This window comes from Fundulus heteroclitus, unplaced genomic scaffold (assembly GCF_011125445.2).
Source record: "Fundulus heteroclitus isolate FHET01 unplaced genomic scaffold, MU-UCD_Fhet_4.1 scaffold_134, whole genome shotgun sequence".
Taxonomy (NCBI): Eukaryota; Metazoa; Chordata; class Actinopteri; order Cyprinodontiformes; family Fundulidae; genus Fundulus; species Fundulus heteroclitus.
Window position 1 is genome coordinate 237,824 of NW_023396546.1, and position 71,444 is coordinate 309,267.

The 71,444-nt window shown below is 40.4% G+C and overlaps 2 protein-coding genes and 6 long non-coding RNA genes across 10 annotated transcripts in view; 6 read left to right on the top strand and 2 right to left on the bottom strand.

The window, feature by feature from the left end:
* The first annotated feature begins 18,504 nt into the window (after positions 1-18,504).
* On the top strand, positions 18,505-20,435 carry LOC118558605. The gene is made up of 2 exons (XR_004928366.1): positions 18,505-18,539; positions 19,568-20,435. It is a non-coding gene; the product is annotated as an uncharacterized LOC118558605 (long non-coding RNA).
* Positions 20,436-22,216: 1,781 nt separating this feature from the next.
* On the top strand, positions 22,217-24,802 carry LOC118558606. Of its 2 annotated transcripts, XR_004928368.1 has the most exons (3): positions 22,217-22,253; positions 23,492-23,827; positions 23,922-24,802. It is a non-coding gene; the product is annotated as an uncharacterized LOC118558606 (long non-coding RNA). The 2 variants fall into 2 exon arrangements; XR_004928367.1 differs by lacking the exon at positions 22,217-22,253 and having other exon boundaries at positions 23,252-23,827.
* A 12,948-nt stretch (positions 24,803-37,750) lies between these two features.
* LOC118558608 lies at positions 37,751-38,541 on the top strand. The gene is made up of 3 exons (XR_004928370.1): positions 37,751-37,844; positions 38,222-38,269; positions 38,360-38,541. It is a non-coding gene; the product is annotated as an uncharacterized LOC118558608 (long non-coding RNA).
* Positions 38,542-38,734: 193 nt separating this feature from the next.
* Positions 38,735-42,580, top strand: LOC118558607. The gene is made up of 4 exons (XR_004928369.1): positions 38,735-38,974; positions 39,124-39,233; positions 41,167-41,232; positions 42,458-42,580. It is a non-coding gene; the product is annotated as an uncharacterized LOC118558607 (long non-coding RNA).
* A 50-nt stretch (positions 42,581-42,630) lies between these two features.
* On the top strand, positions 42,631-46,127 carry LOC118558609. Its single transcript, XM_036129069.1, has 7 exons — positions 42,631-42,650; positions 42,779-42,871; positions 43,400-43,604; positions 43,705-43,870; positions 44,688-44,828; positions 45,139-45,250; positions 45,361-46,127. Exons 2-7 carry the CDS (start codon positions 42,829-42,831, stop codon positions 45,576-45,578), a joined length of 885 nt encoding a protein of 294 aa, XP_035984962.1. The 5' UTR covers positions 42,631-42,650; positions 42,779-42,828; the 3' UTR covers positions 45,579-46,127.
* Positions 46,128-46,857: 730 nt separating this feature from the next.
* LOC110368072 lies at positions 46,858-57,085 on the bottom strand. Its single transcript, XM_036129070.1, has 6 exons — positions 56,654-57,085; positions 54,250-54,383; positions 52,439-52,586; positions 51,863-52,111; positions 47,175-47,439; positions 46,858-47,081 (listed from the first exon to the last, which is right to left on the bottom strand). Exons 1-6 carry the CDS (start codon positions 57,016-57,018, stop codon positions 46,878-46,880), a joined length of 1,365 nt encoding a protein of 454 aa, XP_035984963.1. The 5' UTR covers positions 57,019-57,085; the 3' UTR covers positions 46,858-46,877.
* Positions 57,086-63,475: 6,390 nt separating this feature from the next.
* LOC118558611 overlaps positions 63,476-71,444 on the bottom strand; it is a 9,796-nt gene continuing 1,827 nt past the window's right edge. Inside the window, exons 2-3 of the long non-coding RNA XR_004928373.1 lie at positions 71,258-71,431; positions 63,476-63,518 (exon numbers count right to left, since the gene is read on the bottom strand). This is a non-coding gene — a long non-coding RNA (uncharacterized LOC118558611). The remainder of the gene's footprint in view (positions 63,519-71,257; positions 71,432-71,444) is intronic.
* LOC118558610 lies at positions 68,138-69,542 on the top strand. Of its 2 annotated transcripts, XR_004928372.1 has the most exons (3): positions 68,138-68,586; positions 68,665-68,737; positions 69,185-69,542. It is a non-coding gene; the product is annotated as an uncharacterized LOC118558610 (long non-coding RNA). The 2 variants fall into 2 exon arrangements; XR_004928371.1 differs by having other exon boundaries at positions 68,665-69,542.

A 71,444-nucleotide genomic window follows, 5' to 3' on the forward strand; every position in this document is an offset into this window, starting at 1 on the left:
AAAGAGAAGGCAGGTCATGGAAAGTGTTATTGACATTATTAAAGTTTTTGGTAAATGTGGGCTTAACTACGGATGACACCACAGTGGTTATATAAAGTATAGAACTTAGAAAACATGTCAGTCAAGGGTGTAGGAATGTGTTCGCCATTGTGGGAGACAAATATAGGAAACCTTTAAGATCCGTAAATGGTTCAACAAGTTTTTTTGGTCAAAAATGCATTTATGCAGATTGATTGGGCGTTGAACTGGTTCTTACAGTAATAACTTTCTGACACAACGTCCGTCCTGTCACCTCTGAATCTGTCCGCTGTCTATTCCCACACTGAATGCCCAAAAAAGAAAAGCTACAATAGCTACGTTTACACAAACAATAGTAATCGGAATAAACGGCTGATTGGAATAGAAATGTGTCCCGTAAACAGGTGAAATATTGTGATCAAATTAAGATCAATTGGAATAAAATTGTAATCCAAATGAGACAATTGATTTATACTGATTGACAATCAGATTGAGAATCATGTAAATGCTTGTCAGGACCAAGTTATTTTGAATGTGGCAACTGACCTGTTGTCCATGTGTGTTCATTGTGAGCTTCACATTTTTCTGCTTTGACTGGCTGAAATGTGTTGGGGAGAAAACTGTCTTTGATTCCAATATAAACTTTCTAATGAAACATTAAAAGAGCTCAAAATTATTTATTCAGTGATGACTGAATTGTAATTAGAACCTGGTGCAAGTCCAGGCTTTGCGGCTTGAAAGACAAATCAACTCGCACTCTACAGCTTTGTTTGCTAGTTTTTGTTGTTCAGCAAAGACGGACGTACTTAAGCTGCAACATTCAGCCAGGAGACCCGGTTCCTCCAGAATCATTTATTTTAGCTACAGTTTCTCTCTCTGCTCATTAAAATGATCAGAACTCAGTAATAACAGGAGATTAAACTCTATCCCAAAGCTGATGATGCTTCTGTGTTAATAAACAGCAGCTCCATGGTCCACATGACTGGTACCGTTGGGTCCAAAGCATCAGGAAGATCTCTCAGCACCAAGAAAAGGGAACTACTTCCTGTTGACACCAGCTCAGACTCCTCTGCTTCATCAGCTGAAGCTGAAGTTCAGAACTTTGGATCAACAGGTTTTCACAGTTCTGCTAGAAGGAGGACCAGAACATGTTGAGCTGTAGAGCAGATATGAGACCATGCCTCAGCCTCTGCTTCAGAACCGATCCACTAGATCTGGTCGTGTAGTTCAGTGTGAAGCAGCAGGCCTCTCCAGGTCCATTTCTCCATGCTGATCCCTTCCTGTGTCACTAACAGCATTAGAAAGCAAACTCACTTCTTTTAGTTTTTATGCAGAAATCAAAGCATCAGAAGATCCCAGCTGGTGACAGAGTTTAAGAAGGTGGACATCAGAGCCTTGGACCTGAAACTGGACCAGAACCATTAATATTAACTGGATCAGAACCAGTTTGAGCTCCAGATTCTCTGACCTTAGTTTGAAACATGAACTTAAGGAAAACAATGTTCCCAACAAGTTCTTAAACTCCTCAGACTCTTCATTTAGGAAATAAAATACTAACTAATAATTGTCCCTCATGGGTCAAACACTGTGGAACAACAGACTGATCACTTTTAGCAGCAAATCCACCTTTAAGTCTGATTACTGGACATATTATTGTTTTATTGATAGCTTTATTAGATCCAATGTTAAAGTTCATTAAAAGTCAGATGATCCAAAAGATCATCTGACTTTTAATGAACTTAAATCTAAAATATTGATGATGAAAACTTTAAAGCTGTTAACATTTCCTTGTCTGATTGAACCCACCTTCAGGTCTTCAGCTGTTCTTCAATCTGCTCTCTGAACAGCAGATATTTCACAGCTGCCATAAACACCAGACTGGAGAAATATCAGAACCAGAACCTCAGAAGTTCTGCTTCAGTCACTCTGAATTTATCAAACCAACCATCGTTCTTAAAGGGACAGAAACACATTTTAAGACGATCCACAAAGAGCTGCAGAACCTCTAAAGAGACGGTTCAGGTTTCAAGTGGACCTTTGTAACTTTAGCAGAACAGCAGCAGAACCTTTAGATCACATGTTTTTCTCAGAGTCCAGAGTTTCTGGTTGGAGGTTAAAAGGTGGTTTTATCTCAACATGAAGGACGTTCCTGTCTTTAAGCTCCCAGATATTTAGATTTTAGACGGATCATCTGGAGCCGTGAAGCTCTGATTGGGTCGACAAAGTTCTGCTCATCTAAACATCACATCTGAACATCAGCTGTTCATCATGTTTGGTTCCAGTTCATCAATAATCTAATAATCCTGTAGATTAGTCTTAAAACAGCAGAGATGAAACTTTGTGCTGAAATCAGAAGTGAACATGTTCTCCAGACATCAGAGAGCAGAAACGAAGAGGAAAGTTCCTCAAGACAAAGTTCTGGTAGGAAACAAAGCAAACTTACAGTTTGTTCAGACGCTCCAAAGTGCTGAAGAACAAGATGTGAATCACTGAGACACAGGTGAGCTGCTACCTGGAAGGAGGCGGAGCTTCAAGTTAAAATGATTTACTGTTTTCAAATGTTCTTTTTTTGTTTCTACACTATCCCTACTTGCTTTTATTCTGTTTTATTTACCTATATTTTAATCATGTAAAGCACTTTGCATTGTCTCTGTACTGAATTGTGCTATATAAATAAATTTGCCTTGCCTTGCCTTCAGCTGTGATGGAGGTGGGACAGGTAGGAGGGCGGGGCAGCAGCAGGAGCAGCAGTGGAGTTCCTGGAAGCTTCAAGGTTCAAAGTTTCTTTCTTCTCTTCAAGGAGCAGTTTGGTTTGCAGCTGCCAGGAAGACATCAGGACAGAAAACAACACTCACTAAACACCAGCTTCATCTGCTGGTTCTCCTGCAGAACGCTGAGAGCTGCTGGAAGCGGCTGCTTCTCCATGGTGGCAGTGTGTAGCTGCGTCCTGAATGATCCAGTAGTTTAGCTGCACATCTTCAGCCTGCAGCTGGTTCTGGTGTTTAACAGGAAGTGAGCCGTGCCGGCAGCTCAGAGAAAACCTTCCAGCAGATTCATTCAGATCAGGTCCACATTAAAACAAGGCAGCTCCCAGTCAGAGTGCTGCAGCATCTGCTTGATGCTTTGTGTGCACGCTGCTTTCTGCACACAGCACCAATGTGGGCTTCAGAGGTTCTGTCCGTCTGGGTCCAGAGGTGTTTCTCCAGCTTCACTCCTTCAACAGACGCATTCTTCCTGAAAACAGAGGACAGTCGGCTTCTTCCTCACATCACTCACAGCTCTTTAGTTTTCACCACATTGATGTTTAAACAGGAGGAACTGCTCCATCTGACACCTTCCTCCACCAGGAGACCCGGTTCTGATGGATCACTGCTGGGAACGGACACAAGGACAGAACCTCCTGCAGGTCCAATAATGTAGCAGCCTCTGCCATGGCTTTGACCATCATTAGTGTAGAAAACAAAGAACAGAGGAGAAACCACTGTTAAAAAGTCTCAGAGTTAAAAAGTCCATCAGCCACCAGATCAGAACAGAGTCCAAGTTCTAGAGGTTCTGGAAGCTGTCTGCTAAAATGTGGAGCTGGATGGGATTAAAAGCAGAAGAGAAGTCCATAAAAAGGGAACCAACAAGGTCCTCTGCTTCCTCCAGATGTTTCAGAGCAGCTTTCAAAGTGTCCCTGTCTCACCATCCAGTCCTCCACCCGTCCTGGAAGCAAACTGCAGGAGGTCCAAACTGTCCTGACCCGGTTCCATCAGGTCCTCCTTCAGCAGCTTTTCTAATGCCTTCAGAACCAGGGAGGTGAGAGGTTCTGGACTGAAGACAGCGAGTGTCTCTGAGCTTTAGATCTTAGCTCAGGGAACAATTACTGAGGGGGAGTGGTGGCCCAGTAGTTAGAGCAGAACCCTTGGTTCTGATAAGGCTGCTAGAACCTGGAGCAAACCTGAGCAATGCCCTTAACCCCCGATTGTTCCCTGGGTTCTGGAGAAGCTGCCCGCTGCTCCCTAAGGGATGGTTAAATGCAGAAGAAAGGAAAGCATTATTTTTATTTTACAGGACAAGGAGCAAACTGCACTTTTCTGCAGGAAACTCACTGATGTGACACAGACGCCACCTAGTGGTCAAAGTAGTGGGAGAAAGGATGTTGTTGAGCCTCGGTTCTAAAGGTTCTAAAGGTTCTAATGTTTCTGGAGGTGGAGCGTCTGTTTAATAGATGTCCTGGAAAGGTTGTTGCCTCCAGAGTTGATGAGCTCGGTCACTGGATGGTAGTTGTGTTAAATGTTGAAGGAAATTTAGTCATTTTGGGGAAGTGGTGGCCTAGTAGTTAGAGCACTGTGTTCTAGAGGTTCTGGGTTCAACTCCCACCGACTGCCACTCTGGGTCCCTGAGCAAGACCCTTAACCCCAGATTTCTCCCTGGATGCTGTGATAGCTGCTCACTGCTCCCTAAGGGATTAAATGCAGAGAAGTAATTTCACTGGAATGTAGGTTACAATAAAGATTATTAAATATTTATGGATATGCCAACATTAATCAGAATAAGTTGCTAATGTTAAAGCTAACTGATGTTATTTCTGAATATAAGGAAATTTACTCTTCAGATTTAATTGTGGTAGGTGGTGATTATAACCTGACAGCAGATGACTGGCTAGACAGATGTCCTTCTAGATGCTCTAAGAAAAGGTTGAATCCTACTTTATGTGAAATTAACAACTCCAATAATCTTATAGATTTATGGAGAGACAAAAATCCTGGTGCTCTGGTAACATAAATGAGTTATTCAGGAAATCTGAAATGACTGAAGACGACAGATGTAAAATCAATGAGATGTTCTATATGGTAAAAAGGTACAAGGTGCTGACATCAGATCTGGAGCTAAATGGAAAGAGGAAGGTGAAAAAAAATTCATCTTATTTTAGTGACCTAGAAAAAAATAGGCCAGAAAGAAAGAACATAAATTCATTAATTATAGACAACAAAGAATTCACAGATCATAACGTTATTTCAGAGGAAAATCACATATTTTACTCAAATTTATATTCATCTGACTAGTAATAATCTAATATTACTAGTCAGATCAGTAGCTGCAAGGAGCTGCTGATCACATGACAATCTGCACTTTAACCATTTTTAGCCCTTTAAACTCATTTTAGCACCCTGCTGCTGCTAAAATGAGCCGTTGTTCTAATGCAGATTATTACTAGAGCTCCTAGAGAATTATTTCTCCTTATTTTAGTGCTGCTGAGCAGAGTGTCGACAGTCTCTGGTTAAAATCAGCATCAGCTGAGGATGTTCTGAAGATCCAGGTTGAAACCCTGATTTCATTTCAAACCATCAAAGTGAATTTAAAGTCAGAGTCAGAGAAAAGAGCAGAGAGGAGGCAGCTTGGTCCAAACTCCTTCTTTCCACCTGCAGCTGTTTTCCAGCTGTACTCCACAGGTGGAGGCTGGATGTTTGGGAGGAGAGAAGCGGCACATTAAAGCTCCAGATGTTCACAGCTGGATTCTTCCCACAGCAGCTGGAACAATTGCACAGATGAAATCACTGAGTCCTGAAAAATGGGATGTTTGGATGTGATCAGGTCTGCAGATGCCACTGACTGGGATTTGTGAAGAAAATGTCTCTCAGAGCTGTGAAGAGCTGTGCTTCTTTAGAGGGAAAGCTCTGAAATCTTCACTCCTCCCATCCAGTGGTGTTCAGGTGGGCTCAATGGAGCGCACCCAGCAGGACTTGATCTGAATCAACTCCATTTGATTTCTAAGCACAAAGAAAAAGCCTCTAACAGTTCTGTGTGTATTGATGGAAAATGGCTTTTAGTAAAAAGCTCCAAGTGTGGATCAGATTTCTGAGCTTCAGCAGCAACCAGAACTGTTGCTTAAAGCTGAAGTTAGAAGTCAGAGAAAAGCTGCAAAAGAAAATCAAAGCAGCGACTCAGACGTTCTTTCCTTCCATGAAGCTCATTGATTGTTGGCAACACATCACACACAGCACAGTAGAAACATGAAGCTTCTGCTTTTAAAAGCAACTCATGGCTTTCATCTTTTCAGCTTTTAGTGCAACACAAACATCTGGACTAAAACTGATGTGAGAGCAGCTTCTGGTTCCTGAACAACGGCTCTGGAACGTTGATTTCTGCACTTTTCCAGCATCTGGAACATTCCAGCTCCACAGTTCACATGTTAGCTTGCTGTCAATGTTGCTAGTAAACCTTTAGTACGTGTTCAGTGGACAATTTGGATTCAGCTTGACAGGAGAACACCTCCAGATGTTACTCAACACATTTCATTAAGATATGATGTGGAATTTCACATTTAAAGCTCATCAACATGTGACTTTACAATTCTATTGATCAAAACTGCTGAGGTTTACATTGCCACACTATGTACATACTAATTACACAGAAAATAAAACAAGGTCCAGAAAAATCTGAACTAGAAACAGGTAAGTATAAAATGTTGAAATGATGAAGAACATTTGCAAAGTTTGCTGCCACAGAACTTTGGTTCCAACAACACAATAGACGGTTCCAGCTGGATTCCCTCAGAGCTTTCAGGACATCTTCTTGTCAGCCTAGGCACGGCTCATGGAACCATCTGCCACACGTGTCCCTGGATCTGCACAACAACTTACAGAATATACACATTAGGGGACAAGGAGGTGGCTTTTGCTGGCTTCATACTATCTTTTCATCGTCACATTTGGTTATTGAACAACTACAGAACGGGTCAAGCTATGTTCCAGAAAATGAGTTTTTATCAAATCAATAAATGATTAAAATCTGGGAGTCTGCCCCAGGTAAGATGGCCGCCACATCAGCTCAGCTACTGGGAAGCTTAATGAAATGAACTCAAAGAATTTCACATGTATTGTTTTCTAGATTTCTGTGGAGGTAAATGTTCTTCATCCAAACACTGACTTCTACAGCCAATCACTTTACTACCTTTGGAACACAGAGAAATGACTTTTAAAAGTCACAGCTGCTTCTTTGATGAAGTTATCTCAGTAATATGTTCATAGGAAACTCTCCTGAAGTAATCCCTGGGGATTTTCCCTCACCACATCATCATTATCATCATTATCTTTTTTACAGTGTATTCTAAATATGATATATATATATAGATATATCTATAACAATGGCACATTAAACATGTGAACACAAATCGCTTCATTTCACATATTCCACTAAAACAGAACATCCAATAACATCCAATTAAAGGTAACATTATTATTTTTTAAAACCCTTGATCTGCTTTCCCTCAGTGACTGTTAGACCTGTATTTTTACTTTATGCTCTAAAACTAAGTCAGTTCACAGATTCACAACGTTCTGAATAAGCATTGTTACTGAGGTACAGGTATACAAATGACTAAATAATTACAAATGCTAATGCGAGTGAGCAATCAGGCCTTCATCTGACTTAGTAGCTGACTAAGCTGGCATTTAGTTACCTGCAGACAATCTGAAAGCCGTCTACTGTTTTCATGTTGCAGATCCTGCTGAGGATTAGCTGAATATAGCATGATCACACGTCCATTATGACACCATGAAATGCTCCACATGCTGAGGATTCAGTTACTAAACGGCAGAAAATCAGCAGCAAACAATACATTTACTCAGCCAGTTTGTAACTGGAGGCTCTGGCTGCTTTTACCATAGAACACAAGGAGCAGTTGTTCCATGAATCAAAGTCTACAATGGCAGAAAATAGGTAACATCACTTTTATGGTTCCATGTGTTCCATCCACTAAGATCAGCTCCATGTTCAGAGGTCACACTACCACATCTTCATAGAAAACAAGCTTCCATCCTTTTCTTTTGCTGCTATGTGTTAAACTACAGGATCATTGTTATCTGTGAACATCCAGATCATATTTATAATGAAGCAATGCAGTTTGCAGACAATCCCAATGAAGTGTGACAGAGTTTGTGAAAACCAAATGATCTGCTGAAGCTAGATGTGGCCAGCAAGGCAACAGGGATGCAGCTACGCTGTTTTTCTCTGCCCACATCATCCAACCTATTGCTGGGACATTTACAGTAAAGCTTAACACTTCAGGGCCAACCTAAAAACCTGCCTTTGTTACACATGCAGAGAATCTTTATTACTACATAGAGACCAACATTTTAAGCTCTGCTCATTTTGAAGAAGATTCTTGACATTCTTTGGAAGAGTTAAATGTGACAGTGATGTGTGTTTGAAATGTGAAATAAATGCAGTTTATGTAAATAGTAAATGGTTTCATATTTATGAAGGTGTGCTGTGAATCCTTGAATAAATAGCTTTTTACCTCTTGGTGCACCTTTTAAATTCTTTTTTGTCTGGGCCATCTTTTCAACTACCTTAGTGATTTCAACCAGATGTTGACAGTGAACACCTCATGCGTATACGGAGCTCTAGAATGATTCCAGTTGCTTTATGTCGTTGCCGTTGCTCTCTCTAGCTGCCCTTTTGTCTTCTAATGCTCCAGTTTAGTTCAACTCTGGCTAGATTTCACCGTGTTAACTCCAAACTTGTTGCAGTCCGCCCTCATCATTCTTCCTTCAGCCAAGATGCGGCTGACACTCATGTTTGTGTGGAAGCAGAATAATAATCAAATAATGATAAGAAGCTGCTGCATATGTCTCTATGCTTGCATCCAAAGCCTTGAGTGAAGGCGTATCATGAAGGGGAGAAGTTGCCAGGTTCCATATTTCATAAACTGTTTCTGTTGGGACTCAACTGGATGGCGTAATGCCCAAAGCTTCTGACCACAGATGTGCTTAATGCCACAATTTCTGCCATGCAGTGAGAGGCGTTTTAGTACCAAATGTTTCCCTCCTACATGCACTCTGGACTGGAAACACTGAGAGCTACTTTTTAGGATCTGATTGAATGTGACTTTGTAAAGAGCCTTGAGATGACGTGTTGTGAACTGGCGCTATAGAAATAAAATCTAATTGAGGTGAAAACATTTTAGTGTGGTTATTGTGGAGCATTACCTGATCACTGCTTGTTCCACAGGCTAAAAACCATTCTTTGGGGATTTAACAGGACATGAAGTTTCTTTTTCTTTGTCTCTATGTAACTATAAATGTCATCAAATAGTCGGCTTTTATCACTTCCATGCGTTTCATATTCCACATGACATAAAAGGCTTAATGTGGGCGTGGCCAGCAGATTTTGTAGCATCTCCCTAAACAGAGCTTAGACACTGAAACAAGGTTTACCACTTTGCAATATACTCTGGTTGCATATTCTATATATTAGCTCTACATGGCAATATTTAGCCCTAAAATCCCTGCCTGGTCCTACCTGATGCCGTCAGTATTTGTTCACTCAGAGCAACTCTTTCCTTTTCCAGGTTCTTTTTGATGTAGAAAAGCTGATGGCTGGAATATTTGGAAAAGCTTTCCTCACTTCCCTTGTGATCTAAAAAAGGCAGAATATCCTTTTTGTATTATTTGTAATATTCAATAGTTTGTTTCTGTTGTAGTTCCATATTTCTGCCAGCAGGGAGCGTATTCACAACTACAAGCTCTACGCGCTTCTTCTTTTGTCTTTTTTCTCTTTGCGCTGATGCCGTTACTGCAGTTTAGAGAGAGTTAGAACAGGAGGCGTCAATATAACTAGTTACTAAGTAAATACTGATTAAAACTGTGTTATATCTTGAGTTATTGATCCTAGGAGATTATCTGCACCTGCCAGGAGGGTTTCTGGTTGCGGGACATCACCGTGTTGTTGTGTTTTGTCGAGTGAAAACTGCGGTGAGTAATGATGATTAGCGCTTAGCATAGCATGCTAACTACTGCTGATTCTGGCTGATTGCTCACTGATTTCATGGAGAAAGTATCTTTGTTATATTGTTATGCTTGGAGACGATGTTTAAAACCAGCTGGAGACAGATGAAGGTATATGAGTGAATTGAGGATGTAAAAAATTGTGTTTTGTGTAAATTATCTGTGTTAATTGAGCTATTGCTGCATGTGATTTGTACTATTACTATATGCCAACTAATGCTATATAGTTAAGCGAGCTGGTTTTATGAGCTAAAACAAGCAACAGTGTGCTTTTGAGTTATTGAGAGACAGTAATTTAATGAATGATTAACAAACATGATTGAAATGTGATTTAAAATAATTCATATACACCATTTTGTGTGTGTGGGCTGTTTAAAAAATTAATTTTATAGCTCTATGTGATACTTTGTCAATTTGAATGGTTAACATTCATTGATTTAAGATTAAAAAGAGGATAAATACTGAACAGTTGATTTGGGTAAATGTATAAAAAGAGAAAGAGATTAATGTAAAAGCTGCTGCTCTATGCAGGTTGTTTTTTTGTATGAGTCGGTTTTGATCACTGATCTCTATTATACACTGGAGTGCTAATAGCCGCTGTTAGAACGAGTCGCTGTGAAGCCACCAGCCGCCATATTGGTACTCCCTATTTTCCTCCAGTAACTAGGGAATATGTGCGCTACAGCATCGAATAACGAGGATTTTCTCATATTCAGGGGGGCTTAAGACTTTTAAAATGTCAAATGCCATATACTTTTATGTTATGTTCTAAAACTATCAAGTACTGAGAAAGTCATGTACTGAAATATTTTGCATTTTATTCATTTAAATATATATATATATATATATATATATATATATATATATATATATATATATATATATAATAGGGGTGGGACGCGATTAAAATTTTTAATCGCGATTAATCGCATGGCTGTGAAATTAATTAATCGAACTAATCGCATTTTAATCGCATACTTGGAAACAGCAGGAAGTAACTTTTTCCACATGGACTTTGAATGACAACACATAAGCTTAATAAACAAAATATTGTTTGTTTATTTTTTTAAAGAAATATCAACAGGCCAGTGCAAATTTTAAAGTTCAACATATTTAGGAACGCTAAACTCAGAAATTCAGGTAGCTCTATAGGTATAGGTAGAGCTTAATACTGCTTTTTAAACGCAAAAATGCAATACTCTCAAGTACATTCAGAACAAAAAGCCTCTGAGGCTTTAACACAATTCGTGGATTTATCAACAGTTCAACTGTTTACAAAAAATAAGTCAGAAATTCAATGAAATTCAGTCCAACTCTTTATAACATTGGCCATTCAGACAGTTCAGTTCAACATAAAGTGACAGTGATTGACCTCCAATTTTTCCCATTTGAAACACAACTGGGCAACTGGCCTCAGGATACACATTTAACTGATTACTTCCTCTCTTTCAGCCAGTTGCTGAGACATACTAGCCTGTTCACATTTTCGGAGCTCAGGGCTGCCCTCTTCTTTTGAACTATATTACCTGCCAGGGAGAATAATCTTTCGCAGGGTACCAAAGTGGCAGGGCTGCCTAGATACTTGCGGGCCAGGACAGAGAGCTGTGGATGGGCTCTCTCATGAGTGGACCACCACTGCAGTGGGCACTCTCTCTCACTGATGGTAGGCTCTGCCTTGTAGCGGGCCAAGGCTCCTTTGGGCCCATCTTCATCCTCTGAGTCAGAGTCGGAATTATACAGCAGGAGGCTCCTCTTCCTTGCTGGCTCCTCTGTGCGTTCCGGAGTGGCTCTGCCTGGTTGTTGTTGCACCAGTGCCTCAATGCTGGTCCACACCTCTCCTCGCTCTCCTCTTGGTAGACACTTTAGGTCCTAAAGATCAGAAAAAGAATCAGAATCAGGTTTGTGGTCACATTAATCAGAGATTTACAGAGTACAAGCTGGATGAAATTCATTAGTATACATGGTTTCCATCATCCAGAATCTCCTCTACTGGTTGTGCCTATGGTCAAGTCTAAACTGTCCAAATTAGAACTGCCCCAACAGCATCTTGTTTTAAAAAGAAATTAAAAATAGCATTATTCTCATCTGCCTTTGGTAATAGTTGGTTAATTATCTTCAATCCATAAAACAACATGGATTATTTTTTTCTGTTTTCATTTTTTTTACTCTTTAGCACATTGAATGACAATTATGTATGATAATGTGCTATACAAGTCATGTTGATGTTGTTATTCCATAAGAGAGGGGAGGGGAGGGGGCCGAGGAAATAAAAGAGTCATAAGCAATAAAAGAGAAAAATAAAGAAGACCATTACACACCTTAAAGCGAGGGTCGAGTGCTGTAGCCACTTGTAGAAATCTGTAATTTAGGGCATCCTCACGCTGAGACAGGTCCTTTTCAAAAGCAGCCTTGAACTTCACCACATAGGCTGGGTCATCATCTGAGGCCTTCATGGTGCGGGTCAGGTGGCGGAGAGCAGGCAACACAACTGAGCATGACACATAATTCTCACCCCCAAGGAGCTCTGTCACGTCTCTGCAGAGGATAGTTAATCACTCAATCAATATCATTTATATAGCACATTTTACACTACTGTGATTCAATGTGCTAAAGAGCAGAGAAAGACAAGAAAGAATGGTATTGCAATTGTCAACTCTACAGGTAAATAAAGCATGGATTAATTTCTGCAAACTCTGTTTACATACAGCATTTTTAATTTATGCAACGTTCCTAGGTGCCAAAACGTTGATTACAGTGACACATTATTTTGCCATTTAATATTGGATTAAAAACTTTATACTATAGTCATAGTGATATTAATATTATTCAGTACAATACATTTTGTAAAGGCAATTTAAATTATACAGGACTCTCATAGTCAAGTCATAACGTTTTTAATCCCATTAATGAACGTTGATGAGTATTTACCTGCATGGGGAAAGTAGGGTTTCGAATCTCTGCAGTCTGTCCCATTCTGCTGCATTCAACATGGTGAGCTTGTGCTTCTGTTTGGCGAGCGTAGCCTTAACAGCATCTTGGTTTTTCAGCAGACGAGAGACCATAAACAGGGTGGAATTCCACCTAGTGGGAACGTCCTGTATCAGTGGCTCGTTGTCTTGGCCCAGTTGTGTTTGTTCGTTGTGCAGTTCCTCTGTGTTTGAGGGGCTGTGTTTAAAATGCCCAACTATCTTACGACATCTCGCCAGTGTGGCTGTGAACCCGCTGTCACTAAGACAAACTGTGATCGTCCTCTGTAACATGTGAGCAACACACGGGATGTGCTGAAATGTGAGCTGTCTCATTGCAGCGATCATGGTACGGGCACTATCTGTTCCGATTGTGGTGACTTTCTGTGTGATTTCCCAGGCCTCCGTCACAGACTCAAAATCTTCTGCCACGTTTTCAGCAAAGTGCCTCGTGGTTATCTTCTTGATGGTTAAGGCAAACGAGTGAAGGCGCCACTTGTTGTCAATAAAGTGTGCGGTCACGCCGAGGTAATTTGCGTTGCTGACTAAGGTCCAGTGATCTCCAGTAATAGCGACGCATTCGGCTTTCTTCAACAAATTCTCCTTCTCCCCCTTTTCACTGTCATAGAGCTGCTGGACCCTCTTTGTCACAGTTTTTCTACAAGCTCATACGTGGGGTCAGACAGGGCAATCTGAAGAATCTTTTCCAGCCCCTCATCTTCTACCACAGCAATGGGTCTGCAGTCGAGAGCCGCCCAGTAAGCCAGCGCGTTGGTCATTTTCTCGGCCTTGGTCTTGCTTACCCTGCCCTTGAAGCCAGTCAGCTGGTGTAGTGTGGGTTGTTTCGTCTTCCTCCCAGTTGGGCTAGCTTCCACGCTAGTATCTGCCAAGCTAGCTGCTACATGCTTTGCGTTCAGGTGATATTTGAGGCTTGATACGCTGCGGTGATAAGCGAATTCCTTGTTGCATAATTTACATATGACCGCGCTCTTATCGACTCTTCCCTCCTGTATTTTAAAACAAAATTTCCCCTGCAAAGGACCAACTAAAATGATTTCATCTGCTTCGTCTAATTCTTCCATGGTTGTTTCTCCTTCTAGATAAAAGCAACTTTCTTCTCTGTTCTTCTTCTTCAGTTTCCGTCCGACGGTATTCTGGCCATAGTTGTAATGCTGCCCCCACAGGTGAAATAATTACTTGGGTGAAATCCCAAACGACTTCCAGGAGACTGTGGTGTGCAATTAAAATGCGTAAATTTTTTAAACGCGTTAATATTTGTGTGATTAATTAATCGAAATTAACGCGTTAATGTCCCAGCCTTAATATATATATATAAAACTATAATTAACATTTAAACGTCCTCAGGTTGTGGTTTAAAACTATAATTAACATTTAAACGTCCTCAGGTTCTAGTTTAAAACTATAATTAACATTGATTAGCCAACGGCTTCATTTATCTGAAGATGGTTCATTCAGATTAGTTACTTCAACAGGCGAGGTCCAACCAGGACCGCTTTTAGAAATTAGAAATGTCAGGTTTAAGCGCCTAAAACATTCATTAAACACAAAGAAGAAAGACAACAGACGTTAGATCTTCTCTAGCAAGGAGAACAACACAGGGACACGCTCAGTTACAAACCCCCTATCCGTTCTGAAGTACACCTGCTGTTTGCTTGCTTTTTATTTTCTCAGACAAGCAAACTGCAACGTGACCTTTGACCTCATAAACTAGCAGTTCAGTTCTCAGGGAAAGGAGGAACCACAGATGGTGAGGTGCAATAAATCACACAAAAACATTTATCAGGAGACCTTTTCTCTTCACAAAGCCTTGCTCTGTAACATAGAAGAGAAAGTTTAGTCATCTGAAAAACACTTTAATACATGAATAAACTCAAACCTTAAAACATTTTTTAATAGTAATGAGTAAATATGTGGTAAATGCAATGAATACGGTAAATAAAATAAAACATGTAGAGAATAATAAAAATAATTCTAACAAGAAACCAGGTTAGTTTGCACAGACAGATGCCAAATTCCTGTAGTTTTGTATTTCAGAATAAAAAGGAGCTGCTGTTAAATTAAGAATTTTAAATTAAAATGTTCTTAAGAATTAAATTATTTCTTAAGAGAACAGAAACGGATCCGTCTGAGCGTCTCTCTGAGCTGCTGGGAGAAAGACGAGCAGCACCAGTTGCTTTTCCTTCCAGATGCCGACATGCAGCTGATAATTGTACCAATAACTGGACCACATTAGCTGCCTGTCAGTTATTTAGTGTTTTTTATTAAACCTTTATTTATCCTGGGGAGAGACCTGCTGAGATGGAAACCCCAGTCTGTCACAGCTTTAGTTCCAGCGCTGTTAAGTCTTTGAAAAGCCTTTTTATCTGATAAAGATTGATGTAACACAGCAAAGTGTCTTTCTTTATTTATCCTTCAACGCTTCCTTTTCCTGATGGAGATTCTCTTCAATCAGGTTTTTCTTTATTCTCTTTGGCCTTTAGCAGCAAACCAGCCAATAGATTTAACACTCTTGATGTGTTTGGGGCAAAATGAGCTGCTAAAAGTAAACTTTCTGCACCAAATGTAATCTAAGGTCTACTTACTCTGTTCATGGAAATGAGTTCATCAAGGACGGCACATCAGACGAGGCAGACTCCACCCAGTGGGCCGTCAGGCTGAGCATCGTTTGGTTTAAATGTATCGATGTTAGAGAGCGACATCAACGGTCTACATAGCTAACACGCTAGCTGCTGTTAGCTCGACTCACACTGCGTCAGCGCTGCGCCCCTCCTTCCAGCCTCAGAGCCTGGAGGGCCGGTTCTGAACAGATCCCTGGTTCTGTTGGGATCTGGGTCCAGGAGACACTGGGATAGAATAGAAACGCATGTTTGCATTTCTATTTTAGGGAGATGTTAGCTGCAGCCATCCTCAGATGTCCAGCGTGTGTCTGCCAGAAAAGTCCAGAAACTCTGGCTTAGAGTGAAAACAGGTCAGCTTTTACTAAACTGCTACATTCCTGTGGCTTTAAGCTTTTAGGCCTTTACTCGACTTACTGCGCGGTTCTGTTGGGCTTTTCTGGTTCTGAAGCTCCAGCCTGTCGGTACTAGTCTCCACTTCAAGGTTCATCTTCTCTTTGCTGATGTCTGGAAAAGTAAAACGTAAACATGGTGAGGTTTCTGACGTAGATTTAGCATGTTGAGAAATCCTGACAATACTAAATATAAACTCTACATTCCTGAGAGTTTATTGTACTCAGAGTTTAGGGTTTACCTTCCTAGAATATAGATCATTAGGAGCTCTGGTTGCTTTGCTGTTTCTGTTGTAGGCCGTGACCTTTGACCTGTAGGAAATGTTTTAGAGTTCAGAACCTGGAACGGAGGTGACCTTTGACACCTGAAGCTCTGTATTCAGAGCTTAAAATCAGTTTCATTCTCAGGATGTAACCAAACATTTCAGGCAGCCTGGTCAGAAACTCTTCCCTGAATCCACCAAGGAACTGAACTGGTTCCTAAACCGACTCCAGTCCTCATTTAGCTCTACATGTGAATAAATCTGGACCCAACACATGTCTGTTGGACTTTATGGTCTCAGTGGGTCCATCTTTAGGTCCTTCAGGTGAAATTATTTAATGTTTAACTCTTCATTTAACACTGAAGCTGGACGAGGTTTGGTTCTGGTCCATTTGAGGACGTTTCTGCTCATGTTCTCAGCTCTGGTCTTCAGTTTCTGGTTTTTACTGGAGTAGAAGAGAAATACTCGGATTCAAAGTTAACATTTAATCTGCAGAATATGACCAGATTAAAGCTGCTTTTAACCAAATTCTTGTTGTTTTTAAGTCTCACATCTTCAGGAGGAGCAAACGAGCAACAACACCTAAGGTACCGTTTGCTTTTCTCTACTTAGAACCACGTTCCCATCCAGAACCCCTCAGAACCATTTCACCATCAGTCTCCATCATCATCTGCCATGTTTGGTGTTTCCATCTCCTGATCACCATCAGTCGTTAGTTTAACGCCTCCAGCAGCAGAGAAACCATCCGGTTCTGTCCATTAAGGCCCAGGCTGTTGAACCGACTGGATTCAGCCGGTCTGCCGGTACCGGCGCCGGTCCAGGCTTCCTATGCCGTCCTGACAGGTTCTGACGTCTGGAGGAAACGTTTCTGATTTCTCTCCTAAATTGACTTTATAACTAAATGGATCATCACTATAAATGGATTTATTGTGCAGAATCAACAACAAGTGGGACTAAATCATGAAGTGGAACGAAATTTATTGGAGTTTTCAAACTTTAACTAATAAAAAACTGAAAAATTGGTTGTGCAAAACTAATCAGCCTCCTTGAGTTAATACTTTGCAGCGCCGCCTTTTGCTGCGATTACAGCTGCAGGTCGCTTGGCGTATTTTTGCCCATTCCTCCTTGCAAAACTGATAGAGCTCAGTGAGGTTAGATGAAGAGCATTTGTGAACAGTTTTCAGTTCTTTCCACAGATTCTTAAGTAATTTCCCTCTGGGATTATTAAAGTATGTCTGATTCTCGATTGAATTCAGGTCTGGACTTTGACTAGGCCATTCTAACACCTGAATATTTTTATTTGTGAACCATTCCATTGTAGATTTTGCTTTATGTATTGGATAATTTTCTTGTTGGAAGACAAATCTCCGTCCCAGTCTCAGGTCTTCTTCAGACTCCAACAGGTTTTCTTCCAGAATTTTCCTGTTTTTGGCTCCATCCATCCTCCCATCGCTTTTAAACATCCTCCATGTCCCTGCTGAAGAAGAGCAGGCCCACACCATGATGCTGCCACCACCATGTTTGACAGTGGGGATGGTGCATTCAGGGTGATGAGCTGTGTTGCTTTTACACCAAGTTTAGCCACTGTACAAAAGACTAAAAGTTTAATCTCAGCAGCTTTACAAACATCGGGACTTCAGTGTTGTGCAATTACACACCGTTTTAAAGTTATTTAATAAATAACTCTGTTATTGTCTGGTGAATATCGGCTCTAGAGCTGATATCAGGACAATAGATGAAAAGGATGAATTTGAGCTCTGATGATCTTTTTACAGCAAACTCTGCACACAGAGAATAAGGAGTGACAACTTCTCTTCAAGTTCATGAATTTATTAAAAGAGTCCACCTTCCACTGTGAATCATGATGCCTTGCTCATGGTCCGTTTCTGTGTCAGCAGGAGGAAGTGGGGAGTGAGAACCGAAGGAACACCAGAACCAAGCTCACTCCAAAGAAAGCAGAGGTACCGGCCAGAACCAAACAGCTGAACTGGTCACCTGGAGACAAAGAGCTGATCTGTTGTACTTCTGTGGTAAGAGCTCTTCCTCAGGTTGTCGGTTTGACTCCCAGAGCAGCAGGAAGGACGGCACGCTGCAGAAGATCGGAGACTTCCTGCAGAGCTCCCCGACTCTGCTGGGCTCCAAAGGTCAGAAACGTGCAACAAGAACCCAGAACCAGGACCGGTGGGCTGAAGCTCACCAGAGTCAGAAACTGGTTTTACTTTATTACCAGAGGCTAATTTAATGCCGTCCAGATTAAGAAGTTAATTCTCTGTGTGGTTATGAGGCAGAAGCAGCTGTCATCAGTGATTATTGCCTCTGGTTCTGTTTGCTTCACGCTGGGCGACCCGTGTTCCTGCAGCCAAGAAGATGATGAGCCTGGTCAGCGGCCGTCTGGACCCAGACTCAGCAGCCGCCTCTTCCTCCCTCAGCCTGAGGGCCAAGAGGGGCAGAAAGAAAAATCTCCTGCCCCATGGACATGCCCCCCCACCCGGTAAGAGCCCTGAACCGACAACCTCAGCAAGCTGCAGGAGAACCAGCAGAACCCAGACCTCAGTCAACCAGGCCGGTTTTATTAGACCTGTTAGTTCATCATCAGTTCTTCTTTCCTCCTCTGGTGGATCTGCTGAGGGTCCAGACCTGTTCCCTGACTGACCATCAGCTAAATTAAATAACTAAAATTAATTAAATGAATGACGTTTGATCTGATGGCTGATAGCTGCTGCCTGTAGTAAAGTTCTTTATAGCCCCGACATTCAGGATTTTACCCACCCAGAACCAACTGGTCAGGGTCAAAGTAACCTCTGAACACAGAAATATGTTCTCTTTATATTAAAGTTAAATAAAACAGAATTATAATTGTTTTTAGTGGCTGACCCCACGTCTGCTTTTCACAAGTCACTGGATTTATGTCAGACTGTTAAATTCAGATAAAAGCTAAATCCAGGTTACTAAAAGACAAACACTGTGTTGTAAATTTTATTTTTAGAATATTTTAGTCTGCAGTTAAATTTTCTCCCTAATAATCCTCAGTATTCATAAATTGGGCCAAACTTGTTCTATTATCTTATTGCTGTGGTCATGTGCCGTTTAAAATGAACCAGAGGACCAGAAATGGCCCCCGGGCCGCGTGTTGGACCCCCTGGTGTCCTGCCAGAAGTAATCAACCCAATCTCAGCTTGAAGGAACTGAATCCCTTCAGAGTGATCACAGCCGTGGACCTGAGACGCTGCACTGCTGGTTCTGGTTCCTCCCAGCTGCTGCTAGAACCCAGCGGTTCTGGTTCTGGTTCCTCCCAGCTGCTGCTAGAACCCAGCGGTTCTGGTTCTGGTTCCTCCCAGGTGCTGCTAGAACCCAGCGGTTCTGGTTCTGGTTCCTCCCAGCTGCTGCTAGAACTCAGCGGTTCTGCCTCTTTAGCTCTGACTGGGTCTGGTTCTAAGTGATGTTCTGATGGCTGAAGACCTTTTAAACCTCAGATGTTTAACCTCCTGCCAACGTTGACGCCTTTCCTTTTATCTGCAGATGATCAACCAGGAGACGGACGGCGAGGGCCAGAGCGACCATGATGTCATCAAACGGCGCCTGCGCAGCAGAGCGGCTAAGTCCTAGCGCTGCCCTCCAGAACTTTACTGTAGAAATGAAGCTGCTGGTGACGGATCGTTGTTCTGAGACGCATTTATTGGATCGGTTCTGTGGAGGCCGACCCGTTAACACTAACCAGCATTTAGAAGTTCATGTTTCACTTTATTAACCAGCAATGGTTCATCTCTAATGTGCAATCTGCTCTAACTTCACCTCCTAGAACACTTTGTGGAGCGTTTAACGGTTCTGCTGCAAAGTCTCACTTTAACCTGAATCATTATGTTCTGACGGGTCATCCGGTCTCATCAGAGTCCAGAGCCATCATGTCCAGGAAACCATCTGTTCCCAGAACCATGATCCTGGCCGGGTTCTCCTCCTGGTTCCTTTGAGAAGAACCCTGCAAACCAGATGATTAAAGTTCTCACATTCCTCCTCCGCACTGTGGAGAACCGTGAATTTAGACGTTTCTGTCAGAGATGGTAGAAAGCCTCGCCTTGCTTGACCTTCGCTGATCTAACCAAAACATGGATGGACCGATGCATGTGGGTTCTAAGCAGGTACCGCTTACAGAGTTCTCCAAGGTGTGTTTCTCATGGTTTGAGCTGCTGACATGTGATGAAGGCTCAGATAAAGACCTCACCTTTGCACCTGGATCCTTTACTCACCTGTAATACAGTGAACCCTCTCTACATCACGGTTCACCTTTCACGGTCTCACTGTTGTGTTCTGCATTCTGATTGGCTAAACAGTCTCTCCGCTTCTTCTCTACCTGTGTGTCAATAACGTTGCAGTTTAATATTTACACGTACGTAAAACAGCCAAATTTAAGTTTGCAAATTCTCTTGGAATTTCAAGTTTCTATAAAATCAACCGGAGGCTCGCTTAACGAGATCCGTCAGTCTGCCGTAGATCCACCAGTCTGCCGTAGATCCACCAGTCTGCCGTAGAGCCATCAGTCTGCCGTGGATCCATCAGTCTGCCGTGGATCCATCAGTCTGCCGTGGATCCATCAGTCTGCCGTAGATCCGTCAGTCTGCCGTAGATCCATCACTCTGCCATAGATCCACCAGTCTGCCGTAGATCCACCAGTCTGCCGTAGATCCACCGCTCTGCCGTAGATCCATCAGTCTGCCGTAGATCCACCAGTCTGCCGTAGATCCAGCTGTGAATCTAAACAGCTTGGATGAGACGGCTTTACTGACATGACTCTGGATGACATTAATGCCCTGATTGATGCAGACCTGGCAGAAATGACAAAGCCACCAAGCGACGATGAAAGAGAAGAGGAAGAAGAGGACACAAGTGTGGATGAAGATGAGGAGGATGGACTAACACTTGGTCGCTTAGCAACAATGCTGAGAATGGCCGCTGAACTTCAGCGAGCAGCTCAGGAATGGGAGCCTTTGATGAGCCGTTCATTACGGTTCTCAGACATAATCCATGGTGGCATGTCGGTTTATAAGAATCTTTTTGCCCAGAAGAAAAAAGAGCGACAACAACTACCGATAACTTTGTTCTTCTCCCTAAAAACTCACCTGCACCGCGGCTTTAGAAGAAAAAACGCTACAGAGCGGAGTCAGGATGCAGCGGCTCAGTCAGAAGAGCAGTGAAACACACGGGAGTATGGGGCTAAAATAGTAGCTTTAACATTTGCAAATGTGTGTGGAGAGTTGTGTGTCTGTATCTCGATTTGTGCGTGTGCAGTGGGATTTGTAAATGTGTGAGAAGATTTGAGTGTCTGTACAACAATCTGCAAATGTGTAAAACTACTTGTGTGTAATCCGTTTTGCAAATGTGTAAAAAATCCACAAATCTGTATTCAGATCTGCAAATGTGTACAGAGATTTGCAAATGTGTAAAAAATCCACAAATCTGTATTCAGATCTGCAAATGTGTACTGAGATTCGCAAATGTGTAAAAAATCCACAAATCTGTATTCAGATCTGCAAATGTGTACAGAGATTTGCAAATGTGTAAAAAATCCACAAATCTGTATTCAGATCTGCAAATGTGTACTGAGATTCGCAAATGTGTAGATCAATCTGTAAGCACACACAGAGACACTTGTGTCTGAAGTGTTTTTGCTTCAAGACCCAGAAATACAGACAAATCATTGGTTACAAGTCAAGCGGTTTTTCGGTTGGCTCTCTTTACACACGTGATTTTTGCTACTGTTCTGCCGCGTGAGATGCACAAATGCGTGGAAGGATTTGTATGCGTATCTTTTCGATTTGTGTCCCCTTGCGCAGACTCACAGGCTCAAAGGCTCACATACTGCCCTGAGCGCAGGCTCACAGGCACACAGGCTGCCTCTTCCGGCTGTGGGAGGTCACGTGACTTTCAAGGATTTTACCAAAGCGTTTTGCTTCCAGACGGCTGATAAGGCAACTTGTTCTAACTATATAACTTTCTCCCTTTAACGGCAAAGGTTTCTTGTTTTAATGAGAGACTTATCTTGCTAAAACCAGATAATTGTCTCATCATAACAACGCAACATACCCCGGCATCAGCTCGCGGGATATTTGAGTGTCATGGAGAAGAGGAGAGACGGAGGGGCGCCTTTTATTTCTTTTTAAAAAGTCGTCATTTGTCGGAGGAATGTATTTCTGCACTGAGGAGTGACAAGGTAAGTCGTGCATATACAGCAAGTCCTCTACTTGAAATTTTATCAATTCGGCAGTTATTTATATTTAACAACTATGCTATGGAAACACAAGTTGCAGCCCTGCAGTACAGTCTCTGGCTCTGTTTACACGGTGAAAACAGGTTTGCGTTGCCTTTGTACTCTCCATTTACACACTACAAGGTTTAACTGTTGCTTAGGGGGGGCTTTCAGCTATAGCTGTGGGTTTATTTACAACAGTTTGCAGCCGAAACAGTCCTCCGCCAGCTGCTGTTTTCTTCTTCTGGGCAATTTGACCCGGAGCTTCAAAAATCACAGCACTACTAGTGGTGCGTCATGGGAATTACACCGTTTAAGTACTCTCTAAACAGGGCCTGTGACTGCTAATGTACCTATGCCTTTATGTATTTGAATTAAATGTAATTAAAATAAATTTTAATTCGACACTCGTAAGGCTAATTAAAAGTATGTGTATTCTACACAATAAAAGTGAGGCTAGATAAAGCTACATTTATCCATATTTTATTGTGTCAAAACAAAGTGATGAATACAGAGCTTTCTAATGTGACTATTCACAAGCCAGTAAAGGACAGCTATTTATATCAGATCCATTAATAAACCCAGTCAACTACTGCTTTATGCTTTAATAAGGAGAAAAGCAAAAACTGATAATCGATTATTATTGCTGCAAATTCAAAAGTTAATATCAGAATTTATCAATAAAAGCACCTGGCAGGAAGGCACAACTGTTCTCAGTTTATTAGTTGTTGCATTTGTTTTTTCTGATGTCTTTTTAAACTTACTCAGAAAAGAAAACAAATCTTAATCAACAACATTGTTGCATTGCAGTCTAGGTTTGAGCAATTAAACATTGATCCAGTCTAACCTTTAATCACAATTTTAAACAGTAGCTATTCTCCTTCTGATGGGAATTCTGTAAAAGTACTTTTTAAAATTCCCATAAACAAAAACATCAAGGAGGACCAGGATTAAAATAGCTACATTAAAAATACAGCCAGAAAATCATGAATGTTCTCTTTTGCATCTTAGAATGCCTGTGCATTTGATCTGACACAAAATTTAAATACTTGAAAACTTTGAATTTGGAATATTTAGCTTCTCACATTTAGCATAACTAAGGTGCTCAATTTTTAGAAAGAGTAAATTAATTGTTATTTTTACCTTTTGTTTAAAATAAAAAACTTGAAAGAACGATAACAAAATCTCTGCTGTGTTTACAGGTTGGCATCTCTAAAGCTGAATACATGGATGGTAGCTGTCCAAAAGATACTGCTGGATATTTTGTTTCAGAGGTTGAGAAAAGAGGGGGTACCACAGCCAGAATTCATATCGACATGGAGACAGAGAATGGTACAATGAAAGACATTCAAAGATTTTTGCGTCTTGATGACAGCTATCCTGAAAACTACTTCATTGTGGGATCCAGCACCCACAGCCAGCACATCAACAGCCAGTACTGGATGAACCTTTTTCAAAAACTGAAGAATACAGATTACTTTACTGGTGACTTCTTGGATAAGCAGCCAATTCTGCTCACCTGTTTAAATATCACTGAGGTATGTTTGAATGTAAAAGATAAATACTATATGATATATGCTTTTAAATATGGAGTATGTACTTTAAGAACTTGTTTATTTTCTTGTCTTTCAGGAAGAACTCTTAAAGTGGTTCACTTATGGAACATAATTCGTAAGATTAGAGATACTATTGCTCCAAGTTGCCGGTCCTACATGATGTATACCCTTCCACGGCTTTTTGGTGAACAAGATAATCTCAAACAGGTTTCTGAGCAAGCGGCGGAAACTTGCACAGTCCAACGTCTTCAGAGGACCGTTCACACGTGATGAGACAGTTCGAAGTATCATACCTTCTGATGACAGAGAACTTTCTTCATGCACCGTCCACACATGATGAAACAATTGAGTTATGCTTATTTTTAAGAGCTTATATACGCACAAACCTGTGACACGTGTGATATTTTCTTGTAAAAAAAGAGTTTGTGGAGCAAATGACCTTGTGAGCCTGTCCAGAATGAACCTGTCACTTTCCCACACAGTCAGAATTAGGCAGCTGCAGACCCCACAACCCATAAAGGAAAAGCAGTCAAAGAAATACAGATGGAGGGGGAAAAAACAGACCTCTGTTTTCTTCGATTCCCATGTACTTAAAGGTTTCATCATGATGTACATAACTTTTTGAATTTTGCTGCTAGGTTTTATATTTTCTGTGATTCTTGTTGTGTTTGACAGCAAATATATGCTGCTACATATATTAGGACAATAACAAGAAATTTAACTTCACATTTGCCTTGTAATCTATCATGTAGGACAAAATGTTTAAATGACATGTTCTGTAAACCCCTCCACTGCTCCTCATATTCAAGACATACTTTTTATATTTATAACAGCAAGACTTATAGTTCTCTGTTACTGAACACTGAGACCCAAGTTATGTACTGTTTGACAATGACGATATGGTCGAATGATATATGAAAACCTTTAATGAATCTTTGGTAAAAACCCATTACAAAATGAAGTGTTATGGTTTGTGATCAAACCAACTCATTCTTTCCTTAGAAACATAACATTATACTGCAATGTTACATCAACTCACAGAAGAACATACATTAAAAGTATCTTTAACAAGTGCTCTGAAAGATCCTTTTGAAAGGAAGTTCTCTACCTCCAGAAGATGACCAAACTAGAACATGATCTATGAGTGTTAAAAAGATGAATACATGGATCTCAAAAATGAACATGAGAAAATCCTTTTACATACAACAGACAAAAGTCTTTGTTAGAAATCTGGGCACTATTGCACTCAAAGTATTTATCAATTTTACAATCAACTTTGAAGAATATAAAAGAAAAATAATGCCCTATGGAAAGAAAATGAAAATAAGTACAGTTTAAACACATGCTTCATCATTTTTTACCTTAAAGAAGCTTTATAGCAACAGCAATAATTTGACTTCAAAACTTGTATTTCACAATGTTGTTGGAGTAATCTTTTTAATCAGTATTTTTGCTCTATATCTTTGTCAGCAAAAACAAAAGCTAACTGACTCTATTGTGGCTCACTTCCATATGTTCCTGAAAACATGACCATTTTGAGTCAAATGGTAAACTTTCTTTTGAAATATATTACATAGTGGTATTACCTGTAACCAAAAACATTTTAGATCAAATTGGACTTTTTCCATGAAGATTTGCATGAAAAGAGTTTTTCAAGCAATGTCTGTCGAAGGACACCTCTTTCACCTTTCCCTTGGAACTCGAAGCAAAATCTCCAGGTGGCAATTCTGTCAGCATAGGTGGGAATGTAGATGACCAAGCTCTCATCATCCATGCTTGCTATAGCTGATATGTCAGTCTACAAGCACAATGAAATTATGGTTAATATAAAAAAGAAATAAACTAAAAAGACTCTTTTAAGCACACGATTATTAATCTTTACAGCATAATTTATGATTGTATGCATGACATGTTTTAAAAAAAATTAAGCTGCTTATCCGTATCTCTATATCTTTTTGTCAGCCAACTTCATTAACATCCATAAAGTACATTAGCAGTCACAGGCGCTGTTTACAGAGTACTTAAACGGTGTAATTCCCATGACGCACCACTAGTAGTGCTGTGATTTTTGAAGCTCCGGGTCAAATTGCCCAGAAGAAGAAAACAGCGGCTGGCACCGCGGAGGACTGTTTCGGCTGCAAACTGTTGTAAATAAACCCACAGCTATAGCTGAAAGCCCCCCCTAAGCAACAGTTAAACCTTGTAGTGTGTAAATGGAGAGTACAAAGGCAACGCAAACCTGTTTTCACCGTGTAAACAGAGCCAGAGACTGTACTGCAGGGCTGCAACTTGTGTTTCCATAGCATAGTTGTTAAATATAAATAACTGCCGAATTGATAAAATTTCAAGTAGAGGACTTGCTGTATATGCACGACTTACCTTGTCACTCCTCAGTGCAGAAATACATTCCTCCGACAAATGACGACTTTTTAAAAAGAAATAAAAGGCGCCCCTCCGTCTCTCCTCTTCTCCATGACACTCAAATATCCCGCGAGCTGATGCCGGGTTATGTTGCGTTGTTATGATGAGACAATTATCTGGTTTTAGCAAGATAAGTCTCTCATTAAAACAAGAAATTTTTGCTGTTAAAGGGAGAAAGTTATATAGTTAGAACAAGTTGCCTTATCAGCCGTCTGGAAGCAAAACGCTTTGGTAAAATCCTTGAAAGTCACGTGACCTCCCACAGCCGGAAGAGGCAGCCTGTGTGCCTGTGAGCCTGCGCTCAGGGCAGTATGTGAGCCTTTGAGCTTGTGAGTCTGCGCAAGGGGACACAAATCGAAAAGATACGCATACAAATCCTTCCACGCATTTGTGCATCTCACGCGGCAGAACAGTAGCAAAAATCACGTGTGTAAAGAGAGCCAACCGAAAAACCGCTTGACTTGTAACCAATGATTTGTCTGTATTTCTGGGTCTTGAAGCAAAAACACTTCAGACACAAGTGTCTCTGTGTGTGCTTACAGATTGATCTACACATTTGCGAATCTCAGTACACATTTGCAGATCTGAATACAGATTTGTGGATTTTTTACACATTTGCAAATCTCTGTACACATTTGCAGATCTGAATACAGATTTGTGGATTTTTTACACATTTGCAAAACGGATTACACACAAGTAGTTTTACACATTTGCAGATTGTTGTACAGACACTCAAATCTTCTCACACATTTACAAATCCCACTGCACACGCACAAATCGAGATACAGACACACAACTCTCCACACACATTTGCAAATGTTAAAGCTACTATTTTAGCCCCATACGGGAGTCACTATTTGTCCTGCTGGATTTTCTATTTTATTCATAATCATTTTTCATTTTCTCCCGTTCTAATCCAATGACTCGGGTCGCGGTGGGGCGGAGCTGATCTACGTGATTTGAAGCTTTCAGTTCGTATTGATGATTAAAATCATTATTTTGTAAAGAAAAACGTCTATACAGTAGCTACTTTTATTTGTTACACAAATGCTTGGGCCTGTAAAAAGGTTTTGTTCTTTGGTTTCATTGTATAATAATTGTAAAATAATAAAGGTTACTACTTCATATAATGGGTTCTTTTAGGAACGTAACCCCCGTGAGAAACGAGGGTTCCCTGTAACCGTATAAGTCTAATAGAAGCTTCCTGAAGGGTCCCGGCCCAGACGGGCTCTGAAAGACAACAAGTGTCTCAGTTTTCAGTCATTCTGCAGAATAAAAACTGTTTTAATGGTCTGAAGGAAAATGGAGCTGAAAGCAACAAAGTCCATTAATGGATAAAATGAGGAGCTTTTCTGTGCAGTGAGGTTTGATGTGCTGAAGGCAGCAGTGATGGAGCTCCCAGTGAGGACCGTCCTCCAGGAGGAAACCTCAGAGATGTGAGGAACCTGGAGATGAGCTGAGTCCACCATGAAGACATCAGCAGCTTACATCTTAAAGTTGCAGTGTGAGAGTCAAATTTCAACTTTTAAAACAAATCTGAATAAACGGTAAACCCAGGTTAAAACCTTGTTGGCAGTCCTTGCCTGTCCTGTATCTTGTCTGACTTCATGCAACCACTTCCCTCCCTTCAGCCAGGCTGAGGAAAAGACTCCACCGTCAAAGCTTCAGTGCAGTTCAGCTGTCCTCGTTTCAGCTGGTTGTGCCTCAATGGACAAATAGCTGTCATTTCTTATTTCATGCTAATCTTTGATGTGAAACCAACATCTTTTCTGTCAATAAGAAAAGTTATTTTGGAGTTTCATCAGTTTTCAGGAAAACGGTTTATAATTGAAGGACTTTGTGCTGAAAGCTTGAAAAAAGCATGAATTTAACATCCTGAAGACTCACTGCTGCAGGGAGCAAAGGTGAAGAGAAGATGAAGAGTTTGATTTAATATGAGGTCAATGTTGCAAAGGTGTCTTTTTAAAAATAAAATCTGAGATCTCTCTTAACTAGGCGGTTACCTATGCTTCCTAAATGTCTTCAGAGTCCAGACCAAATGTGAAATAAAGAACTGAGACCTTGATATCCCAGAAATAGTCCGTGGGCCAGAATCTGTAGGACGTCTCCTTAAGAAGTTTCGTATGAACTGTCAGGGGAAACTTTCTTCCACCGGGAAAAGTTGCTACACATAGCAGCGATCTCAAAACACCAATGTTCCCACGTTTTCACTTTCACATTCATAAATTTAAGCTGATAAAAAAAAAATCTAAACTGTTGCGCTCCGGTCCAAGAGGTCACGTGATTCGAGTTTTTGCTGCTCAGCCAATCAGATCGCTGTATTGTCAGCTGAGCGAGTTCATCAGTTCATTTGCTTGTGTGACTCTGTGAAATCATCCTTTGAAAATGAAATAAAACTAGCCTGAACAGGAGAGAGAGCCAGAGTTGCTGCCCGCAGAGTCTGGCTGGTGCATCTCTCCCTTTGCAAAGGTGAACCTGAATTATGCGTCCATGGCTGATTAATTGTTTTAAGTCCTGCACAACGAATCAACGAACCCGGAGGAAGAAAGACGGCTTCAACAGGGTTAAAACTCGATTGATCACTCAATATAACACGTTATGAGAAAGTAAACGGCTCTGTGGTCATTTCCAGATGTGTCACCAAAAATATTAGCTTTATGTTATTAGATTGTCGCATGTCTGTCTGCTGAAACCAAAAATCCTCCTGAGTCCATCACAGCTGTCTGCTGGTTTGTCTTTTTTCTTTTTCTTTTCTTTTTGACCCGCATGAATAGATCATATAAAGCGGATTTCACGTGTGATCAAATGAACACTGAATAAAGGTACAGCCAAAATTATCAGATTTAATAAGATTTTAAGTCAACCAAGAACCATATAGAGATATTAACCATATTAAGAAAACGAGATATGTCGCTTTTAAAGCTAGAACAATGTAGGAGTTAAAAAAAAAAAACTATTTCATTTCATTAGAATGTGATGTTCTATTAAAATGCTGAAGGTTAAAAGTTTTATTGATTTCAAACACTCTCCTGACGCAGGGGATACAGATTCTGGCGTGGATAAGTCGTTTGGCACAAAGACACCTGTCACCTGTGCTATCCTAGCGCAGCAGGTCTTGGTGATATCACAGTAAAATGGGCAAAAGTCTGGATTATTTCTGCTCTGCTGTTTATCAGGTCATTGTGAACCAAACAATAGTTTTTATCTGAAAGTTCTGAATGTAGAAGTCTGAGCTTTAAAATCTCCAGGCTGACGGCAGCAAAGGACATCTGGGAGGAGATCAGCATAACGGAGGACCAGAGGCTGAGGAGGACTGATGTTGTCAAGAACCACATGAAGAACCTGTTGGATATGATGATTAAAGAGGAGGAGTCAATGAAAAAGAGGAAGAGTTAATGAAGCAGAGGCTCCTAAGCAGCATCCAGACCTGACAGATCTATAAAAAGTGATGATCAACAACATAAAGGCAACAACACTGGTCTGTAAATGTGTAACATTTTCTGAAGCTTGACTGGTGTTCTGGTAAAATGGTAGAAAACTGGTTTTTAGAAGTGTTTTTTAAAACCACTGCAGTGGTTTTAAAAAACACTTTTTATTTTACAATTTTGTAAACAACTGCCGAATAAACTGAATGTTACAACCTTGACATGATTATGAGTTGTTTTACCGAAAACCCGCCTGTTTGGCTGCGATGCGCGCTCCCGACACCGCCTGTCTCATAGACATAATATAAGAGTAGACTCGTCATTGGGCGGGTTCTGCCTATGCTGTGATGCGTCAGAGCGTCCACCATCTTAAATGTGGCAAAGCTGCAGTTAGTCACTTAAACAGTATCGGAGGGAATTTAATCTCTGAATATACTTTGTATTTGTAGTATTTTGTTTGTAATATTACAAGTTTATTTTCGTATCCCTTTAGCTTCATTCTCCTGAATTTATTCTCCTAAAGAATAAAAATATTTAAAATAATCTAACCTGGCCCTATTACTCCAGGAGTGAAATAATTTTGCAAACTGACTATTCTGGAAATGTTCCCCCTTAATTCTCATAATATGATGTTTTTATCATAACATTATCACTTTTGTGTTTGTTTGTTTATTTTTACTTTATTGACCTAGGACTTTTTTTTCCTCATATTATTAATTTTACCTCTTTAATACTCACCCAAAAGTCTGTTCCTAAAGGTTTACATGTGACACGGTTTTTATGAAATAATGAAGACCACAATGTTTAGATTTAACAAATTGATCCTTATGTTCATAGCACATACATACACAATATATATATATATATATATATATATATATATATATATATATATATATATATATATATATATATATACACACAATATATATATATATATATATATATATATATATATATATATATATATATATATATATATATATATATATATATATATATATATAACCCCTCCCTGGGCTGCCACCTTACCGTGGTGGAGGGGTTTGAGTGTCCCAGTGATCCTAGGAGCTATGCTGTCAGGGGCTTTAAGCCCCTAGCAGGGTCACCCAAGGCAGACAGGTCCTAGGTGAGGGACCAGACAAAGCGCAGCCCAAAACCCCCCTTATGATGAGTACGATTGTTGGACCTCGTGTTCCCTCGCCCGGACGCGGGTCACCGGAGCCCCACTCTGGAGCCAGGCCTGGAGGTGGGGCACGTTGGCGAGCGTCTGGTGGCCGGGCTTTTGCCCATGGAGCCCGGCCGGGCTCAGCCCGAAGAGGCGACATGGGTCCCCCTTCCGATGGGCTCACCACCTGTCGGAGGGGCCAAAGGGGTCGGGTGCAATGTGTAACGGGTAGCAGTGGAGGGCGGGGACCTTGGCGTTCCGATCCTCGGCTGCAGAAGCTGGCTCTTGGGACGTGGAATGTCACCTCTCTGGTGGGGAAGGAGCCTGAGCTTGTGCGCGAGGTTGAGAGGTTCCGACTAGAGATAGTCGGACTCACCTCGACGCACCGCTCTGGCTCCGGAACCAGTCTCCTTGAGAGGGGCTGGACATTCTTCCACTCTGGAGTTGCCCATGGTGAGAGGCGCCGAGCTGGGGTTGGCATACTTGTTGCCCCCCATCTCGGTGCCTGCACGTTGGGGTTTTCCCCGGTGAACGAGAGGGTGGCCTCCCTCCGCATCCGTGTGGGGGGACGGGTTCTGACTGTTGTTTGCGCTTATGCGCCAAACAGCAGTTCAGATTACCCACCCTTTTTGGAGTCCTTGGAAGGGGTACTGGAGAGTGCCCCTCCTGGGGACTCCCTCGTTTTGCTGGGGGACTTCAACGCTCACGTGGGCAATGACAGTGGGACCTGGAGGGGCGTGGTTGGGAGGAATGGCCCACCTGATCTGAACTCGAGTGGTGTTTTGTTGTTGGACTTCTGTGCTCGTCATGGATTGTCCATCACAAACACCATGTTCAAGCATAAGGGTGTCCATATGTGCTCTTGGCACCAGGACACCCTAGGTCGCAGTTCAATGATCGACTTTGTTGTCGTTTCATCTGACCTGCGGCCGCATGTCTTGGACACTCGGGTGAAGAGAGGGGCGGAGCTCTCCACCGACCACTACCTGGTGGTGAGTTGGCTCCGATGGCGGGGGAGGAAGCCGGTCCGACCGGGCAGGCCCAAACGTACTGTGAGGGTTTGCTGGGAACGTCTGGCGGAGTCCCCTGTGAGGCGGAGCTTTAACTCCCACCTCCGGGAGAACTTTAAACACATCCCGAGGGAGGCGGGGGACATTGAGTCTGAATGGACCATGTTCCACGCCTCTATTGCTGAGGCGGCTAGTCGGAGCTGTGGCCGCAAGGTTGTCGGTGCATTATGGAGGACCAATCCTGCCATAATTACAAATACACACAGAAATAAATGAAGGACTTAATAATATAAAATGGCTTGAAAAAGTAGCTAATAATATGTGAAAAAATAATAAAAAGAAGATATTTCTTCAACAATTGATCAATTATTCATCAAAAAATATATATTTTAACTTACACTTTTATTTTTACTTTTTTTTTTGCTTGCATGCTGATTTATTTGTAACCCTTGTATTTCTGAAACAATCATTTATTTCTGCCTCTAACTTTTCTAACTGTTTTTTTACCAAAAGGATTTTCGCCTGCCCTTTTATTTCCTTCTCCCCTTTTTCCACTTTGTGTATTTGTACTTCTTGTTTTTAAAGCAACATTTTTAAAGCATGTTTTTATTCCACCATAAATATTTCTATTTTATTTTAAACTTATATTTGTGAAACAATGATTTATTTCTGCCTCTAACTTTTCTAGCTGTTTTTTTACCCAAAGAATTTTCGCCTGTCCTTTTTATTTCCTTCTCCCCTTTTTCCACTTCATGTATTTCTACTTCATGTTTTTAAAGCATGTTTTTACTCCACCATAAATATTTATTTTTATTTTATTTTAACCTTATATTTCTGATACATAGATTTATTTCTGCCGCTAACTTTTGTAACTGTTTTTTCTACCGACAGTATTTTTGCCTGCCCTTTTTATTTCCTTCTCCCCTTTTTCCACTTCATGTATTTATACTTCGTATATTTTTACTCCTCTTTTTCCACTTGGTGTATTTCTTATTCATGTTTTTGTACTTCCTCTTTTTCCACTTGGTCTATTTCTACTTGGTGTTTTTTTTACTTCCTCTTTTTCCACTTTGTGTATTTCTACTTTGTGTTTTTTTACTTCCTCTTTTTCCACTTCATGTATTTCTACTTGGTGTTTTTTTACTTCCTCTTTTTCCACTTCCCGTATTTCTACTTGGTGTTTTTGTACTTCCTCTTTTTCTACTTGGTCTGTCTGACTGCAGCCGATAATGTTAAAACGATGAGGGGGAGGGAGGGGGGAGGGAGGGGGCGGGGCGGGGCGGCATGGGGCGGCGTCACCGGCAAAGCTTCACAACTATTGGCCAAGGAAAAGCTTTACAACTATTGGCCAAGGCCCAGCTATCCGGAAACGGTTACTGAGCACGAGTGCATGCAGAGGAGACCCCGCATTGACCGCTCTCGCCTATAGGTGCTGACGAGATTTAGGGGTGCCATGTTGGGGCGGTCGACAACTCTGCTCAGTGTAATGTTTTTGAATATTCTGACAGAATTGAATATTCTGACAGAATTGATGTATGCTGCAAAACACAGCCACACACACACACACCGGGTCCAAAATTAACACTTGCCAGTTGCCAAATGCGAGTAAATTTCCCGTTTGGCGAGTGAATTTCAGAGGGCTAGCTGCCACATGGCGAGTAAATGTTTGTACCATATAAAATTAAAATAACATAAAAATAACGAAACCCATATGATCCGTTAACAGCTCTGTCCATCCAGAGCTCAGTATAGACCCGCCTTCTGCGGTGCTGGTTCAGCTTCTTTCACATTCAGAACCAGTCATGGCTGAACGCTGGATCAGAAAACAGATCTGCTAACCAGATACAGTCTAAAACGCCAATTAGTCTGTTTAGAAGTTTCGTTATTATTTATTCTGATTTTTTTAACTACCTGCGCTGCGGTTCTGTGCTTCACCGCTCTTACTGCGCCTCCCCCGCCCCCCCTCTCGGAGCAAGGTGCTTTTATCAGCGGCCAGCCTTCAAAACGGGAATCGTTACGTTTAATGTCCTTCCACTCGTGCCAAAATGTCCCAATTAAAGTCAGTAGGAGAGTCAGTAACTGTTTTTCATGCTCTTTTGTTTTTGTTTTTAAAAAGCCTTGCGCTTGAATTAAGGTGTGCAATATTACGTTAGATGTAACCTGTAACATCGGGGGCGCAGCGCACGAGGGTAAAATCCAGCAGCTAGATCAGCGTAAAGACGCAGCGTGAACCCTGAGTGCTTTAAGTGTTGCAGCTGGGGGGGAAATTTTGAACCGTACATGCTTGATGAAACTCTGCCTCATTCATGGATAGAATAATGATAATCTGTAGTGTTTTTTATCGCCTGGATGTGAATCTGATAATTCATATTGTGTCTTTTATAATCAACTACATTTTTTTTTTAGGTCAGGAAACAAAGATTTATCTTCCAGGGTCCAGTCAGCCACAACCCCAACCACGCCCCCCATAATGAACATAATTGCTCTCGTGCAGGCTTATTTCATGCAAACAAGATTAGATCACAGCTTTATAAGCGGAGGAGATGGGAAGTCTGCCGTATCCATGTCCATTTTTGCGACAGCAACCTGTTGCTGAAGGTGCAAGAATAATTTGCAGAGTTTTTCGAATTAATCGCGTATTGCGCAATAGAGAGGATCCTTTAGCGCAGCGCGACAGTGTAGAGAGATTTGTCTTGGTGGCTGTTATAAACAGACACATCATTTAACAGTGGCTTTTAAAGAGGAAAAAGTTGTGTTAGAGCCATAAATTTAAAATATTTAAGTTATTTGTATGATAGTTTGCTTTTTATTTTTATCATATTCAGTTAGATTTGTTCAGGCCATTTTATTGTGAAGTTTAGTTTTACTTTGAAAGGCTTGCTTCCCGTCGAGCCGTATATTGTATTAGAAAAAACTATGGATGGATTATCTAGACATGGAGCAATACAGTTTTACCATGTAAACTGTGGATGACTTGGAAAAGGAAGATTTTCATTTTTTATGGATAAAGATTTTTTTTGTTAAAATTTCCAGTTTGCACATATTCTTTACTTCCCGTCTCTAAGGAATGACACTGAAATTTGGATCTCTTGACATAACAAGCGGCTTTTTAAAATAAAGTATAATAATTAAAGGCTACCATTTTGTAGAATATTCTTGTATTTCACTTTTACTTGTCCCCATGTTCTAGTGGATCCCGTGGAGGCTCTGATATAAAAGAACAAAGTAAATATGAGATTATTAAAATGCAAAAATTCATACTGTAGAAAGTGATAGAAACATCTACCATGGACAGTATTTACGCATTAATTTGTCTGCTGCTTTTTGCCAGCCCTCTCTCCTGGCTTTAACAGATTTTGAGGTGTTTTAATTAATGACTCAAATTCGGCATAACCTTCCAAGCTCTTGTTCTGCTTGAGAGAAAATCTGTGGCCGTTCTTTAGCCATGCTGAACAGCCAATAGCAGCATTGCTGATCAATGTTTCTACTATCGATACATTTCCCCTTTTAAACAAACGCTTGAATGAGCAGTTATCTCAGATAACTCAATCCAGCCATACTAATCATAAACAACAGGTGTGTTTGAAGAACCCAATTAGCCGGATCATGATTAGCCGGATGAAATCATCTTGGATGTGTCATTTGATCTCGGATGTTTTAAGGGTCCGTTCTTCGTACGTCGATAACTCAGTTAGCTGGATTTGATTGTTGACGATTTGGCATGATCTTGGATCGTTTGGTTCTTCGAAACTCATCCTGGACTTGCTGTCATAGCAACATGTGCGCAAACTTAAACCTGCTCGCGAGCAGGCTTATTTCATGTAAACAGGATTAGATCGCAGCTTTATAAGCGGAGGAGATAGGGAAGTCTGTGCAGCCAGTGCATTTGGAGAACCTTGTGGCTGAGGACGGGACAGAATTGTGGAACGCAATTTTTTAATGTTTAATAAAAGACGAAACAAATAATGCTTAGTTCCTGTCGTTTTATTTAAAAAAAAAATATTTATAAAGAAAAGACAGCAAGTCCTATTTTGCCTGCGATAAGAGAGATATATGTAAAGTCAGTAATACTACTGTCAAATGGTGTATTAGAACTTACTCTGAAGGTCCTTTTGAAGCAACTCGATCTCTAGTGCAATTTTTCTCTTTTTCAAGTTGTGGAGTTCAATTTCTCCTCTTAATCTGTGTTTTGTTTTGTTTTTGTTTTTTTCAGGTCAAAATACTAATTTTTTTTGTTGAAGATGCCGTTTATATAGGGAACGGATGGCACCCTGTGTCATTTTGTGAAAGAAAAAGAAAGGGTGAAACGTGCCTCATGCAACAAGAGTAAAAGGAACATGTTTTTTTTTTCAGCCTTTTTCTCAGTGGCTGTTATAAACAGACAAACACATCATTTAACAGTGGCCTTTAAAAAAGAGGAAGAAGCTGCTTTTTAAAATACAGTATAATAATTAAAGGCTACCATTTTGTAGAATATTCTTGTATTTCACTTTTACTTGTCCCCATGTTCTAATACATAGGCCTACTGTAGAAACTGAACATCTAACATGGACAGTATTTACGCATTTAATTTGTCTGCTGCTTTTTGCCCGCCCTCTCTCCTGGCTTTAGCAGACTTTGAGGTGTTACCTGTGGTTTTAATAAATGACTCAAGTTCAGCATAATCTTCCATTAAAAGCTCTTGTTCTGCTTGGGAGAAAAACTGTGGGCGTTCTTTGGCCATGCTGAACAGCCAATAGCAGCGCTGCTGATCATTGTTTCTACTATCGATACATTTCCCCTTTTAAACCAACGCATGAACGCGGAGTTATCTCAGATAACTCAATCCAGCCATACTAATCGTAAAAAACAGGTGTGTTTGAAGAACCCAGTTAGCCGGATCATGATTAGCCGGATGAAATCATCTTGGATGTGTCATTTGATCTCGGATGTTTTAAGCTACGTACGAAGAACGGCCGTCAGATGATCAACCCAAGCTGGGAGCAGCGCAGATCAGACCAGCTCGGAGGAGCTCATCTTATTCTTTCTCTCTCTCCTCTCCAACCAGTTATGATTTTTGTTAAATAAAGCCCATTTTGAGTTATGCCATGCGGGGCTTCTCTTTGATTTGTTATGGTCCAAGAGCCTGGCCAGGCCAAAAAAAAAAGTATTTATTGATTTAAATATTTATATTTGCAGATGCTCTGTGAAGGCATCAGAGCTTTGTTAGACATTGTTGAATAATATATATTATTCAACAATGTATACATACATACATACATACATACATACATACATACATATATATATTATTCAACTTTATATATATATATATATATATATATATATATATAGTTGAATAATGTGATTAATAGTTGAATAAAGCTCTGATGTGAAGACATCAGAGCTTTGTTAGACATTGTATATATATATATATATATATATATATGTATATATATATATATATATATATATATATATATATATATATATATATACAATGTCTAACAAAGCTCTGATGTCTTCACACAGTAGATGCAATTTTGGAGAGACTAAGTCACAAAACATGGACTTGTAGACCTATATCTCTCTATCTAATATTAGAAAAATCACATTCTAACATAAACAATATCTTTTAATCTTACATAACAAAAGTTATCCCTCGAGCCCTGACGTAAATATTCCGTCGATTTAAACAAAAATGCGCCGCACAGTGCCGGGGTATCGTTAGTGTGTTCAGCTTGAATCAGCAGGTTAGGGTAGCAGGTCGACCTCCCCAAGATGGCGGCCGTAATTCCTGCGCCACGACAGTCAATGCGGGGTCTACTGAGTGCATGTGCTTCACAGCTCAGTGGCGTGCTTGAACTTCTCGCGTGCTTGGATTTTCCCTCCAGGCATAAACTGAACCAGAAAGTTAGCTATGGCCGCATCGTCGAGACGTTCCGTTTCTGATCTATTAAGAGAGACTGCCAACAGATTGGATGAGTTAGAAGGCGGTAAGTTCAATATTTTTGAATTTATGTTTTAAAATGTCGTGCCCGACAAAAAAATAAAATAAAAAAATTCTTATGTGACGATCATAACCTGGCGCAGTTTTGGCTACATACTCGCATGGGTATTAACTCTGATATGTAAAGGCCAACTGAGTGAAATTACCTTTGTTTGTTGTAACTGATATTGAGCTTATATGCTATTAATTTTGGTAACTCGTATTCAATTGTGTTTTTGCAGACACACTGAAGGTCCATGTGGGTTTAAACAATCTATTTCATTATAGGGAGATAATAATTTGAAATAGAATTTTATTTTAAGGTAACATTCAATGTAAAAAAACTGAAATTAAATTAAATGCTTTATCTCAATGTATTCACAGATATTCCAACACCTAGACCATTGGCATCGGCCCGACATCCAGTAGATGGTAAGTTTTTGCCTATAAATTTATTCAGTTATGATATTTACTTTTTGGGTGTGTGAAGAAATTAAAAAAATTTATTGGTCTTCTTTATAGCTGAGGTTGCAAGGTTGTTTGCTCCAGCTACGATAAGACCTAGGCAACCAAGACAGACTTCTAGAAGCAGCATTATTCCTACGTACACACACACATATTTCTGCTTAGCACAAAAGGAGGCTTCAGTTGTTCCTAGACGAGGAGAAAAAGAATTCTTACAAAGGGCAGGACTGGGGGAAAAGCGTATATGCTTTCGAGGTTTGTTGATTTCTTGATTTTTATTTATTTATTTATTTATTTATTTATTTTTTACCCTGAACCACTGCCACTCATGTGTGAAAAAAGTAATATCCATATTGTGTATACCCTGCTATCATTCGAACGGCTAACATTTTTTCCCCCCTTTTTTATTTTTTGGTAACAATTATATTTTCAGGTGATTTCCACAACCCAAGGGAGTTGACTGAGTGCCTTCTTTCCCACTTTCCGAAGCTGAGGGATGCTGGAGGTTTTGAGTTGTTAAAAATTTCCGGAAATACAAGATCACGTCAGCTTTCTGTTATTCCGTGTCCAAATGAAGGCTACACTGTTCATTACCTGAAAGACCCATGTCTTCTAATTAGTCACTCTGTACTTTATATTCGTCCTCTACAGCGTAACCTGAACACAGAACAGGTATCTTCATCGCCTACTTATTTCCCTGTTCTATCTTTGTTGATTTGTCATGGCTGAAATATACACTGTATTTTATATAATGTTGTGTATTATTTCTATACTCTTAAACATATGACACAAAATGCTTAAAACAATTTGTCAATTTGTAGCAACGGAATCCAGGAACATCCACCAATGCTGGACCACAGATTCCCTGTCTTCTTTGTGGAGAGGAATATCCTTTTACACAAATATGACAGCACAACCGGTCTTGTGCCAGGTACTAAGAATTTTTTTTAGTTGAGATCATCAAGAAATTGCATGCCTTTTTAATGTGTACCATGCAAAGAAAAATGTTATTCAGATGACAGTGCTGCAGCTAGTGTTCCGATGGCAATTAAAAAGAGAAATCATATTTCTCCTATCTTAGCTTCTCCTAACTGGCTTCCTGTTTTCTTCAGAACATAATTTAAAAGAGTGGGGGGTGGCCTAGTGGTTAGAGCACAGAGCTTCGGTCCCAGAGGTTCTGAGTTCAACTACCACAAGCTGCCATTCTGGGTCCCTAAGCAAGACCCTTAACCCCCAATTGCTCCCCAGGCGCCGCACAATGGCAGCCCACTGCTCCCCAATAGGGATGGGTTAAGATGCAGAAGTGAATTTCTCCATTGTGAGATCAATAAAGTTCAGTTATCAGTTAGAGCACTTCGCTCTCAATCTGCATGTTTACTGGTGGTTCCTAGAGTCTGTAAAAGTTTAATTGGAAGCAGATCCTTTAGCTATCAGGCTCCTCTCCTGTGCAACCAACTCCCATTTTTGGTCAGTGAGGGAGACACTTCGTCTACTTTTTAAGACTGGGCTTAAAATTTTTTTTTTTTGATAAAGCTTATAGTTAGTAACCTGACAGAAGCCAGATGGATTTCGCTCCGCCTAGCTCCACTCACATACATCTGGGACATCGCCCATAGGAATTGCCTTTATTGAAGGCTGGGCCTTATCAAAAATTCTTGCATATGATTGGATAAGCCACTTGTCTGTCATCTTTATCGACGTGCTATTTCAACCACTCACACCGAAGCTAACCCGTGACGCTGTGAGAGCGACGCAGGAAAAAACAACTTTTTTTTTATGTGTTTGTGGCTCTAGTAGCACGCGTTTTATTGACAGTGAGCTGACAGGAAGAGGGGGGGAGACAGGCGGCAAAGCGCCGCGGGTTGGAGTCGATCCTGGGCCGACCGCGTTGAGGACTAAAGGCCTCCTAACATGGTTCGCGCTAACCGCTCCGGGGCGCGTCCGCGTTGCGCATCCGCGGACGCGCCCCGGAAAACAAAACTTGCCAAATGCGGTCGGGAGAAGGGCGAAAATATGGTTTCCAACAACAAAAGCCTTCAGAGCCGTTCTCTGATGTTCTTTTAATTAAACAATATTAGGTAGATTGGACAACACGGAAGAAATAGCAGCATCAATGCTAACGCTTGCTTCCTCAACGAGCCGCCATTGCTATCAAAACAGTCTCACGTCACGGTCGCGACTCCGCTACGTCACATCTATGAAACTCCAGTCCTGCGTCCTGATTGGCCAGACCATAAAATTGGTTGTAGAAATCACTCTCTATGGGCGATGTCCCAGATGGATGTGAGTGAAGCTAGGCGGAGCGACATGCAGCTGGATTCTGTCAGGTTATATAGTTAGTGGCTTAGATTATCAATAGTTCAGATGTCATAGGCTTAGCCTTCTGGAATACTGTTGCAGAAAACCAATATTTATATTTCTCAAGAACATCATGAGTGATTTTGATTCAATCTGCCTTTATTAATTGTTGTATTGTGAGATATGTTTATTTTATTCCTAAATAATAAAATTATGTACCAATTTCTCAGACAGGCTCAAGATGACAGGGAAAGACAGAGTGAGGCTGAGAATGGAGAAGCAGCTGTTCCAAGAAACAGCCAGTTGATTACGTCCAACTTACAGCATGCATTAGAAGGGCAACAATCAAGTTCAGCTCAGGGTTTGTACTTCAGCAGTTACATGCTATAAACACTGAACATCATACACCACTGTCAAATATGCTAGTCTGGAGAGGTCATAGGCAGTTTTTTGCTCGAGCTGCAAAAGGACCCTAAGCTGATCCGTGTGTGTACTGTAAAATAAACCATTGTGCTGATTTATATGCATTTCTAAAGAGTGGTAATATGATGTATTGCTGTGTACAGGTGGACCTGTGTCAGCAGGAATCACTCAACAGGCTGTACATGACTCTGGAGTGCAGGCTGCAAATGGTATGATGGACTAATAATTGTGACCTTCAGATATTCCTGAAAAACATTATCATTTTTTTAAATATTGTTCAATAAGTACAACAGTGATCCATACATATTTATGGGTTGACAAGTAAACAGGAGTTCCTTTCCAATGTACTACTGATATGTTCTATCTTAATTTTTGCTATATGTGGTGTTTAACTAATTAGGAAACTTTTAAACTAATTACCATTACTTTTAGCTGTGGAGAGGGTTGTTCTTGAGTTCCAGGTTTAGTGCCCCTTATAGGCTGTGGGTCAGAATCTGTGGGATGACTTTTCATATGAACTGTCAGGGGGCAACTTTCTTCCACTGGGATAAGTTGCTACACATAGCAGTGATCTCAAAACACCAAAGTCCAATACTCTTGGACCAGAGCGCTACAGTTTAGATTTTTCTATCGGGTATAACTTATGAATGTGAAAACGTGGGAACTTTGGTGTTTTGAGATCACTGCTATGTGTAGCAACTTATCCAAGTGAAAGAATGTTGTCCCCTGACAGTTCATACGAAAGTTCTTAAGGAGACGTCCTACAGATTCCGGCCCACGGACTACTAAGCCATTTTTGACTGTGTGGAAAAATCAAACTGTCAGCTGTAGTGTGGTGTAATCTGATAGGAAACAGCTTATGACATATCGATTTTTCATGGAGTTCCTTGTAAATTCAAGGCAATAGTCACCCATCCACATTAAATCCTACATCAGAGAACCAAAGATATGTCAGATGAGGTAAGGTTTGTATCTGTTTGGTTACCTAACAACACTGTAGCTCTATTAGATCTGGTGTTTCGGGGGAGACTCAGACTACATTAAAGTGGCTCTTTGGGTCACACAATCATTTAGTGAACGATTTGACCCCTTGGTGTTGTGTAGGCAAGAGCAGCACACGTATCTATACACATCAAATGCTGAACATTGACCTGAAAAATAATCGGATATATGTCAGATTAAGCATCGTACTGGGGTAAAAAGTTATACACTGTGTTGCTTTAAGTTATTTCATTTAGACGCTCTATAAAGGCTGTCATCATATTTTTTGAACTAACACAGAAATCGGTGACTAATCTGCGACATAAAAAATCCTTTGATGTTTGGTGATTGTAATTGAAAACTCATTTTTGTCTCTAACATTTGCATTCTTGCTGTGTCTTTCTGCCCAAATACTAATTTATGGTGATATTTGAAAAAAAATCTACAGCTTAGATTACTGAAGAGGACCCATTGAAGGCAGCAGAGCTTTACACAACAGCCATACGTGAAGCAAATCAAAATAAAGAAACGCTCACCTTCACACTGAGTTTAAGAGACTCTAAAATTGAAAGGAACCGGAAAATCATCACATTCTATAAAACACCCAGGATGGAGTGGACCAGGCCTCTACAATGCCATCTGATCGGTATAAACATCATTCCATTTTCTTTTATATATTGTAATGACATCATAATGCACCTTCCAATTCCTATAATCAAACCACATGTTTGATTAAAGCATTGTATTTCTAAATTCTTCATTTGGATCAAAAAGGTGATCCTGCAGTTGGGGAAGGTGTCAACAGACATGTTCTGTCCCTGACTATGTCAAGCCTTCAATATGGATTTGAACTTGATGAAGAAACAGGTATTGATACTATTTAATCTTCTAACCTTAACAGTAGGGCTGGGCGATATGCCTCAAAATGTGTCTTCTGTCAAATTCAATAAATCCTTAATTTTTCCCTTAGGTTTTATACTAAAACACCAAAAAAAGGACATGCATTAATTTCTAAAAAAATATTTCTATCATGCCTTCTGAGAGGTGATCTAAGTTTAAAAGGTAACAAAATTATACCTGTAAAACTTGCCTGTAAAACAATATTTCACACCAAATAATGAAGATATAACACTTTTAATGTTTCCAGTTAGTGTTACTAATATTTAATCAAGTGTATCAGCAACAAGTAGATATCTAAAAACCACCATTGAGAACCTGATGTCACTATGAACTACTACAACCAGAAAAGTGCATACTTTGGAAATACATTATATTTTATTTTTTAAATCTTCTGAAACTGAAAATTGTATTTATCGATAAAACCTATTGCTTGCACAGCTGTACTTCTAAATATCATTCATATATCTAACCCACATTTCAAATATTTTTCTGTAGAAACAAAAACGTTGCTGTTTGAGGGAGAACCGGATCACCTCATTCCCTCGACGTCCAAGTCACTTTTGGAGAGTGATTTCTTTGTGGTGGCAGGTCGGATCATTGGACACAGTTTTCTGAACGGAGGTCCACGTCTTGTGGGCTTAAGCCCCGTGATCATGCATGTGATGTTTGGGGGGGACCCAGAGACGGCTACAATCACTGAGTATGACTGCGTTGACCAAGATGTCCGGGAAGTCTTGAATATGGTTTGCTTATGTTTTGTATTACATAACATTGAATCTAAAATTGCTTATGTGTTTCAGGGATCTGTATCAGTTTTGTGCTGTATTTAATTATAAGTTGCAGGGAAGTAAGGAGCTTAGTGAAGATGAGAAGTCTTTTGTTCTCTCTGTCACTTTGCCTTGGGACCTACCGGGTGTCACAAGAAACAACAGGTTGTGGCTGAGAGAAAAATTACTACTTCACGCTGTAAGTTGATTTTTTTTTTTTTTTGTGTCATAAGAAAATCTAAATTAAAAATTTTTGATTTTTCTATTTATTTATTACAATTTATAAAAAAACCATATTTCTTTCTATCTCACATTCAAGATTATATATAACTTTTGCAATTGTTGGGCTTGATTACTGCTCTTAACCCTGGGGCGACTGTGGCTTGATGGGTTCAGTAGTCGTCCGGCAACCAGAAGGTTTTGGGTTCGATTCCAGCTTCCCCTTACCACATGTTGATGTGCACTTCACCCCAAATTGCCAACAGAGCTGCGTCTCAGTGTCTGGCAACCAGAAGGTTTTGGGTTCGATTCCAGCTTCCCCTTACCACATGTTGATGTGCACTTCACCCCAAATTGCCAACAGAGCTGCGTCTCAGTGTATGTGGAGTGGTGGCCTAGTGGTTGGAGCAGCGTGCTTGCACTCAGAGAAGGATGCAAGTACCCAGTTCGATCCCCAGCGCCTACACTCTGGGTCCCTGAGCAAGACCCTTAACCCCAGATTGATCCCTGGGCGCCGCACAGTGGCAGCCCACTGCTCCCCAAGGGTGATGGGTTAAATGCAGAGAACAAATTTCATTGTAATGTATGTTTCAATGACAATAAAGATATTACTATTATCCGTCTTTTCTTTTCGAAGTTGGCAAATTGAAAAGTTTATCCTGAAAAATCTTAATACTCAACTCTAAACTAAACTAAAGTCTTCTGTTTTGTAGAAAAGTTTTATATCTTTAAAGAAGATACAAAACTATTTATTTTCCCACTTTTTTTAATGTCATACTGTGTCCTGTTTCTTTAAGGTTGTTGAACGGACCACTCTTCAAGTAAAACAAATTAGAAGAGGTCTTAAAGAGGCTGGTGTCTGGGAGTTTTTCAGTTCCAGGCCAGATGCTGTAAAGGCCCTTTTCCCCAGAACTTCAGAAGCACAAATTACGCCAAAGGTATTTCCACCCATATTTGATTACCTTTGGAAAATGTTTATGTTGAACAGAGGAAATATGTTTTCTGTTTTTCTCTAACAAAATTTTTTTCAACAGTAATTTGGGTTATATAAGTCCCCAATGTCAAAATGTTATCCAAAAATCTTTGTATTCCTTTAACATATTGCAAAGACATAGTCCATGAGCTTCTGTTATTTGGAAACAAAAGGGAAAAGTGAGAATAACATTGAAATTGAGGATTGCTTCCACCGTCTTGTCTCATTTGATTTTATTTGGAGGGTTAGGGTTTCCAAAATTTGCCTTCACTCAGGTTGTTCTGGACAATATCAATTGGCCTGGAGAAGAGGACATAGATGAGGACATCGTATCCATTGATCATCATAACAGGATCATGGGTTATCTTCGTAGATTTATAGAGACGGGTAAGATTATTTTAATGTTTCTCTATAACATTATCTTTATGTGATTCGGATTTTTTTTAAATTTCAATGCTAAATTTTATTTCAATACTTCCTTTTATTTTTGCCTCAAGGTACCTCTGATATGTTGAAGAGTCTGCTCACCTTCTGGACTGGATGGAATGTTGTTTCTCCGAACCTGGAGGTGGAAGTCATTGACTGTGGTCTGCCCCAGGCATCTACTTGCTTCATGACCCTGAAGCTTTCAAAGAACTGCTTAAACTATGAGGACTTCTCTCAGGAACTCAGTGCGAGCATTTCTTCATCATACTCTGGTTTTGGCCAGATTTAGGCTTTGAAGGATTTGGTGGAAAGCTGGTGTATGTTTTTTAAAGTACTTAGTACTGTTAGTCCATATGTTCAGTTCATTGATGCAGTAAAGAAAATCATTATTTTCAAGACTTCAAAAATCCCCCATAGAAATGTGTCCCACAAAATTGTGCCATTGTCAAAGCCAAACAACCCTTAAAGGTTACGTTATCAAGCTCAAGGCAGCCTTTATTTAGCCTTTGCCAGTGTTCATCTGTTTTTAAAGCAAAGGTCCCTGTAACTCGAGGGGTGGAGTTTAGGAACCCTGGTCTATGCAGTTGTCTCAAGCTCAAATCCTTGAGGGCTGATGTCCTCATTTTTGATGCGTTTCTTAAAACGTTTTACACCAATTACTGGTTAGTTTTGGTATTACAAAATGCATGCATGTTTTAATGTTCTGCAGGGTCTGAACTTTTTTTTTGTTGTCAGCATATTATGCTTTTTCTTGCTTGCATAGCTGTTGCATGTGAATTTACATCTTGTTGGGGGGGGGGGGACATACCGTTTGAGATTCATGTTATGCTGAAGCATTAAGTGGATTACATTTTTGCTTGCTGTTTCATAATATTAAGTTTGAATAAAAGACAGCCAACAAAATTCTAAGCTGACAAGTGCCATGCTGTCTGTATGCTTTAAATTACTTTGACCAATTTCACCCAACTTAGAAATGGAATTAAAAAAGCAGTACTGATTAAGCCGTTAAAACTTATGTACATTTTCAGAATGTGTCAATTGCTCATAGCATTTGACTTGCAACAAATCAAGGTAGTTATATACATTTTCCTTCTATGACTTTTTGTGCAGGCTAAGAAGAAGGTAGATTCCCCATGTCTTCGTCTATGTATAATGATATTACAAGCAGCATTATCAGAAACTTTAGCCACAGCATCTTTTACTCAAAACAAAATATCAATCTGATATTGTTAAATGTGCTGACTTGCAGGTTTATTATAATCACATCCAATCAATTCATAGGTGGAGTTTGTAAAAGCGGTAGAAGAATCAAGAAAATGTACTGGAAACCATATGAAATCTCATTTTGTAGCTTCAGGATAAATGTATGTTAGTTTTATATTTAACAATTGTTAGCATCTCAAACTATTTCAAAATGTCTTAACAGCATAGGGATTATAATGTTGTGATTTAACATTGAGTAATTAAATAAAATTGGAAGCATCTGTGATGACTCATTTTAATAATACTTTGTTAATTCCAAAATGGGAAATTTTATTAACTAAATTGACCGTCACAGGAGAAAAAAGTAAAATTTAGACTGACTTTATTAGATACCATCAAAAATATCATTCAGTGCATCAATAGCCCCAGTATACACATTTAAAACACTGGAAAATCCCCCCGAGGGCTCTGGTAGTCTCTGAAGTTCTTCCTCAGTAAGTGGCCGAGCAAGCTGGACTTCGGGCAACGTCACTCCCTCTGGATGGTGGCCATTTGGACCTTGCCAGTCAATGCCATAATCCTGGTCAACCTTAAACATTACAAAATGACCCCAAAAAAAGTTAAATCACAGAATTTTTTTGGTGTTAAATTTTTAACACACTTCCAAAAATAAAATCCAGACCTGGTTTAGGTCTTGACCTTCTCGCTGGTTTTGGGACCACAACTCTTGTGGAGACCTGTTCCCTTCAGTGCGGAGGCGATGGTTGTTCCAGCCTTCTTTAAATAAGTAAAGGTGTCTGTTTAGTTGGTGTAAGAAAGTCCAGTGTAGAGCAAAGAGATGCAAGTCATTGTCAGGATTAAGCAAGCCTTCTGACTCCATGTTGCTGAAAGTCGTGTAGAACAGATCAAGTACTCCTCCGTACACATCTCTCCACAACCTTTCTATCCTGTACACAGAGAGAAGACAATGGCCCAACCTTTTAAAATAAAAAGAAACAACCTCACTGAAACCAAAAGCTGTCCCAAAAAATCTCCACACCACACTACAACAGATGTAGTTCAATGTGTGAAAAAATATTCCCTTCAGTATTAAAATTAAGGCTATCATTGTTTGTGATACTGCTGGTAAAATAACTCTGAAATGTCACTATTTTGGAATAGTACAAATAATTTCTAAAGGTGCTTCAGAAACAATTTTCCCCTGTGGGTTGCATAAAAAAAAAGAGAAAACAGAAGTCTGCAACAACTACGTGCCACTTGTAAGATTTTTGACAGTAGTATGAAGAATCTCAATAGTTGTCCACTTGTGGGGGACTTCAAAAAGACCTTAACTTGGTTATCTCAACTGGGGTCCGTTCTTCCTACGTCGCTAACTCAGTTAGCTGAATTTGATTGTTGACGATTTCATATGATCTTGGATCGTTTGGTTTTTCGAAAATCATCTTGGACTTTTTGTCATGGCAACATGTGCGCAAATTTAAACCTGCTCGAGAGCAGGCTTATTTCATGTAAACAGGATTAGATCGCAGGAAGCCAGAATAATTTGCAAAGTTTTTCGAATTAATCGCGTATTGCGCTATAGACAGGATCCTTTAGCGCAGCGCGACAGTGTAATTGTAGAGAGATTTTTGTTGGTGGCTGTTATAAACAGACAAACATCATTTAACAGTGGCTTTTAAAGAAGAAAAAGTGATGTTGGAGCCATAAATAGAAACTAAGTTATTTGTATGATGGTTTGCTTTTTATTTTTATCATATTCAGTAAGATTTGTTCAGGGTATTTTATTGTAAAGTTTAGTTTTACTTTGAAAGGCTTGCTTCCTGTCGAGCCATATATTGTATTAGAAAAAACTATGGATGGATTATCTAGACATGGAGCAATACAGTTTTTTACCGTGTAAGCTGTGTATGACTTGGAAAATGAAGAACTTTTTTGTTAAAACTTTTTTTTTTTTAAATTCACGGTCTGCACGCATCATTTACTTCCAGTGTCTAAGGAATGACACCGATATTGGATCTGTTGCCATAAGTCCTTTTTTAAAATAAAGTATAATAATTAAAGGCTACCATTTTGTAGAATATTGTTGTATTTCACTTTTACTTGTCCCCATGTTCTAGTGGGTCCTGGAGGCTCTGATATAAAAGAACAAAGTAAATATGAAATTATTAAAATGCAAAAATTCATACTGTAGAAAGTGATAGAAACATCTAACTAGGGCTGGACGATAATTCAATAACAATACATCGATCGATAGAGGTGTGGCGCGATAGCAAAAAAAAAAGGGTCGATAAAACTTCGATATAGAAACAGTTTTCCTTCCTTCCTTTCAGCCTATCATATTATTTGATGCTACAGTCACTGCTTCCTCTCGACCAATCGTAATCGCGGACCCAGGCACGCCGTCACAAAGCGCCGCCCTCTCAAACCACAACACGTGAATATGTCGCAGCAAGGAGCGGCGGAGGAAACGGTCCCAAAATGGGGTTATACTAGTTCACCAGTCTGACTGAAATAAACCACAGTGATTTGGAAAACTTGCAAGGAACCGGTAAAAACAAAGTCTGGTAACGCAACCAACTTGTTTCATCACGTAAGCAGCTCACACCCGCAGCAGCGCGACGAGCTGTGCAGCCCCGCCACGGCTCCGCGCAGGGTGCGATTTGCTGGGGGGGATGGGGGGGATTTTCCCCCCCTCTGGTCATTCGTGTTTTATCCCTGGGGGAGATACATTCCTCCCCCTTCTGATCTGAATAAGTAATATTATCAGGGGTTTAATGTTCTCCGTCGCTGTGAGGGACTTTCGTCATTTGGAAAATGAACGCAAAATATTCCGTGTAGACTTCTTATTCAAGATTTTAAACAGAAGCTGCGCTTAACCAATGGAATCTGGCAGAGCTAGGACATTAGCCAATCAGAAGGAGAGTAGGGCGGGTCTTTGCAAAGCGGAAATCTAACAGTCTGAGGTTTATCGGTGTTCAATCATTTTAACTTTTGGAAGAACATCTCAAACTGACCGCAGATGCATGAATGAAAGTAGCGGTAGTCAAAGGTTTTCTTTGGATTTATGTAAACCAGCAGGTCAAAAAGTTCAGTGCATAAAACAGCTGACAACAACTTCCCTCGGTAAGTGTGTCTGCTGCTGTTATGTTTTATTTAAAACTGAAAGAGTAACGCTGTAGCTCGGCTAAGTTAGCATGACGCGCTTTTTTTTTTTTGTTAGGAAGAAGGAGGGTCGGAATGTGAAACGATGTCCCGGTTTGACTGGCGCTGATTTGGAAAAAGTTTAAAAAAAATCATAAATATTATTCCACCTGCGCTTTTCTGTAACAAAGAAGGCCGTGGAGGGGCTGTTGACCATCTCCAGCAGTCAATGAGCGAAAGGTGGGGACACAGAGTATATAGGATTGATTTATATTGAATGTGACAGTAGAGTTAATGTACAGGTGTGAAGAAGATGATGTAATGATGCAAGCTGCTGTATTTTGAATTAGCTGCATTTTATGGAGGGTTTTGAAATTGTAAAGTGGAAAGGTGAGTGGACTGTGGACCAGTTTGGCAAAAGTGCGAAGGAAGAACTTGCTTGATGCTGCAAATATGAAAGTTAACCAGGTGATGTTATGGATGTGGAAAGTGAAGGAGATTATGCAGAGGGCTGTCCTTGATGGTGCAAAGGCTCTGAAGCTGGAAGGTGGGAGAGATACAGGAATTGTCAATGGAACTGTCAGATTTGGTTAAAGTGAACTTGTTACAATAAGCAAATGAGGTTACTAAGGTGGAATGACGCCCATGGCCCGGGAATATATGGGCTGGCTAGAAAATGTTTTCAGTCAAATTGATTGTTTTTGCTTTAACCCCTGAATATTATGGATTTATATTAATACATGTCTTGTGTCCTTCACATTTGTAAATTAATTTTGTTTTTTGTATTTAAAGAGTATTATTACATTTTCTGCTCAAAGCGGTTAAAGTAAATTAATAACCACTCCTGAGTCCCGACAGTAGATGGCGCAAGTTTAAAAACAATAGTCTAACCTACTGGATCTAGCTAGCTACCTGAAAGAGCACCTGCTAGCTAACCATTATTAATAAAACTTTGATTCATTAATACAACTTTTGAAATTATCCCCCCCTCTGTTTTTTTTTTGCAAATCGCACACTGGCTCCGCGGATATGCTGCTGTTGTCTGCAGCTGAAAAACCTGGCTTCAGACAATTACTCGCCACTCTTGATCCGCAATATAAAGTTCCGGGACGCAAGTTTTTCTCTAACAGCGCTCCCTTTGCACAATTTAGGAAGCGCGCTTTTAACTTACACGCCACAACCTCGAACCTCAGCCTCTCAATTATGAAACCTGAGAAGTAACTAGTGTACTATTCCCACCTAAATAGGCTATTTTATTTATTTGGTATATTTATTTTGGTCATTTTACTGGTTACTATAGTTTATTCTTTATCATTTTTATTTAATAACATAACTCAGGTCTCTTAAGTTATTTTTATTCTGTTATAGTTATAAAAGTTGGTTAAATAAAGATTTAATTGAAATTTTGTTTTTGTTCTTTATTAGCAATATCATAAAATGTCCATGCAGAGCTGCACACAAAATATTGTTTTTAAATATTTTCAATAATTATCTAGCTTTTTTTCCTATATCGTCCAGCCCTACATCTAACATGGACAGCACTTACGCATTTAATTTGTCTGCTGCTTTTTGCCAATCCTATGTCCTGGTATTAGCAGACTCTAAGGTGTTCCCTGTCATTTTAAGTAATGACTTGAATTCAGCATAACCTTCCGTAACCTTGGGAGAAAAACTGTGGGTGTTCTTTGGCCATGCTGAACAGCCAATAGGAGCGCTGCTGATCATTGTTTCTACTATCGATACATTTCCCCTTTTAAACAAACGCTTGAATGAGCAGTTATCTCAGATAACTCAATCCAGCCATATTAATCATAAACAACATGTGTGTTGGAAGAACCCAATTAGCCGGACCATGCTTAGCCGGATGAAATCATCTTGGATGTCTCATTTGATCTTGGATGTTTTAAACAATATACGAAGGATGGGGCACTGTTTAGAACACCTTCCTGCAAAACTAAACTGTCACAACAAAATAAGGTGCTGTTACCAACAAAGACTTTTATAAAGGGTATTAAATGAGCAACCTTTTTTTTTGTCTTTGTTTGTTATTTTACATCATAACACCAAATTCAGGTCCGATTTTTTTGTTTTACGGTTTGTTTCCATTTATGGAATACTTTGGTTGCTTCTAAACACATGACCAAATATTAATTTCTAAAGCAGTTTAATAAACAACAATAAGAAATGTTTACATGTTCCATAATTGTTTCATCTGATGTTCATGATTACCTCTGGTTATGTGTACTTCTTCCAGTAATATGCGAGTTCCTTTCTTGGCCTCTTCTGGAGACCATGAAGTGTGCCACCTGAATATTTTCTCCTCCTTTATCAGACCTGACACGTGATGGTATGCCATATTCATTAATTGCTTGAAGGAAGCTTTCAAGCACAGTTGAAGCCCGATTGTTGGTAGCAGCTTTAAGGTATACTATCAGACGACTGAATCCATCTATGCCTCCATGAACCACAAATCTCCATCTGTGGAAAAAATTAACAATTAAAAATATATAGAGATTTATAAAATACACACACTGATTGGGACATCTGAAAAAATGTCCTCACTGTTGAACTTACAGTCCTGACTTTCATGGTGAAAAATTAAAAATGGCCCTTAGTGTAATGCAAAAACAGCAACATGCACACAATTTTTGTTTGGATATACTGGTTTCACATAGGAAAGGAAGTGCCTCATGGTGTTTCAAGACTTATTCAAATTAATTACCAACTATCTATTTATACACAAATCCATTAAACTCTAAAACAGAACAGATTATTTTATTTAAAAAAAAAAAAAAGCAAAAATACCTTATCAGTTTATGGTTTCCATCAATGTGCCACAGACTGTTGGGGGATGGAACAGAATATCGTCTGCGCCTCACAGTTTGTAGCTGAAAGTTGCGCATATAAACCCCCGCTGGGTCCACACGAACCATTGCCTCTTGCACTCTGCTTCCTTTTAAAAAAAACAGAAAAGTTATTAACACAAATTCAGTTAATAACAAAGGATGTCGCGATAAAACTTTTTTTAACTCAAATATGTAACAAATATCACTGCTTTAAGTTTGGGCCAATCCCAATATTCAGAGAATAAGATGTCAGCATGAGCCATGAATACTGTAACTTATTTTCAAGGGTGGGATGTTAGGGTTGAATAAATGTCAACAGCAGAAAGTATGACAAATGACAACTTGTTATTGACCAATTTGTTAAAAAATAAACTTCAAATATTACTCCATTACAATGAACAATACATCTGAAACCCCCTGAATAAAACGTGTTAGAGATGCAGGCTGATATTTTCAAGTATTAATATCAGATTGGGACATCCCTATTAATAACAGTATGTAGTTTCAAATTACATATACTTTCATAGCTATGTACTTTGACATTTAGATATATGTTTCATACAGCAGCCGCTGTTTGTAATGCAGTAAATATCTTTATTATTCCCTGTTATCTGACATAACATCTTGCCTTGCAGCAAGAAGGTTCTGGGTTCAAATCCAACCCTGGGTCTTTCTACATGGAGTTTGCATGTTCTCCCTGTACATGTGTGGGTTCTCTCCGGGTACTCCGGCTTCCTCCCACAGTCCAAAAACACTGTTAGGTTAATTGGCTTCTCCAAATTGTCCTTAGGTGTGAGTGTGTGCGTGAATGGTTGTTTGTCCTGTCTGTCTCTGTGTTTTGCCCTGCGACAGACTGGCGACCTGTCCAGGTGAACCCCGCCTCTCGCCCGGTGAACGTTGGAGATAGGTACCAGCACCCCCCGCGACCCCAATGAGGGATTAAGCGGGTCAGAAAATGGATGAATGGATGGATGGATGGATGTGACATATAAGCAACATATTTTAATGGGATAACAGTTGGATGTTATACAACAGGTACCTGTTGATAGCTAATAAATGGCAGACAGAATAATCAAGACATACAGACCAGAAACACAAATCTTAAACTGTTGTTTTACAAAAGGTCCGACTCAATGTACTATCCATAATCTTAACATTGCACTAATGTTTCTTGCTTAAATTGTCAAAACTTACAATATGTTTTCTACTAACATCATCTTTAAACATTTGACTTTTAACACACTGCCCAAACACTAGGGCTGTGCATAAAAATCGATACAAAGATTAATATATATATTTTTAAAACATTTAATATCAATATTATGGCTTACAATAATGATATACCTCCCAACCAGTAGGGGGCGTTATGAACCAAAATGCACTCCATTTTCCTGTTGTAAAATAGTATGTTTTACAACAGGATGTAAATCAATGTAAATATAAAAATAATTATAATATTTGGATGGTTTTGTTGATTGAATGACTGAGCATTAATTCGAAAGTAATAAATATTGACACTTGAGTCAAATCAAGCTGAGCTATATCGAGAATGGTATTGTATCGTGACCTATGTAATGAGAATCGTATCGAATCGGCTCATCCTAGATGATACCCAGACCTACCAAACACATACCATTACTAACAAATAATTGCACGGTAAATTGTTGTTTACTACAACCTGTCACAATGTTATTCCTGATCAGTGCATATAGAATTAAACACAATGTTAGACATTGCTACTTCCAAACAAATGGTTAACATTCAACTTACTTTGAATCCTTATACCTCTGGCATTCAAATGGCCCATCATCATTTTGTAGCCGGTGTTGGGATAGTAGCAAAGTATCTCCCCCACAACTGCATCCAACTCTTCATCTGACATGTTGTTCAGTAAGTCAGACACCCTGCAATGAATAATAACTCTTGAAAATGGTAATCAAGTTGCTTAAATAACATGAAAGTGACACGAACAATAAGTAAGACATTTATAGATCATTATTTGTTTTTCCGGTTTTCACATAAAACAATTACAATGATTTATTCATTTATTACAAAATCTGAAGGAATTACAACTTCCAAAAATTCACAAAGGTGCTGCCCGGGTTCTCACTAGAACTGTGAAAGTAGAGCACATCAGCCTGGTTCATAAGTCCTTACACTGGCTCCCTGGATCTCAGAGAATAGACTTTAAAATACTTCTGTTAGTCTATAAATGGATATAGAATGGTTTAGCACTGATATATTAAAGAGTTATTTTTGTTCTTTGACTATGTATTTTGGGGAAAACTGGTTAGTTGCTCGTGCCTGTTATGTTGCTCACATAAAACTAAGAACAACATGTGTTATTTTGCTATAACTTGTTTTAACTTGTGGTGGGAACCTATGACAATGTGTTGTGGGAAAGACTGATTCTGTATTCCTTATTTTGCTTATATTTGCGCTATTATCTGGGTTTGCAATATTATTTTGCTTCACACACTGCTGAGATGCTGGGAACAGTTGATGTTTTGGGAAACATGTTTTGGGAGGCAGGGCAGCTGTGGAGTGAGAAATGGCCACTCTCGCTCCACATCTGACTGTTTGTTTACAACTATATAAAGAGGAGACTGCCCCTCAGCCCGGTGAGTCTGCCGTGAGTTCGTGTGTGGACCGGCATTGTGAACGCTGATCTTAACCTAGGACTGAGGGTTCCCAGTTCGTGTCAATGGTAAGAGCTGATTCTGAGAATCTGTTGAGCGTCACGTCTGTTTGAAAGCTTGTTGCTTTAATGTTTGCTACTTTTCATGTGTGAAGAGCTTGTTCTTTTGATGCGCTGTATTCTGTGGGGAATAATAATAAATGTGTGCCTTATATTCTAACAGAAACAGTGTTTGAGTCCTTATTTGTGTTTGCTGATCTCTCCCGATCCTGAAATAAACATTTCATAAAACAAGCACCTAAATATCTTCTGGATTTGTTGTCGGTGTATCAACCCTCCCAGACCACTCAGGTCTTCTAGTTCCAGCTTCCTCTGGATCCCCATCCCCAGAACCAAACATGGGGAAGCAGCATTTAGTTCCTATGCTCCACTTATCTGGAATAAACTGCCAGAAGACGGTAAAAATGCTGAAACCCTGAGTTGTTTTAAATACATGTTAAAAACCGACGTGTTTGGAATTGCTGTTGTGACTTCGACCCACCAACAGAGCCGCTGCTGTCTGACAGGTTTTTTGTACTTTGACGCGTCTCCAAGAAGCCAAGATGAGCCTCACTTGCGTTTCCTTATTCATTTTCAAAATGGTTATGGCAATAAACTAGCTCAAGCAAAACATATACACGTATAATCAAAACAGACAGTAAACTCTGTCTGCTTGACCTAAAAAAAAAGTTATTATCTGATTTTGACTCCCGATTTTCGGCCTTCAAGGCTGGTTCTATCAGATAACTATACTAGAAGTTACATAAACAAAGACTGTTGTTCTGAACTTGTCTTTTTTTATTTTTCTTTCCTCACCTCTGAAATTGTTTTTAAATGTTTCTTAATCCTTACTACGTCAGAATCTTATATTATGCAGTCTTTTGGAGAATTTAGATCTCTAAAAATGTTTACTTTACAAGAATTGTGCATTAGATATGTTTAGATAATGTTAGATAAATCATGATAAATCATGCTTACCTTACACTAGTACCTTTGTAATTTGCTTTTAATTCCTTGTTTGCAAATGTTTCTTGTCTGTAATTTCTCTGTATATAGATGTTTCTAATATTTTTAAATTTGTTTTGTACATGAAAAGCATTATATAAACAAATAAACATAACTGTTTTTTGTTTTATTCATGCTTTTATCATTGCTTGCTTTTATTCTGCTTTTATGTTCGTCCTATTTTATTGTTTAATTTATATAAAGAACTTTGAACTGTCTTTGTACTGAATTGTGCTATACAAATAGACGTGCCTTCTTGTTGCCCTCTTGGCCAGGTCAGTCTTCAAAAAGAGATTTCAATCTCAATGAGTTATTTTTGTTTACCCCGTTAAATATAGGAAATAATACAAATGGTAAAATGTATAGTTTAAGATGCTAATGAGCTCTAGTTCCGTGTTTATGACACGATAAAACACAGCTTGGAAGACATTCCCATTTCAGATAAAAAAAAAACATTTTTAATAATTCATTTGGAAAACCACATGAACTAACCTCATTCCGTTCTCTGCCATCCGGCGATGAATAGTTCTCTCACTAACACCCATGAGTCTTGCAATGTCAGGAACCGTGAAACCAGAAAGCAGAAGACTTTCCATAAACTCTATCGGAATCAGCTGACGAGGCCTCCCAACTAAACCGTTGGGGTTAGCAGAGTCGTACAAGCGGCGAGCTGCCTCGTCCAAATTTTGCAACACGGCTGGGACAAGATCTGCTTCGGTGGTTGCTTCTAACAGTATTATTCTTTCTGTTAAGCAGTCGAGACGATAGAGAACATAATCGTTAGAAACTGTGTTGTCTTCTGTCAAATCAGCAACTTGTCTGAGTTCATTTGCTATGGCATTCCACAAGTTAGCCATCGCTACACCTTTGCCTGGACGGAAAATGCAAGCACTCGTGCTCAGTAACCGTTTCCGGATAGCTGGGCCTTGGCCAATAGTTGTAAAGCTTTTCCTTGGCCAATAGTTGTGAAGCTTTGCCGGTGACGCCGCCCCATGCCGCCCCGCCCCGCCCCCTCCCTCCCCCCTCCCTCCCCCTCATCGTTTTAACATTATCGGCTGCAGTCAGACAGACCAAGTAGAAAAAGAGGAAGTACAAAAACACCAAGTAGAAATACGGGAAGTGGAAAAAGAGGAAGTAAAAAAACACCAAGTAGAAATACATGAAGTGGAAAAAGAGGAAGTAAAAAAACACAAAGTAGAAATACACAAAGTGGAAAAAGAGGAAGTAAAAAAACACCAAGTAGAAATAGACCAAGTGGAAAAAGAGGAAGTACAAAAACATGAATAAGAAATACACCAAGTGGAAAAAGAGGAGTAAAAATATACGAAGTATAAATACATGAAGTGGAAAAAGGGGAGAAGGAAATAAAAAGGGCAGGCAAAAATACTGTCGGTAGAAAAAACAGTTACAAAAGTTAGCGGCAGAAATAAATCTATGTATCAGAAATATAAGGTTAAAATAAAATAAAAATAAATATTTATGGTGGAGTAAAAACATGCTTTAAAAAGATGAAGTAGAAATACATGAAGTGGAAAAAGGGGAGAAGGAAATAAAAAGGGCAGGCGAAAATTCTTTGGGTAAAAAAACAGCTAGAAAAGTTAGAGGCAGAAATAAATCATTGTTTCACAAATATAAGTTTAAAATAAAATAGAAAGAAATATTTATGGTGGAATAAAAACATGCTTTAAAAATGTTGCTTTAAAAACAAGAAGTACAAATACACAAAGTGGAAAAAGGGGAGAAGGAAATAAAAGGGCAGGCGAAAATCCTTTTGGTAAAAAAACAGTTAGAAAAGTTAGAGGCAGAAATAAATGATTGTTTCAGAAATACAAGGGTTACAAATAAATCAGCATGCAAGCAAAAAAAAAAGTAAAAATAAAAGTGTAAGTTAAAATATATATTTTTTGATGAATAATTGATCAATTGTTGAAGAAATATCTTCTTTTTATTATTTTTTCACATATTATTAGCTACTTTTTCAAGCCATTTTATATTATTAAGTCCTTCATTTATTTCTGTGTGTATTTGTAATTATGGCAGGATTGGTCCTCCATAGTGCATGTCGTGGCGGCAACCCTCGAACCCGCTGGTGGACACCAGCGGTGAGGGAAGCCGTCAAGCTGAAGAAGGAGTCCTACCGGGCTTTTTTGGCCTGTGGGACTCCGGAAGCAGCTGATGTGTACCGGCAGTCGAAGCGGCAGGCGGCTCGGCTGGTCGCCGAGGCAAAAACTCGGGCGTGGGAAGAGTTCGGAGAGGCCATGGAGAAAGACTTCCGTACGGCTTCGAAGCGATTCTGGTCCACCATCCGGCGTCTCAGGAGGGGGAAGCAGTGCAGTACCAACACTGTTTACAGTGGGGGTGGTGTGCTGCTGACCTCGACTCGGGACGTCGTGCGTCGGTGGGCGGAATACTTCGAAGACCTCCTTAATCCCACCAACATGTCTTCCATTGAGGAAGCAGAGCCTGAGGACTCTGGGTTGGGTTCTCCCATCTCTGGTGCTGAGGTTGCCGAGGTTGTTAAAAAGCTCCTCGGTGGCAAGGCTCCGGGGGTGGATGAGATTCGCCCTGAGTACCTTAAGGCTCTGGATGTTGTGGGGCTGTGTTGGTTAACGCGGCTCTGCAACATTGCGTGGACATCGGGGGCAGTTCCCCTGGATTGACAGACTGGGGTGGTGGTCCCCCTATTTAAAAAGGGGGACCGGAGGGTGTGTTCCAACTACAGAGGAATCACACTCTTAAGCCTCCCTGGTAAGGTCTATTCAGGGGTTCTGGAAAGGAGGGTCCGTCGGATAGTCGAATCTCGGATTCAGGAAGAGCAGTGTGGTTTTCGTCCTGGCCGTGGAACACTGGACCAGCTCTACACCCTCAGCAGGATTCTTGAGGGGGCATGGGAGTTTGCCCAACCAGTCTACATGTGCTTTGTGGATCTGGAGAAGGCATTCGACCGTGTCCCCCGGGGGATCCTGTGGAGGGTACTCCGGGAGTATGGAGTACCGGACCCTTTAATAAGGGCTGTCAGGTCTCTGTACGACCGGTGTCAGAGTCTGGTCCGCATTGCCGGCAGTAAGTCGGACTCGTTTCCGGTGAGAGTTGGACTCCGCCAAGGCTGCCCTTTGTCACCGATTCTGTTCATAACTTTTATGGACAGAATTTCTAGGCGCAGCCAAGGTGTTGAGGGGATCCGCTTTGGTGGCCTTAGGATTGCGTCTCTGCTATTCGCGGATGACGTGGTCCTATTGGCTTCATCAGGGCGTGATCTACAGCTCTCACTGGAACGGTTCGCAGCCGAGTGCGAAGCGGCCGGGATGAAAATCAGTGCCTCCAAATCCGAGACCATGGTCTTGAACCGGAAAAGGGTAGAGTGCCTTCTCCGGGTTGGGGAGGATGTCCTGCCCCTAGTGGAGGAGTTCAAGTATCTTGGGGTCTTGTTCACGAATGAGGGGAAGATGGAGCGGGAGATCGACAGGCGGATTGGTGCAGCGTCTGCTGTGAAGCGGGCGCTGTACCGATCCGTTGTGGTGAAGAGAGAGCTGAGCCAAAAGGCGAAGCTCTCGATTTACCGGTCGATCTACGTTCCTACCCTCATCTATGGTCACGAGCTTTGGGTCGTGACCGAAAGAACGAGATCCCGGATACAAGCGGCTGAAATGAGTTTTCTCCGTAGTGTGTCTGGGCTCTCCCTTAGAGATAGGGTGAGGAGCTCAGTCATCCGGGGAGGACTCAGAGTAGAGCCGCTGCTCCTCCACGTCGAGAGGAGCCAGTTGAGGTGGCTCGGGCATCTGGTCAGGATGCCTCCTGGACGCCTCCCTGGAGAGGTGTTCCGGGCACGTCCCACCGGGAGGAGACCCAGGGGAAGACCCAGGACACGCTGGAGGGACTATGTCTCCCGGCTGGCCTGGGAACGCCTTGGGATTCCTCCTGAGGAGCTGGCCCAAGTGGCTGGGGAGAGGGACGTCTGTGCCTCCCTACTGAAGCTGCTGCCCCCGCGACCCGACCCCGGATAAGCGGAAGACAACGGACGGACGGACGGATATATATATATATATACAATATATACACAATATATATATATATATATATATATATATATATATATATATATATATATATATATATTAGGGCTGGGCAACGATTAAAATATTTAATCGCGATTAATCGCACTGATTAATCGCGATTAATCGCATTGTATTTACAAACTCCAAGAATGAATTCAAAAGTACTGTAAAGAGCACTTTTATTTTAATGTTCTGCTGCCATATGAACAAAAGTGTTGTAACATTTGTAGCACTTATCAGTAACACATATTTAGTGTAAAGCTCAACTTAAACATGTAAAACAAAAAATAGCAATAATAATAAATTAAAGCTTATTGCCACTGACAGGGAATTCTCTTTATGGGGAAAAAAATCTACCAAAAACAGGCAATTTCTGAGGTAACAGCAGGGAGCAGCATTACCATTTTATGTTCAATACCAAAGTTTAACTTGGCAGTGGTTACAACTAACTTGTTTCTGTCATATTCCATGCTGGAAGAACTTTAAACTGAAATGCTTGCTAACTCGATATGCTTGCATGTTTATTTGACGTTAACACGTGTGTTTTTGTTGTTTTCTCGCGCGCAAATAGTGAATGGCAGGGGGAAAACAGGCAAAAATACATGGATACTTTGAAACGAGAAGCGACTTCACCGACGGCGTCGATGCAGACCCCCCCCCGCTCCGCTCCGCACAAAACTTGTTCCGGCCGCCAACTCACCGCCTCGCCTCGCCTAAGCTCGCTCGCGGTACCTGCGGGAAACACCGCCTTCCGCATGTCAGCTTTGTTTTTTTCCGGCCAGCACCTTTCTTCCTCTTTGAATCTGAGGCTGGGCTGACAGCGAGGTTATTGGCGCATTATCGCCACCTACTGTTCTGATTCAAACCCCTACACCGCAGCAACAGACCTTCACAAAATAAAAGCATATGAGCAACATGCGTTAACGCGCGTTAAAGAAAATATCGCCGTTAATAGTCTAATGAGTTAACGCGAAATTAACGCGTTAACTTGCCCAGCCCTAATATATATATATATATATACAATATATACACAATATATATATATATATATATATATATATATATATATATATAATGTGTGTGTGTGTGTGTGTGTTTATTGCAGCACAGGAATGAGGCATCTTCTCTGATCCACGTTCACAATAACAGAACTCAACCTTTTTCTGCCACATACAATATGGCGGTGACGTTGACGTGCGAACCGGCGCCCTATGACGCGTCTACGTATATATGTCTGTGGCCTGTCTGGCTGCAATGCGCGCTCCCGACACAGGGGGGACAGATTTTCACAGGGTAACAGAATTTAGCACAGCACCGGTGTCCTGCAACTTTTATTTGTGTCCCTGGTCCGACACGCCTGAGTCAAATAATCCGGTAATTATCAGGATTCTGGAGAACCTGACTGCAGACTGAGGAGCTGATTGTTCCATTTGATTCAGGCGTGATGGACCAGAGAACCTCTAAAAGTTTCAGGACACCGGCCCTCCAGGACTGGAGCTGGACACCGTTGGAACAGGAACCTGAAGCTGAAAATGTGGGACTGTCCCTTTAAGAGGAGCAGCAGGACGCCGTGCACGCTGTGGCTCTGTGTGCACGTTTACACGTTTCCTGTGTCAAACTAAAAGTCCAGAATAGGAAGAAGTTGTGATGTGGAAATGTTCCATGTGGTTCTGTTGTTGGTGTTGGTTCAGCTTCTGGTTTGGTGCCGCAGGAGTTTAGCTAGAAAAGTAAAAACTGGTCTTCAGTCTGTCCAAGTCAGCAGTTTGGAAGTAAAGAAGCTGATTTTAGTCCCAGACTGTCAGCGTCGGCTCTTCTTTCATTCTCAACGTGTTTTTAAGGTTTGGAAAGATGGAGCAGAAATATCATTTCATCATTGCTTTGAGTTTCTGCTGCTGATTTATTCAACTAAAGAACAAAACCTGTCATTTAAAAACATGTCAGAAAGAAGATGGAAATGTTTTACTGTAAATTAGGACGTTTTGAAAGTCAGTGCTTATAGTTAAAATCTGTTTTATTGAAACAAGCATCAGAGTTTTATTGAAATATTGAAAATTGATCAGAGGAACAGAAGATAATGAGCAGCAAATGAATCAAACACAGAAGAAGAAAATCTGTTTATTTCACATTAAAACACATGAAGTAGAACTGCAGCAAATCTACAAAAGGAAGATTTAACATGTGAATGTAAAAAGTGTTTATAAAAATAGGAGCCAACAGAAACAGATAATGTCCAGAGATTGAGAAAAACTGGCCAACATTTCAATGAAATCTGACTGATGAATGAAAGTAAAAAACCAAGAGAGAAAGTCAACATGCTGATATTCAGAGTGAAGCTTTGACTGGAAACAGGCAGAAAAACAACATGTGGATCCTGGAATAATCCCAGCTTCCATCTTTAAAGGACTGGAAGAGGAAGAAGTTTCCAAGGAATCATTTAGAAGAGTTTCACAAAGAAACAGATTGAATCCATGAATGTGAAAACGTGTTTCTGAGTGAAAGAGACAGACATGAACAGACTGAACTATCTGTTCAACAGGGAGAGGCTTTCTCTGACAGGAGGAGACTCTTTAGACTCAATCAGCACAGAAACACTGAGGAACCAGAACTGAACCAGAAGAACCCAAAGCCAGGAAGCAGAGGTTCAGTGAATGTGGTGTTGAAGGTGTGGAGGTGGATCAGTGAGTCAGAGGAGACTCTGTAGAAGGACAGAATACCAGCAGGACAGTCCACATACACTGCTACTCTGTTGGAGATGGAGGAGGAGGAGATAGATGTTTCTCTGTTATTGTGATAGACAGAGTAACCATCATCAGAGCAGTTCAGCCTCCAGGACTGATCATTATCTCCAAACCAACAGTCTAAACTGTCTCCTCTTCTCCTGATTCTTCTGTAACTCACTGATATATTAACGTCTCCTCTCCACTCGACCTCCCAGTAACAGCGACCAGTCAGACCAGTTCTACACAGCAGCTGATAAACATCATCAAATCTGTCTGGATGATCAGGATATGACTGAAGCTCCTCCACAAATGTCACCTTCCTGTTGTCTTCAGACAGTTTGAGGAATCTGCTCACTGTGTTTGTGTTGATTGTGAGTTGACAGGAATCTGATGGAGAGAACAAAGACAATCCAGCTGCAGTTATTGATCATTTATTGACACTTTGATGATGACTCCTGAATGAGTGATGGACAGTTTGAAGATGGTTGAATGTGAGCTGCTTTGTTGTCATGAATCAAATGAAAAACACACTTACACTTCCTCAGACCTGGTGTCAACCATCGGACTCCAGCAGGCTCCACCCTGAAAGGAGGAGGGGGGTCAGACCATCAGTCTCTTTCAGCAGCAAACATGGACATTACATGTCTCTCAGACACACATTGTCCTCCACTGAGAAAGGACCAGTCCAACATTTGGACACGTCCACTTGTTGTAAAAATCCAGAGAAAGAAAGAAGAGCTGAGAGCAGACAGACACCTGGGCTCTGATGATGATGATGATGATGATGATGATGATGATGATGATGATGATGATGATGATGATGATGATGAAACATTACAACCTGCAGTGGATTTAGTGTCGCTGTGGGAAATTCACGTGCTCTGTGCTGCAGCGCTCTGATTGGCTGAGATCAGAAATGGAGCAGGTTTTAAAAGAGAAGGGCCGACCTCTTCATGAACTAAGTGACCCTCTGTGGCTGGCAGACCTGGCATCTTTAGTTGATCTTATGCATCGTCTGAATACACTGAACAAGAAGCTACAAGGCAAAGAACAGCTGGTGCCACACCTGTATGCACACCTGAAAGCCTTCTGGGTAAAGCTCCGCCTCTTTGAGACACAACTACGAGGCTTTAATGCTGCACACTTCCCTGCTCTGTCTGAAATCACGTCTGCTTTTCCAAAGGCCGACCTTTCTGCTAAAAATGAGAAATATGTGTCTGTGATTGCATCTCTGGTGACAGAATTCAACCAGCGTCTCCAAGACTTTTCTGTCATTAAAAAACAAATCCAGCTGTTCTCCACCTCCTTCCTGGTGGATGCAGAAGAAGTGGAAGAGAGTCTGCAGTCAGAACTGATGCAATGTGATGATTCTCTGCAGAGTCAACATCAGCTTCTCTCCCTCCCTGAATTCTTTCAGAGTTTGGATAATGCCAAGTTTCCTCTGATGAGACGCCACGCAGAAACAATGATGAGCCTGTTGGGCTCAACATCCAGATGTGAACAAAGATTTTCTCTGTTAAATCATAACAAAAGCAGACTGAGAAGCAGAATGACTGACAGCATCTCTGTGAAGTCCTTCGTGTCTCAACCACCAAACTTTCTGCTGACATGTCAGCCATCCTTCAATCAAAGGACAGCATCACTGCTCCCACTGCCTGCAATGTTCTTCACATTATAGCTGACTTAGAAATACACACAGTATTCATGTGGCAATATGGCACCTCTAGTGTGGCCCTTTGTTTAGTTTTCTGGATTTGGCCCTCACTAAAAAAGTTTGGACACCCCTGGTATAAAGTGTTAATGTTCCCCCTTTTATTTAGGAAGATAAAAAGGTGAATAAAATAAATCTACTTTAGGACCTTTTAATGAAATAAAGACAAGTAACAAGTGCTTCTCTGCATAAAACACTAAAATAAAAACACTCAGGGTGTCAATCTAAAATCACAGTTCAATAATATTTGCTTAAATGCTGATTAATTAAAGCTAAAGCCAGCAAACACCAAGCTAACCCTACGTTGCAGGCCTGTTTCCAGGCTATATAGGGATGGTGGATAGATAGAGCAGAGAGAGAGAGACAGATAGAGACACAGACACAGAGAGAGAGAGAGAGAGAGAGGAGAGGAGAGAGAGAGAGAGAGAGAGAGAGAGAGAGAGAGAGAGAGAGAGAGAGAGAGAGAGAGACACAGACAGAGAGAGACAGAGAGAGAGACAGAGAGAGAGACACAGACCAGAGAGAGACAGAGAGAGAGACAGAGAGAGAGAGACAGAGAGAGAGAGAGAGAGAGAGAGAGCAACAGAGAGAGAGAGACAGAGAGAGAGACAGAGAGAGAGACAGAGAGAGAGAGACAGAGAGAGAGAGACAGAGAGAGGAGAGAGAGAGAGAGACACCACAGACAGAGAGAGAAGAGAGAGGAGAGTAGAGAGACAGAGAGAGAGAGAGAGAGACAGACAGAGAGACAGAGAGAGAGTAGAGAGACAGAGAGAGGAGAGAGAGACAGACAGAGAGACAGAGAGAGAGAGAGAGACAGAGAGAGAGAGAGACAGACATGAGAGAGACAGAGAGAGAGAGAGAGACACAGAGAGAGAGAGAGAGAGAGAGCAACAGAGAGAGAGAGAGAGAGAGAGAGAGAGAGAGAGAGAGAGAGAGAGAGAGAGAGAGAGAGAGAGAGAGAGAGAGAGAGAGAGAGAGAGAGAGAGAGAGAGAGAGAGATCTCCAGACCAGAAGACAGATAGACAGACAGAGAGACAGACAGACAGACAGAGAGAGAGAGAGAGAGAGAGAGAGAGAGAGAGAGAGAGAGAGAGAGAGAGAGAGAAACAGAGAGAGAGAGAGAGAGACAGAGACACAGAGAGAGAGAGAGAGAGAGAGAGACAGAGAGAGAGAGAGAGAGAGAGAGAGAGACAGACAGAGAGAGACATATACATAGAGACAGACAGAGAGAAGAGAGAGAGAAAGACAGAGATAGAGATAGATAGATAGATAGATACAGAGAGACACAGAGAGAGATAGAGAGAGAGATATATACAGAGAGACACATATATAGATATATATATATATATACATATATATATACATATATATATACATATATACATATATATATATATATATATATATATATATAAAATGAATAACATGTAAATATTTCAGCACATAATTTCCGAGTAGTTGATAGTGTTAGTACATCCACTGACTGTAGAATTACCTGTGAAATGTTTTCACTCAGCCAGAAAACTGCTTGTTGTTGCAACCAAATCCTATGGGGTTCTGTGAGAGTAGGGAGTAGCAAGATGGCGGCCAGTGACTTCAGTTTTTCGGGCCAATCAGCACTCCAGTGAATAAATGGAGATCAGTAGACTGGAACAGAGTTTCTATAAACTCTGCCCCCAGACCCCCAAAAATTAACATATTCTCTCTTAACTTTTGGTCCTTGTCTCCAACGTTTCTAGAGGTCCTCTAAAAGCTTCCGGGGGGCTCACAGTTCTAGCTGGGTCCAATCTCTCGTTGTCCGGTTGGGTAACGATCCTCTACAAGCTCCTCGGTCCACCTGAGTTAGCCTAGAATCCATTAGCTAGCTTGTTAGCATCGGCTAGTTGCTATGCTAAGCTAGCGGCTAAACACAGTCTAAAAAGCTTCGAGTAGAAACTTCAGTGTCTTCTACCTCGGACTAAAGCTCACTGACTCACTGTGGATCATTGTGGGGACAAACCACGACACACATTACTGTTTATAGTCTAAAGACAAGCCAGTTTAACATGGAGATGTTGACTTATGACCGCAGAACCGGATCTCTCGGCTTCTCTGCTGCGCTCTCTCACCCAAACTCATGATGCATTCACTGACTGCCTCAGCGTAGGAAAATACACTTCTCACATGTACAGTTATTAAAATTAACTACAACTATGCAAATAGATGTTTAAACACATTGTTAACATATTTTAAAGATGAATACTTTTAATAAAGCAAGAATAAATTAATGAACCATGTTTAAACTATTTATTGTTTATTATTGTTTACTTCATAGACAATTTACTACATTTCTTATTTAACTAGGCCAGGGGTTTTCTAATTCATTGAATGTGAGCCTCCCCTTGGAATAGGTAAAGATAACTAGCAAATTCATAAACAATTGTTTTCAACAGCAGACAAACTGAACTAAACAGACGCCAACGTCAAACTGAACTCACGTCAACAGGAGACGTCAACTGAAATAATAAAAATAAAAAAAATTACCTGAATTTAACAGACGTCAACATATTCCATATTGTGATTTACTTTTTAGGCCAATTATACACAATTTAAACCTGTTGCTATTTTAACAATCATGTTCTCAAGCATTCTCAATGTGAACAATGAGGACGCGCCTTTGATGTGCAAAGCTGTTCTATGTTGGGTTGTAGAGAAGAAAGAAACAGCAGCAAGTCATCCTGCCCTTGTAGCCATGACCGGTATTCGCTTTTGTAGGTGAAGGGCATCAGGACTCATGGCTTTGGTGGACACATGGGGAAACTCGCTCTCGACACTCAACCAGAATCGCGTAATCGGCATTTCCACCAGTCTCTGTTTTAAGTCCACATTTGAGCTGAGCTCAACAAGAGCCTCCTCCTCTTGGATGTTCAGTTCATCACGGACTGTGGGTGGGAAAGAGAAGGGGTTTCTGACCCACTGGTTTCCCAGTGGCTCCTCTCCAAAATACTCTCAGAACTGATCATGCAGCCCGTTCAGATGCTGATGACCGGTTTCACAGAGTTGAGCGGCAGCGCTGTCTTATATTTCTTCGCTCCTCTCCTGTGACTCTTTGGCGCCCCCCAGGGGAGGCTCGCCTCACCTATTGAAAACCACTGATCTAGGCTACATGGTCCTGATCTAAGCTGGATGAGTTCTGAATGGATGGATCTGAGGCTTCAAAGCAGCTTTTAAAGCCAACATCTCACCAGAACCCAGTTCTGCATTGTTGGGTCTCACCTCAGACGGTCAGTGGGACCAACAAAGTTCTACCTCTTCAATCTGCTGATCACTGCAGTCTTTAAATGCAGATCAACTGATTGGTTGAAGGCAGAACCTCCATCCTACAACTGGTGGTGCTGAAAGTTTGGGCCAGGTACCAAATGGAGAGAAGAACCAACCTGACCAGATTTTAAATGAATGTGTTCTATAGGCGTTGGGAACCTGCAGTAATGTTACTGATGCAATTGTAACCCAGGCGTAAAAACCTGGTTTGACTAAAAGATTCGATTTACGGTAAATGATTTGTACATAAAAACTATAAATGTTATAATTTTTATTTTTGTTCACACTTTCATTTATTTATTTTTGTAGTTAATCTTTTGTATCATTATTAGTTTCCATGTTGTATTAAGAAAAGCGAGTGAAAAGGCCATGTAACGTCACTTGGCTTAAACAAGCAGAGTTCATGTACACATGCAGCAGCCAATGAGGTGTCACGTTCAGTCACTGTGTCTGCGCGCTGCTTGTCTGCTTCCTTTTTCGTCGGAAGCCGAGCACAGAGACACCACACAAGAGTTCCTTGAAAAAAAAACGTAATAAGTACGGGAGTTAAGTGAAACGTTCTGCTGTTGTCTGTGGTGGTGCGACTTGGGAGTAGTCCAGTGCCACTTTGGACTATAGAGAACAAGTGCTGGAACGGTGGTGAGAATTATTTTTTGGCATTATTGGCGATGCTAGTCATTAGCTGCTAAGTGCTAATTAGCTCATGCTAAATTGCAGGCAGCGGACAAGCCTTTTGACCGCGCTGGGATTGAACGGTGACATCACACTCTGGAAGTGTATATGCAAATCGGTGAGAGATTTTGGCTGCTGACATGTTGATTGTTATTGTTTAATATAGCAAGGTAATTGGAATGGTCAATTTAAATGGTAAAGAAAGCAACTTATTAACCCAAATAAATGCTATTGTTTTAAGTTATAGATTTTAATTATTTTTTTGTTAAATGTGTACCAAATGTGACATTTAATTATTTAAATGCTGACTAATCAGTTGATTTATTTTATTTTTGTATTATAAGAGTATATTAAGGAAATGTTCTGTTGAGGTGAAATAACCACACAGTTATTTTCTGATAGATACTGTGCAACTGTGCCTTACCAGTGTTGTTTGAACTGAAAGAGTTCTCAGTTGTATCATTAGGTAAACTGTTTGCATAGTAAAGCTAAAGAGAATCGAAGAAAACTGAAAACTAAAAGTCATGACTTAAACTAGAGACTTAAGCCTGTTTTGTAAATGCAGGTCAGGTCTTTTGATGTATGGTAAAGAGCCATGGAGAAGAATCTGTAAGATGGCGAGCCAACCCAATTGAGCCGTGGAACCAGAATCTACACACACTCGTAGAGAGCAGATGGATTATCTGCTGTGGTAGGACTGTCCCAAGCAACCTGCATGGATATTTGAACTGAGAAATAGGATTAAGGAGTGCACTCCATTAGACAGACTCAGTTACCAATAAAGGAGGACAAAGCCCTAGGGGTAAACGAAGACATTGGGGATTTAAAGGTGCCTTTCTGTTTATAATTTTCTTGTATGCCAATATATGTTATTACCTTTTATGTCGACAAGTTTTCTACTAAACTACATTTCATATTTGCAACCCTTTCGTGTCTGTGTTTTATTGTGGCTGTTTGAGTTAATTCAGTCAGGCTCTGTTCGGACCTAGTTTCATAATACATTTGATAACTCATAGGTGGGTTACACAATAAAACTATAAATAGTAATTAATAATTGGATCATTGTTAGATGGAGGATCTGAGACTTTGTGACAACACAGCTCTGACCCAAGACTGTTTGATGATCTGGTTGTTGTTCTTTTTCTCTTTTTGTTGTTTAGAAAATGAAAAAACTCAATAAAATTTAATTTAAAATGGGTTTCATCATGTGAATCTCACTGGTGAACTTCTCTTTCACAAATATATTCTGAGTTCCTAGTCAGCACCATTAAAGACCCTCCGCCCTTTAATTTTCCCTCTGAGCCGTTCTTAGTGAGGAGAATATTACAGAAAATTGGGTAATGATCTCTGCCTGCAGACGAGTCGTCTAATAAATCCCATTTCACAACCAGCTGAAATATTCCTGGACACTAGTGTTAAATCAAGGACTGATCCATTTCATGGATGAACATCTGTTCTGGTCCATCTTCCATCATTCAACAGAATAAATTATTAGCCTCTAAATGTTCTTCTACCATTTCTCCATTTCCATCTGTTCTGTTTCCTCCCCATAATATTCCATGTGCATTAAAGTCACCACAGAGAGATCTAACAGGACAAGTATAGACACAAGTCCATTATCTGAGGCCATGAGAATATCATTAGTGACCTTCACCAGAGCTGCTTCAGCGCTATGATGAGCTCTGAAGCCTGACTGAAACTCCTCAAGTAGGTCATTGCTTTGTAAATGTTCACAAAGTTGATTAGCAACTACTTTCTCAAGAATTTTAGATAAGAAAAGAAGATTAGATATAGGTCTGTAATTTACTAACTCATCTTGATCAAGAGATGGTTTCTTCAGTAAAGGTTTAATAACAGCTACTTTAAAAGCCTGTGGTAGGCTACATATCCATTTACTAAGTATAGATTAATCATGTCTAAGATAGGACCACTGATCAAAGGGAATACTGCCTTAAACAACTTGGTTGGGATTGGGTCTAACATACAGGTAGAAGGTTTAGATGAAGCTAAAATTTTAGACCTTATATTCAATAGACCACATTTAATTGTTTTATTTTTTGGTTCAAGTTGAGTCATACTGATCTTTATTAGATTTTTATGATTTGCTCCTTTTAAATCCGTCTTTGATCTGTTCAGTTTTGGCTGTGGGAAAGACACCGTTTCAATAGGGTAATGGGTGGATAACAGTACAGAAGCTGCAGAGAGGAGTGTTAAACTACGGCTCTGCTTCCTGGTCTGGACCCTGGGTTGTCAGCATTTAGGAGGCATTAGGGGACAGGAACATTCAGACGTTTCTCACCTTTGAATTAAATAACATACAAAGACAAAGATGCATCTTTTCTCTTAATTAAAAATTAGTGGTGTGCTTACTTAATTGATAATTATTAATATCCACTACGAGAGCATCATGCCAGGATTTGCATCATCATCTTGAATCTTCCCACTGTGGGATGCTGCATTAAATTATTCCTAATTAACCATTAGATTTATTTAAATACAACTGCAATTATTCTAACTGCAAGTAATAAGAGTAGTAGGAGAGGGAATGTGGGATTTAATTGAAGATGTTTGATTTATGATCTGTAAAATCAGTTCAAACTTTGTCATAAAGTACCTCTATAACTTTATTCCTCCATACCTGAGATTTTCCAGTTTCCAGTGTGGATCCTTCAGTCCAGCCGACAGCAGCTTCACTCCTGAGTCTCCTGGATGATTGTAGCTCAGGTCCAACTCTTTCAGATGGGAGGGGTTGGAGCTCAGAGCTGAGACCAGAGAAGCAAATCCTTCCTCTGAGACCAGACAGCCTGACAAGCTGCAGACACACA

Excerpts from the sequence above, each read along its gene's own strand:
- LOC110368072 (XM_036129070.1), bottom strand. The coding sequence starts at position 57,018 with ATGGCTAACTTGTGGAATGCCATAGCAAATGAACTCAGACAAGTTGCT. Across the intron at positions 54,384-56,653 it reads ATGGCAGAGAACGGAATGAG|GGTGTCTGACTTACTGAACA; the intron begins GTTAGTTCATGT and ends TATTCATTGCAG. Across the intron at positions 47,082-47,174 it reads AAGGTCAAGACCTAAACCAG|GTTGACCAGGATTATGGCAT; the intron begins GTCTGGATTTTA and ends GTAATGTTTAAG.
- LOC118558609 (XM_036129069.1), top strand. The coding sequence starts at position 42,829 with ATGTCAAGCCTTCAATATGGATTTGAACTTGATGAAGAAACAG. Across the intron at positions 43,605-43,704 it reads GAGACGGCTACAATCACTGA|GGATCTGTATCAGTTTTGTG; the intron begins GTATGACTGCGT and ends TATGTGTTTCAG. Across the intron at positions 43,871-44,687 it reads AAAAATTACTACTTCACGCT|GTTGTTGAACGGACCACTCT; the intron begins GTAAGTTGATTT and ends TGTTTCTTTAAG.